This window comes from Miscanthus floridulus, chromosome 8 (genome assembly GCF_019320115.1).
Source record: "Miscanthus floridulus cultivar M001 chromosome 8, ASM1932011v1, whole genome shotgun sequence".
NCBI classification, from domain to species: domain Eukaryota; kingdom Viridiplantae; phylum Streptophyta; class Magnoliopsida; order Poales; family Poaceae; genus Miscanthus; species Miscanthus floridulus.
This window is the reverse complement of record NC_089587.1, coordinates 208,400,737-208,472,825: the sequence shown is the minus strand read 5'-3', so window position 1 is coordinate 208,472,825 and position 72,089 is coordinate 208,400,737. Positions and strand designations below refer to the sequence as shown.

The following is a 72,089-nucleotide window of genomic DNA, read 5'->3' as shown; positions in this document are numbered from 1 at the left end:
GTTAGCTTTTCACAATCATTTTCCAAAGGATTAGCCACTCAACTTGCCACGCCACTCAATCCTAGCGACGATGCAAAGTTAGATCACTCGAGTGGCACTAGATGACCGATATGCAAACAAGTTTGCCCCTCTTGATAGTACAGTCATCTATCCTAAACCTGGTCATCAACTTCTCTACACACCTATGACCGATAAAATGAAATGCCCTAGGTTATACCTTTGCCTTGCGCATTCCATTCCATCTCCTCCAATGTTGATGCAACCCATGCACCAACATGATCAACAATGATATGATCCACTTCATATCATCACGTGATCATATTGGTTCATCGATCTTAACTTCACTTGCTCTTCACTGTTGCCATCGTCCAACGGCGCCAAGTCTTGCTCAAGCTTCACCGCCACGCGGTCCATCACTCCAAAGCCTTCGACTTACCCTTCATGCTTGAAAGGTCCTAATATGGCTAGGGGGGGGGGTGAATAGCCTATTTAAAATTCTACAAATCAACTAGAGCAATTTGATTAGTAAGACAAATAGCGTAATGCAAACTTGCTCTAGCTCTATGAGGGTTGCAAGCCACCTATCCAACAATTCTAGTTGCAATGATTGCTAGACACACAACTTGCTATGATACTACTCACTAAGAGCTCTCAAACTTTCTACTCTAAAGAGCTCCACTAAGCAAACTTAAATAGCAAAGCAAGCTCTCAAATCCAATTACACTAAAGAGCTTGCTATAACTAGTTTGCAAGAATATAAATGAGTGAGTAGGATGGTTATACCGCCGTATAGAGGGATGAAACAATCACAAGATGAAGATTAAGCCAATCATCGAGAGAATGCAAATGACAAGAGACAACCAATTTTTCTCCCGAGGTTCACATGCTTACCAACACGCTAGTCCTCGTTGTGTCGACCAACACTTGGTGGTTCGGCGGCTAAGAGGTGTTTCACAAACCTCGTCCACATGATTGGACACCGCAAGAATCTATCCACAAGTGAGGTAACCCAAATGACACAAGTAATTTACTAGAGTTACCTTTCGGCACTCCGCCGGGGAAGGTACAACTCCCCTCACAATCACCAGAGATGGCCACGAACAATCACCAACTCGTGCCAATCCTCCACCGCTACATCGAGCCGTCTAGGTGGTGGCAACCACCAAGAGTAACAAGCAAAATCCACAGCGCAACACGAGTACCAAGTGCCTCTAGATGCAATCACTCAAGCAATGCACTTGGATTCTCTCCCAATCTCACAAAGATGATAAATCAATGATGGAGATGAGTGGGAGGACTTTGGCTAAGTTCACAAGGTTGCTATGTCAATGAAAATATGCAAGAGTGTGAGCTTGAACTGGCCATGGGGCTTAAATAGAAGCCCCCACAAAATAGAACCGTTGTACTCCTTCACTAAGCACACTGCGGGCTGACTGGACGCTTCGGTCAGACTGACCGGACTCTAGACCCAGCGTCCAGTCAACCGATGTAAGCCACGTGTCATTTTCCATTCAACAGGAACCACCCGATCGCAACAGCTAAGTAGCGACCGGACTCTGTGTCACAAGTGACCGGACACTGGACCCCCAGCATCCGGTTGTTTATAGTAAGGTTCCAGACCAGGTTTTCTTTGACTGGACACGTCCGATCCACCTCGACCGGACACACCTCAATGTCCGGTGCAAAACCCTAGATACTATGCTGACCCGTCAGTTCGATCGGACCCAGACTTCCAGCATCTGGTCAATTTAGACCCAACGTCCAGTCAATATAACAATGCTGGCGTCTTCAATGCTACGCCTGACCGGACACGCCGGTCCACCCAAGACCAGCGTTCGGTCATAGTGAAAACAGTGAGACTGAGTTCCTTTCTCCTCTATCTTCTTCACCCTTGGTCAAATGTGCTAACCACCAAGTGTATCACTTTGTGCACATGTGTTAGCATATTTTCATAAACATTTTCAAGGGTGTTAGTGATCCACTAGATCCTAAATGCATATGCACTGAATTAGAGCATCTAGTGGCACTTTGATAACCGCATTTTGATATGAGTTTCACTCCTCTTAATAGTACGGCTATCTATCCTAAATGTGACCACACTCGCTAAGTGTCTTGATCACCGAAACAAATATGGCTCCTACAATTTTACCTTTGCCTTGAGCCTTTTGTTTTTCTCTTTCTTCTTTTCCAAGTTTTAAGCATTTGACCATCACCATGCCATCACCATTGTCATGATCTTCGCCATTGCTTTATCACTTGGAGTAGTGCTACCTATCTCATGATCATCTTGATAAACTAGGTTAGCACTTAGGGTTTCATCAATTAACCAAAACCAAACTAGAGCTTTCAATCTCCCCCTTTTTGGTAATTGATGACAACCCTTATACAAAGATATGAATTAAAGTTCATTTAAATCTATGTTGCTTGCCCAAGCATATTTACCATGTATAAAGGATATGGACAAGTTTCATGAACTCCATATGATAGCAATTGCTCCCCCTACATATGTGCTAAGAGTTTGGATTGAAACTTTGCACATATGATTAGATAGGAAATATAGGAGACAATTTCTACTAAATGATGCTAAGGTATAAGAGATGGACCTTTGAAGCGTGATACCAATCGGAGTGCACCAATATACCATCCTTAGCACCATTAGTAACTAGACATACACAAAAACTAGAATACCCCATGAGATCAATTATTACAAATAAGGGTCTAGTTTCCATAGAATGAACATGGGTCTAGTTACTTTAGCCTATGCATGCTAGTTTTTCATTTCAACATTCAAACCTATAACTAGCATACACCACATAAGCATGGATATTGAAATAAAAAATTTATGCCATGCAAGCAAACATATGTAATACACATTCAAATTCACCATACAAGTTCATGAGCTTGCTCCCCCTATTTGTATGCTCCATGCAAGCAAACATATGTAATGCACATTCAAATTCACCATACAAGTTCATGAGCTTGCTTCCCCTATTTGTATGCTCAAAATTTTAATTGATCCCCTTCCTTTGTTTCTTTGTTGTCTTTTCACTATCTTTGTACACTATTTCTCCCCCTTTGTCATCAATGACCACAAAGGCTTAAAGTATAGATAGGGTAGAATTATCAATGTCAACAATTGGCACAAAGGTGACCTCAAATTATAGATAGGTTGGGGTGAAATCATGTGAAATGAGGATCATTTTCCCAATTTGGTTCAATCTAGATTACTTGCAAAAGATATTTAACTCGGTTTGATTCAAGGACAAGCTTCTTCACACCTCCAATTAAGGGTTATCTTATACCATGTTGAGTTAAACACTTATAGCTCATTTTCTAAATCAAACACTAGGTTTACAAGCCCACAAACATGTCATATGCTACCACTAGATCATTTCAACCATACAAGCAATAGTCGTACCATACAAGCATCAAATTCATTTGATTTTCATGAATGAGCCTATTCAAATGTGAAATATGTCTAGATGCACTAATCATGTCCTTAGCAAGGATGTATGCCATGTCAATCAACTTTTACCTTGGATTGCTCGAAGGAGAGGCATGTCATATAAATTGGGGGTGCATCAACACATATTGGAGAAGTCAAGTATATTCAATTCATTCCTTAGCTTGCAAAACCTCTTCTCATCAAGTGGCTTGGTGAATATATCGGCAAGTTGATCTTCGGTGCCCACACTCTCAATGCAAATGTCCCCTTTTTGATGGTGATCTCTTATGAAATGATGGCGGACATCAATATGCTTTGTTCTTGAGTGCTGAACCAGGTTGTTGGTGAGCTTTATGGCACTTTCATTGTCATATAGCAATGGCACTTGCTTGAATTTGATCCCAAAGTCACTCAAAGTGGCCTTCATCCAAAGTAATTGTGCACAACAACTACCGGCCAAAATGTACTCCGCTTCGGCGGTTGAAAGTGCTACACTATTTTGCTTCTTTGATGACCAAGACATAAGTGATCTTCCCAATAGTTGACATGTGCCCGATGTGCTCTTTCTCTCAACTTTGCATCCTGCATAATCAGAGTTCGAATATCCAATCAACTCAAATCTTGCTCCTTTGGGATACCATAATCCAACATGTTGTGTATGCTTCAAGTACCTTAATATTCTCTTAGTTGCCTTCAAATGACTTTCTCTTGGTGAGGCTTGAAATCTAGCATACATGCATACACTAAACATCACATCCGGCCTTGATGCGGTCACATAGAGTAGACTTCCAATCATAGACCGATACATTTTTTGATCCACCATGTTGCCACTAGCATCACTATCCAAGCTTCCACTTGTCCCCATTGGTGTACTAATAGCTTTACTCTCCTCCATTTCAAACTTCTTGAGCATATCCTTGATATACTTGCCTTGACTCACAAATGTGCCATTCTTCATTTGCTTGATTTGAAGACCAAGGAAGTAACTAAGCTCTCCAATCATAGACATCTCAAACTCACTTGCCATCATCTTACCAAACTCCTCATAAAATTCTTGATTTGTTGATCCAAAGATGATATCATCAACATAGATTTGCATTACAAACAAGTCCTTTCCAAGCTTCTTTGTGAAGAGAGTGGTGTCAACCTTTCCCATCTTGAATCTCTTAGAGAGTAGGAAATCCCTCAATCTCTCATACCATGCTCTAGGTGCTTGCTTTAATCCATACAAAGCCTTTCTCAACTTGTAAACATGGTTGGGTTTCTTTTCATCTTCGAAACCAGGAGGTTGCTCAACACACACAAGCTCATTGATGTACCCATTTAGAAATGCACTTTTCACATCCATTTGGTATAACTTGATGTTGTGGGCACGAGCATAGGCTAACAAGATCCTAATTGCTTCCAATCTTACAACCGGGGCATATGTTTCTCTAAAGTCAAGACCTTCAACTTGAGTGTAACCTTGAGCCACTAATCTTGCTTTGTTCCTTATTACTATCCCATCTTGATCTTGCTTGTTTCGAAAGACCCACTTGGTTCCAATCACATTATGATCCTTAGGCCTCTCTACTAACTCCCATACTTGGTTTTTTGTGAAGTTGTTTAGCTCTTCATGCATAGCATTGACCCAATCAACATCCCTCAAAGCTTCATCTATCTTCTTAGGTTCAATGGATGACACAAATGAGAAGTGCTCACAAAATGAAGCCAATCTTGATCTTGTTTGCACACCTCTTGAAATATCACCAATGATAGTGTCCAATGGATGATCTCTTACAATATTGGTTGGTTGAAGCACTTGCACTTGATTGCTAGCATTTGATTGATCACTTGATTGGGATGATGAACTAGCTATTTGTTGATCTTGCACATTGCCATTACTAGTGCTTGCTTGGATTTGATCATGAGAACCACTAGCTTGCACATTTGAGTTAGAGAGCACTTGATTCTTGTCATCTTCAACATCAATCACCTCTCTAGGTCTTATATCACCAATGTCCATATTCTTCATTACGTTGACCAATTGAGTGCCTCTTACATCATCTAGATTCTCATCTTTCTCTTAGGAACCATTTGTTTCATCAAATTCCACATCATGAACCTCCTCAAGAGTACCACTAGCCAAATTCCAAACTCTATAAGCCTTGCTAGTAGTGGAGTAACCAAGCAAGAAACCTTCATCACATTTCTTTTCAAACTTGTTCAATCTAGTGCCTTTCTTCAATATGTAGCATTTACAACCAAATACCCAAAAATATGCTATGTTTGGCTTTCTTCCATTCAAAAGCTCATAAGGTGTCTTCTCCATCATGGGGTGACAATAGAGTCGGTTGCTATAATAGCAAACCATGTTGATTGCTTTAGCCCAAAATGAATGACTCACATTGTACTCACTCAACATTGATCTTGCCATATCAATTAAGGTTCTATTCTTCCTTTCAACTAGCCCATTTGATTGAGGAGTATACTTGGCCGAGAATTGATGTCTAATTTCAAATTCATCACATAACTCATCAATTCTAGTGTTCTTGAACTCACTTCCATTGTCACTTCTAACTTTCTTGATGGTTGTTTCAAACTCATTGTGAATGCCCTCGACAAAAGATTTGAATGTTGCAAACACATCACTCTTGTCAATAAGAAAGAACACCCATGTGTATCTAGTGAAATCATCCACAATCATAAATCCATATTTGTTTCCACCAAATCTAGTGTATGTGGTTGGTCCAAACAAGTCCATGTGCATCAACTCAAATGCCTTGGATGTGCTCATCATGCTCTTCTTAGGATGTGTGTTACCAACTTGCTTTCTAGCTTGACATGCACTACATAGCTTATCATTCTCAAATGTGACATCTTTCAAGCCTCTAACTAAGTCATGCTTAATCAATTTGTTTAATTGTTTCATTCCAACATGACCAAGCCTTCTATGCCATAACCAACCCATGCTAGACTTAGTGATCAAACGTGTTGACAATTGAGCTTCTCTAGCATTGAAATCAACCAAGTATAGATTCTCATATCTAAATCCCTTGAATATCAAGTTAGAGCCATCTACACTTATGATCTCTACATCATCCACACTAAATATGCACTTGAAACCAAGATCACACAATTGAGCTACCGACAATAGGTTGAAGTTCAAGCTCTCTACTAGTAGCACATTGGAGATGCTCAAATCATTGAATATTGTAATCTTACCAAGCCCTTTGACCTTGCCTTTGCCATTGTCACCAAATGTGATACTATCAATCCCATTGCTCTTGTTTTTATTGATTGAATTGAACATTCTTGGATCACCGGTCATGTGTTGTGTGCACCCACTATCAAGCACCCAATGCCTTCCTCCGGCTTTATAATTTACCTACAAAAGAAGATCAATTCTTTTTAGGTACTCAAACTTGCTTGGGTCCTTATAGGTTAGTCACCAAGGTCTTTAGTACCCAAATGGCCTTCTTCTTTGGGCCCATAATTGGTGTACCAATGAACTTAGCCTTCACACCATTGGCACCCTTATAAAGCATGTAACAAGAATCAAATTTCATTGAGGATACATTAGGTAGCTTGTTCTTGTTAGTCTTGCAATTTTGCTCTATATGCCCAACTTGCTTGCATCTATTGCAAAACCGATCATTGCCCTTTACAAAGCTAGCTTTGGGAGTGACAAAGGCTGCCTTGCCTTTCTTGGAGGTATAGCCTAATCCCTCTTTGTTGAGAGAAAATCTTTGGCTACCCAAGCACTTTAGCAAGTGGGCTTCTTCACCATAGGCACTGCCTAAGGCACGAGTGAGCTCATTCACCTCCTTCTTGAGGTTCTCATTTTCCACCATAAGTGAGGCATCACAAGTGAGACCATCACTCAAAGGTGAAGTGGAAGTAGTGGTGCTACAAGAAGTGTTAGTGGAAGCAACTAAAATGGACTCATGAAAAGATTCATCAATAAGATCACATGTTAGTCCCACATCACATGTTATGATCACTTGCTCCTTCTTGGCTTCCTCCACTTTGACTTGCTCAATAAGAGAGGTGTGAGCCTTTTCAAGCTTAGAGTGAGCTTTGCCAAGCTTCTCATGGGCTTCCATTAGCCTCTCATGAGTGGCATTGAGCTCATCAAGGGATTGCTCAAGAAATTTGACTTTCTTGTTCAATTCCTTGCACTCCTTTCTTTTCATCTCAAAGCACGTATGCACTTGCTCACACATGTCCATGAGATCCTCCTTGGAGTACTCCTCATCATCATCATCACTCCTATAAGCATCACTTTCACATTCATCATCATCACTCACATTATATTTTACCTTGGTAGGTTTTGCCATGAGACATGTTGATGGAGTGTCGAAGATGGAGGGCTTGTTGTTGATGGTGATGCTTGCTAGTGCTCTCTTGATAGATTTCTTGTCATCATCACTAGAGCTATCACTATCCGAAGAGCCATCACTATCCCATGTGACCACATAACCTCCACCCTTCTTCTTCTTTTGGAAGGTCATTCTCTTCTCCTTCTTCTCCTTCTTTTCTTTCTTCTCCTCCTTTTGCTTCTTCTTCTCATCCTCATCATTGTCACTATTATATGGACAATTTGCTACTACATGATCGGGGCTCTTGCAATTGTAGCATCTTCTCACATACTCCTTCTTCTTGGTGTGATCTCTTCTCTTTCTTGCACCATAGCCCTTCTTCTTCATGAATTTTCCCATCTTGCGCACAAAGAGGGCCATAGCTTCATCATCGATATCACTAAGATCATCATCATCACTTGATTCTTTCTTGGACTTGCCCTTGTTCTTTGATAATGATGAGCTAGCCTTGAATGCTATGCTTTTCTTCTTCTTGTCTTCTTCTTCCTTCTTGTCATCCTTATCATCCCCCTCCCTTTCCACACGGTATGTCTCTTGTGTCATGACATCACCTAGTACTTGGTTGGGGGTAATATCCTTCAATCCTCCTCTTATGATTAGCAATCTTAACATCTCAAATCTTGGAGGTAGGCACATCAAGAATCGATGAGAGACATCATCATCCTTGATCTTCTCTCCCAAAGCCTTTAAGTCATTGACAATTACTTGCAATCGATGGAACATCTCCAGAATGCTCTCATCTTCCTTCATCTTGAAGCTTGTCAATTTGTCCTTGAGAATGTACAACTTGGTACTCTTCACCGCCGGTGTGCCCTCATACGTTTCCTCCAATCTTGTCCATACCTCATTTGCTCTTTCACAATCCTTAATTTGCTCAAACACCTTGGAATCAATGGCATTGTATATGGTGTTGAGAACCATTGTGTTGCGTTGCTTGTTGGTCTTATCTTGGTTGGTGGGATTGTTAGGATCGATGATAGCATAATCATTCTCGGTCACTTCCCATACTTGATCATTGATTGAACCAAGATACATCCTCATCTTTCTCTTCCAATAATCATAGCATGTGACATCAAAGAACGGTGGTTTGCCTCCCACATGGTTGAACACAACTTGAGCCATAATTTGACACCGAGGTTGTTAAGCCTTTAATCAAATGGTGACCATGGCTCCGATACCACTTGAAAGGTCCTAATATGGCTAGAGGGGGGTGAATAGCCTATTTAAAATTCTACAAATCAACTAGAGCAATTTGATTAGTAAGACAAATAGCGTAATGCAAACTTGCTCTAGCTCTACGAGGGTTGCAAGCCACCTATCCAACAATTATAGTTGCAATGATTGCTAGACACACAACTTGCTATGATACTACTCACTAAGAGCTCTCAAACTTTCTACTCTAAAGAGCTCCACTAAGCAAACTTAAATAGCAAAGCAAGCTCTCAAATCCAATTACACTAAAGAGCTTGCTACAACTAGTTTGCAAGAATTAAATGAGTGAGTAGGATGGTTATACCGCCGTGTAGAGGGATGAAACAATCACAAGATGAAGATTAAGCCAATCATCGGGAGAATGCAAATGACAAGAGACAACCGATTTTTCTCCCGAGGTTCACGTGCTTGCCAACACGCTAGTCCCCGTTGTGTCGACCAACACTTGGTGGTTTGGTGGCTAAGAGGTGTTTCACAAACCTCATCCACACGATTGGACACCGCAAGAACCTATCCACAAGTGAGGTAACTCAATGACACAAGGAATTTACTAGAGTTACCTTTCGGCACTCCACCGGGGAAGGTACAACTCCCCTCACAATCACCAGAGACAGCCACGAACAATCACCAACTCATGCCAATCCTCCACCGCTGCACCAAGCCGTCTAGGTGGTGGCAACCACCAAGAGTAACAAGCAAAATCTGTAGCGCAACATGAGTACCAAGTGCCTCTAGATGCAATCACTCAAGCAATGTATTTGGATTCTCTCCCAATCTCACAAAGATGATGAATCAATGATGGAGATGAGTGGGAGGACTTTGGCTAAGCTCATAAGGTTGCTATGTCAATGAAAATGTGCAAGAGTGTGAGCTTGAACCGGCCATGGGGCTTAAATAGAAGCCCCCATGAAATAGAACCGTTGTACCCCTTCACTAGGCACACTGCAGGCTGACTGGATGCTCCGGTCAGACTGACCGGACTCTAGACCCAGCATCCGGTCAACCGATGTAAGCCACGTGTCATTTTCCATTCAACAGGAACCACCCGATCTGTGGCAGAACCTCCTAAATTATAGGACCCACATGCACTTGTCACTGTCCAATGACCTTTGACAACTATGCATATATTCCTGGTAATTTAAGAAGTCTGTCAGGTGTCCTCAGGGAACCCCGAATCATCCACGATTTCCGAGCAGGATCACATTACAGAGTTATTGCAGTATTACAATATTTATTCAAATATATACATCAGAGTAAAATAGCGGAAGTCTTACGATAACTTAGTTTACAAACCAGTTGTTTCAAACCTTACAAACTAAGTTTGATAATTATTACAAACCATAGTAGTAGTGGAGTGACATAATTAACATAAACATAACACACAAAATAAGCATCCTGCCCAAGGATCACACATTCACTTATCGTCATCGATAGGAACAACAATCATGCAGCAAGGTTCAAAACAGACCTGTTCATGAGGCTCACCTGCAACAAGGGTCAATGAACCCTGAGTACAAAAGTACTCAACAAGACTTAACCGAAATAAAACTGAGAAGACTCAGGAATGCAGGCTCAGGGATTCAATGTATGGCTTTAGCAATAATCAAAGTTCTTTTGCATAAAAGCTCTTTAACAAAATTCTTTATCTCAACATGTAAAACTTTATAAGTACCACATATGAATCTGCCATGATCCGTAATGAGATCATGAACTTCATATCAATCTCTTTCTCAAACCTTACTCAAGTTCTAGTTATTAACTACGATGATGAACAGTGAGTTGAGTCTCCATAACTGAGGAGCAATGATGATTCGAATCGATTATAAACCCAGCTGGGGATTCTAGACCACACGACATATGCAGGTCTCTGACTTACATATATCAACCTATTCTTGGATTCTCTAAAACAAGAATGGGTCCGCGCCACCCGAGAATACAGTACTCCACCAATCCAGCCCATGGCCACGTGGATACACGCTACTCTCACCATCTCTCCACTCCCAGTGCGCGAGTAGCCATTCTCGTAATAGAATAGCCGAGTTAAGGCTTACCAGAGTATGTGGTTAGTACTACAAAGTCTCACCTCATGCAATTCAACAACGGACGGACCTTAATCGACACAGGCGGAAAGAAGCCGCTCACAAGACCTCCATGTCTTATGGCTCTCACACACCAAGTCTGCCCGATCTAGATTTATTACTTCACATGCTCATATCTCATGATAACATAAGTAACCAAAGATCCATTTGAAACTTGCAGGTGATAGGTAATCACCCGGCTAAGCAGGACTAAGCATAGCTAGTTATTTACGAATTAAAACTGGTAACAAGGTAGATATGGAAAAATAGGGTTGGTAATGCACCAATTAGGTTTTCACTTGACTCCTAATCACTTAATGCAGTATATAAACGCAAAAGTGATAAAATTTGTAAAACACAAGGTAGGGTTAAATGCATCCGGGGCTTGCCTTCGTTGACGGAAAAGTTAGGTTCCTGCGACGTTCCACAAGTATCAGATCCGACCTCAACAGATGGATTAACCTCCTCCGCAACTTGATTAACTACCACGTGTTCACCTTCGTTCACTACACGTAGTAACAATGCCATGTTTAACATGATGCGGGATACGAAACATGATGCGTGATGATGGATGCAAAATTAACAATTCGAATACAACTTTCCTTCGCGGTACAGTTGCAAGTCAAACGAACTAAACCTTTTTCGTAACACCTACATCAATTGCCAAGGATCATTACCAACTAATGACCCAAGGTCATCACTCAATCCAAAATTTCAAACAAAACCTAAATCATTAAAGGTTACTATTTGCTTTTATAAATTAATTATTTAATTTCAAAATTATGAAATAAATTAATTTGTTTCAATTGAGCTCAAAATTTTTGTAAAGGTTCATCACATGATAACTAAGTGACAAAACAAGTTTCATAAATTTTGGATATTTAATTAAGCCTAGAAAATCATGGAAACTCATTTATTAATTAATTGAGCAATTTTTATCACATTCAAAAAGTGCTAAAAATCAACATTTCATATTTTTCTTAATTAATATACATCACAGAGAGGTCACACAAAAATTTTCATATTTTTTGGAACTCTAAATAATTCTACACAAAAATAACAAAAACTATCACTATTCATTTAAATCTGAAAAACAGAAAATTCATTTTGAACGTTGAGTCACTGACAACCGACCCCACTTGTCATCTTCAACCTTCGACGTTTGACTACGTCGACGACGGCGCTGACCGATGAAAACTCACCGACGGTGAGACCAACGGCGATGGCCAAAGTACCAAAACACTCCCCACACCACCCCGCATCGCTTGAAGGCACTAGCTTGAGCAATTATAGCGAGTTACGAGCTTGACGTAGGCCATGGCGGACGCGGCAGCTCGGCAACGCCACACCGGCGGTGAAACAAGGCTGGTAGAGTGTAAACAAAAGGCACAGGAAGGTTCAGCAGCTCACCACAAACACGTTGGAGCAAAGAGCGAGACCGGAGAAGCAATGGTGACGTGGGTCGACGTTCACAGCGACCACGGCGGAGCAAACTTCGGTGACGGCGGTACTCAGTCGACTATGATGGACAAAATGAGCAATCAACTAGTCATAGAGCATCTCTAGAACAAGGTGGAGCTCGAGGTGCACTGAGCAAGAGCAAAGGCTCACCGGAGAGCGCTGGCCACGACGGCGCAAGCACGACAAAGAGGTTGCCGGCCGCGAGGAAGAAAGGCGGCTAGCGACGATTCCTGGCGAAATCAAGTGACCACAGTTGGATGGCTAGGCATGCAAGAAGTAGGCAAAGCTATTGAGCACTTTGCTATGATGACACAGACGCTGGTTCGACGGCGAGGGCTCGACGGAGATGATCGGCGACGTCGGGAAAAGCAGAGCAACGAAAGAAAGAACGGCGACGGCACCAGGACTTTATAGAGCGGCCAAGGAAGCATGGAGGTGACACGCAGTGGCCTTCTCCGCGCTAGCGCGATGCCAAGAGCGGCCACAGGCGCGACTGGAAGACCGGAGAAGGACGTCGGCGGTGGGGGGGTGGTCGTGGCACTGTTCCACTTAATTACATAATTGCCATTCATTTTAAAATCCAAATTACTTCCAAATTTGTATAACAACTCAAAAATCTCCAAAAATAAAAGTTGCTCAAAATCCAAAGTTCTACAACTTTGCTTTTATAACCACCCCCAAATTCAGTCTACATTTTGAAATGAAATTTGAATTCAAATAGGGGACATTTAAGGAATTACGCCTTTTTGAATTACTTCAAATTTTTCATAACAACTTTGAAAACTCCAAAAACAAACTTTGTATAACTTGACAAGCTCTACACTTTTGCTTTTAGGCTCAACCCCAAAATATGCTTACATTTTGAAATGAGTTTTCAGGGTAGGATTTAAATACTGAAAATCAGGGTTTTCTTGAAAATCAAATCCAAACCAAATTTTGAACTTGATTGAAACAATACAATTCAACACATACCACATAAAGGTAAACTTGTTTTAGTGTATGCATATCAAAATTTTCACTAAATGCCAAATGCTTTGCAATGCATATGATGACATGGCAGGTTTTAGTATTTAAACACCCAAGGTGTTACAATCCTTCCCCCTAAAAGAAATCTCGTCCCAAGATTCAAAGCCATAGGATAAGTAATGGAAAAGGAAATGTGTCAGTCCAAAAACATCCAAAACTTGTCCATAAAACAACTGAGGTCCCTTTACAAAACACAACTTGCAACAACCGAGCTCATCTAACATTACTCTATATTGACGCCAGAAACTCTAGAAATTTTTCTAGTAAGTAATCTTCGGATTCCCAAGTAGCTTCTTCTTTGGAATGTTGATTCCATTGTATCTTGTAGAACTTGATTGTCCTCCTTCGAGTAACATGGTCTTTCTGATCCAGAACTCAGATAGGATATTCGGAATAGGTCAAATTAGGCTCAAGTTCCACTCCTTCAACCTCAACATTCTGCTCAAGCACTCAGAGACACTTCTTCAATTGAGAAACATGGAACACATCATGTACGGCTAAAAGATGTTCTGGTAGCTTCAAGCGATATGCCACTTTTCCATACCTCTCTAAAATTTGAAACGGTCCAATATATCGAGGTGCCAACTTGCCTTTAATACCAAAACGGGTAACTCCCTTCATTGGTGATACCTTTAGATATATAAAATCTCCCTTGTTAAACACCAATGGTCTACATCATTTATCTACATAACTCTTTTGTCGGGACTGAGCTATCTTCAAATTACTTTGTATTTGCCTAACCTTGTCTTCTGTTTCTTTCACAAGGTCAACTCCAAAGAATCTTCTTTCTCTAGGCTCAGACCAACTCAGTGATGTTCTGCATCTATGACCAAGAGTGCTTCAAATGGAGCCATTCTAATGCTCTCCTAATAACTATTATTATATGAGAACTCAGCCAAAGGCAGACATTCATCCCACTTATTGGAATAGTTAAGAACACATCTTAACATATCTTCAAGTACTTGATTGACCCTTTCAGTCTGACCATCAGTCTGGGGATGATAAACTGTACTATATAGTAGTTTGGTACCTAACGAAGCATGCAAGTGTTTCCAAAAATTGGAGACAAACTGTGTACCCCTATCTGACACAATGGTCTTTGGTACTCCATGTAGACTCATGATTCTTGCTAGATACATCTTGGCATACTGGATAGTAGGATATATACTCTTGACTGGAAGAAAATGTGCTGACTTAGTTAGTCGATCTACAATGACCCATATTGAGTCAAAACCTTTTGATGTCTTGGGTAGACCAACAATAAAGTCCATACTAATATCCTCCCACTTCTAAGCTGGAATAGGTAATGGCTGTAACTCTCCAGCAGACCTCAAATGTATAGCTTTCACCTTTAGACAAGTATCACACTTGGCTATATACCGGGCAATTTCTATCTTCATTTTGGTCCACCAAAACCTTTGTTTCAAGTCATGGTACATCTTATTACTTCCTAGATGAATAGATAGCCTAGTAGCATGTGCCTCTTCAAGAATTGACTGTCGCAACTCAGGAACCTTGGGTACCACTAAGCGATTCTTGAACCATAACACACCTTCATCATCTACTTTGAAGCATTCCGCTTTCCCATCCTTGATTCTTTCTTTGATATGGGCTATACCCTTGTTTTCTTTCTGAGTAGCAATAATCTGGTCTTGAATAGTGGCTTCAACAGTTATATTGGTCAAACTACCTTGTTGAATTACCCCTATACTCAACTTTTCCATCTCATGGCATAAAGTCAAACCCATTGTTCTTACTGTCAGACAATTGCAATGGCTCTTTCGACTGAGGGTATCTGCAACTACATTTGCTTTACCAGGATGGTAATGTACTTCCAAGTCATAATCCTTAATCAATTCTAACCATCTTCTCTGTCGCATGTTCAAATCCGATTGAGTAAAGATATACTTTAAACTCTTGTGATCTGTGTAAATATGGCACGTATTACCAAGCAGGTAATGCCGCCAAATCTTCAGAGCATGGACAACTGCTGCTAACTCTAGATCATGAGTGGAATAGTGCTCTTCATGTTGCTTAAGTTGTCTGGAAGCATAGGCAATGACTCAGCTTTCTTGCATCAATACACATCCAATACCAATACCAGAAGCATCACAATAAACGTCAAATGACTTCTCGATATCAGGTTGGACTAATACTGGTGTAGTGGTTAACAGTCTCTTTAAAGTCTGGAAAGCTTCTTCACATTTAGATGACCAGACAAACTTGGCTTGGTTCTTCAACAACCCAGTAATGGACTTGGATACTCTAGAGAAATCTAGAATAAAACGACGGTAATACCCTGCCATTCCCAGAAAACTCCAAACCTGATGAACAGTGGTTGGTGGTTTCCAATCAAGCACATCCTTAACTTTGCTCGGATCAATAGCAACTCCTTCAGCTGATAAGACATGTCCAAGAAACTATACTTCCTTAAGCCAGAAGTCACACTTACTGAACTTGGCATATAGTTGATGTTCTCTTAAGCGGGTTAGGACAATTCTGAGATGTTCCGCGTGTTCCTTCTTGTTCTTGGAATAAACTAGGATGTCGTCAATAAACACCATCACAAACTTGTCTAACTCAGACATGAACACTGAATTCATTAGATACATGAAATGAGCTGGGGCATTTGTCAAACCAAAAGACATTACCAAGTATTCATATAATCCATATCTTGTGGTAAATGCTGTTTTGGGAATATCTCCAGGCTTAATCTTGATTTGGTGATAGCCTGACCTTAAATCAATCTTGGAGAAAACTTTGGCTCCGGCCAGTTGATCAAAAAGCAAGTCTATCCGAGGTAAGGGATACTTATTCTTAATGGTCACTTCATTCAACGGACGATAGTCAACACATAACCTCAGGGTCTCATCTTTCTTTTTCACAAAAATTGTAGGGCATCCCCAAGGTGATGAACTAGGTTGAATGAATCCTTTCTCAATCAACTCTTGCAACTGAGTCTTCAACTCGGCTAATTCCTTGGGAGGCATCCTATAAGCTCTCTGAGAGATCGAAGCTATTCTAGGCTTTAACTCTATGTTAAACTGAACATCCCTATCTGGTGGTAGACCGGGTAAATCCTTAGGAAAAACATCAGGGAATTCACAAACTATCGGGATATCCCTAATCTCCTTGACAAAAGTTGCACAAACTCTTTCCACTGATCTCCTTAAGGTTGGAAGTTGGATAAGAAGCTGAGAACTACTATCAGGCAAACTCACCCTTAATGTCCTATTCAAAGCATCTATAACAGCCTTATGCTGATACATCTAATTCATTCCCAAGATCACATCTATATCTTGATCCTTGAGAATAATCATGGTAGTGGGAAAAATATGCCCACCCAGGTTTATGGGTACCTGGTATACCATTTCCTTAGTACATAGACGTCCCCCGGGCGACTGTATAAAGAAATTTTCCTTTGTTTCCCCAATTGGAATTGCATGCTTTACAACAAAGGTTCTATTGATGAATGAATGAGATGCATCAGAATCAAAAAGCATAACAGCAGGGTGATCGGCGATAGGAAACATACCCATCATCACTGGCTCCCCTTCCAGAATTTCCTCGGCTTGAATATAAAATACCCATCCTGTCTTCCTCTCATCTTTGCCCTTCTGAGCATTCTGATTATGGTTCTTGTTCTGTGCTTGACCCTGTTGTTGATTGGCAGGGGCCTTCTGATAATTTTGATTAGTCTACTTGGGATACGAATATTCCCTAGAGAAATGACCGGTCCTTCCATAATTATAACATGGATAATTGTGACCCTAGGATGTTGGAGCATTGACACCAGGAGCATTAGTCTATTGTGAATTCGGATAGGTTATAGCAGGACGGACATTTGACTATTGCCCAGCTTGGAACTATGGCAGACGATAATGGTTGACTGGATGATAGATTATCTTTTGCCTCTTTTGATTTCCACCAAAAGATCCAGACGGCACACTCTTCTTTTTCTTGATCTCCTTATGCTACCGATACTTTTCCTCAGAAGCAATTGCAATATTCACCGCCTCATGATAAGTAACATTGGCACATGCAGTCATCATTGTCTGTAATTTGGTATTCAGACCTTGCATGAACCATTTCTTTTTCTTGGCATCGGTATTGACATGTTCAGATGCATACCGTGACAGGTGATTGAATCTACCCACATATTGCATAATCGTTTGATCCCCTTGCTTCAAAGCAAGGAACTCATCCAACTTCATGGCCATCACCCCTTCTGGAATATAATGAGCTCTTAAGGCAGTACGGAACTCAGCCCAAGTTATTGGAATGTCAGCTGGTTGCATAGCCACTAGATTTGCCCACCAGGCACCTGCTACACCTCTAAGTTGCTGGGCAGCAAACATAGGTTTCTGCATCTCCGTGCATGGAATAAGATCAAATTTCTGCTCCATGGTCCGAAGCCAATCATCAGCCTCTAGTGGTTCATCTGCCTTAGTGAACACTGGTGGTCTTGGATCGGTAAAATCAACATACGTAGCCTCCTGCCTGTTATGATTGCGGCCATGATTTCCTTGCACCATATTCTGATTACTCTGAGCTATCTCTCGAAGCAATCGGGCATTTTCAACATTCACATGGACCAGTGCTGCTATAGCATCAGCTAAAGTTGGTGGAATAGGTGGTGGCTCAGGAACACCACCCTCGTCCTATGAAGAGCCAGGAACATCCGAAGCACGAGTACAAGGCATCTGTTCATAACAAACCAAACTTTACTCACAAGCTTTTATTGAGATATAAAAGAGCTCACTGCAAACACATTACATTGGGTTTACTTATTTAAGCACAAGCCCGTACCTAAACAAGACTACACAACTTAACTAGATCTCCTATTTTACAACTCTACTCTTCTCCTCGACCACATCAATACTCGTGATCGGTATCCATGTCAGAAACATTTCTGCCTTCATTATCACTTTCATCAACCATCACTAATTCTTTTGGATCTTCTTCTTCTTCCTCTTCAAGTTCATCATCATCAGCAATGATGACACCAGGGTCCATTGCATCAGCTTGAGGTTCATGATTTGGATCTAGGAGGTTGCTCAGCCTATGGACTTCTTCATGCAAAGTAGTATTATGTTCTTCTAAATCTTCTACATAAAATTCTAGCTTATGCGCTCTAGCTCTAGCTACATCTTCCCTATGCCAAGCCTCATTTCTCCCTTCCACCATACGAACTAACATACGCTCGCAATTCTTATGAGCGGTGATGCGACACTTCAATTGATCTTTTAACTTGCCCACCCGGATGGCATCCAAGGCTCTATCCCTAGTAGCCTATGCTAACTCTATTGAAAGCCTCTATATCTCTGCCTAGGGATCAGGCCTAGAGCTGCTACTGCTAGCACCATCATTTCTAGGGGCAAGCTAGTGACGAGGAACCCCTTTAGGTCCAATGGACTTACGGGGCGTTACCTTGGTGCGAGCCATACTGTAGGAAGCAAGATTAATCCAATTAAGACAATCTGATCAAAATCTAAAGAGCAGCCAGGATGGATTACATAACTCAACCCAAACTCACTACCCAACCCAGACTCAGGGTGAAGGAAGTAACAAGTGAATTAATCATGATGCATGAATCGTTCTTACGAACAAAAACATCAAAGCTCATAAGATACATAACCATAGTTATTTTTATATAGGGCATAATAAGATTACTACTCCACCACACAAACCCTTTTTAATCAATTAAGGAATGGTGAGAATGAAATAAGATAAGCCAGAAGCAATTTGGACCAAATTAACAAGTTATATCTATTTGTCCCAAATCATTTTAAAGTTTTTGTAAAACAATACAACAAAGACTTTGTAACCTGGCTCTGATACCATTCTGTGGCAGAACCTAATAAATTATAGGACCCACATGCACTTGTCACTGTCCAACGACCTTTGACAACTATGCATATATTCCTAGTAATTTAAGAAGTCTGTCGGGTGTCCTCGGGGAACCCCGAATCATCCACGATTTCTGAGCAGAATCACATTATAGAGTCATTGCAGTATTACAATATTTATTCAAATATATACATCAGAGTAAAATAGCGAAAGTCTTACGATAACTTAGTTTACAAACCAGTTATTTCAAACCTTACAAACTAAGTTCGATAATTATTACAAACCATAGTAGTAGTGGAGTGGCATAATTAACATAAACATAACACACAAAATAAGCATCCTGCCCAAGGATCACACATTCACTTATCATCATCGACAGGAACAACAGTCATGCAGCAAGGTCTAAAATAGACCTACTCATGAGGCTCACCTGCAATAAGGGTCAATGAACCCTGAGTACAAAAGTACTCAACAAGACCTAACCAAAATAAAACTAAGAAGACTCAGGAATGCAGGCTCAGGGATTCAAGGTATGGCTTTAGCAATAATCAAAGTTCTTTTGCGTAAAAGCTCTTTAACAAAATTCTTTATCTCAACATGTAAAACTTTATAAGTACCACATATGAACCTGTTATGATCCGTAATGAGATCATGAACTTCATATCAATCTCTTTCTCAAACCTTACTCAAGTTTTAGTTATTAACTACGATGATGAACAGTGAGTTGAGTCTCCATAACCGAGGAGCAACAATGATTCAAATCGATTATAAACCCAGCTAGGGATTCTAGACCACACGACATATGTAGGTCCCCGACTTACATATATCAACCTATTCTCGGATCCTCTAAAACAAGAACGGGTCCGCGCCACCCGAGAATATAATACTCCACCAATCTAGCCCATGGCCACATGGGTACACGCTACTCTCGCCATCTCTTCACTCCCAGTGCGCGAGTAGCCATTCTCGTAATAGAATAGCCGAGTGAAGGCTTACCGGAGTATGTGGTTAGTACTACAAAGTCTCACCTCATGCAATTCAACATCGGACAGACCTTAATCGACACAGGCGGAAAGAAGCCACTCACAAGACCTCCATGTCTTGTGGCTCTCACACACCAAGTCCGCCCAGTCTTGATTTATTACTTTACATGCTCATATCTCGTGATAACATAAGTAACCAAAGATCAATTTGAAACTTGCAGGTGACAGGTAATCACCCGGCTAAGCAGGACTAAGCATAGCTAGTTATTTACGAATTAAAACTGGTAACAAGGTAGATATGGAAAAACAAGGTTGGTAATGCACCAATTAGGTTTCCACTTGACTCCTAATCACTTAATGCAGTATATAAAAGCAAAAGCGATAAAATTTGTAAAACATAAGGTAGGGTTAAATGCATCCGGGGCTTGCCTTCGTTGACGGAAAAGTTAGGTTCCTACAACGTTCCACAAGTATCAGATTCGACCTCAACAGACGAATTAACCTCCTCCGCAACTTGATTAACTACCACATGTTTACCTTCGTTCACTACACGTAGTAACAATACCATGTTTAACATGATGCGGGATACGAAACATGATGCGTGATGATGGATGCAAAATTAACAATTCGAATACAACTTTCCTTCGCGGTACAGTTGCAAGTCAAACGAACTAAACCTTTTTCATAACACCTACATCAATTGCCAAGGATCATTACCAACTAATGACCCAAGGTCATCACTCAATCCAAAATTTCAAACAAAACCTAAATCATTAAAGGTTACTATTTGCATTTATGAATTAATTATTTAATTTCAAAATTATGAAATAAATTAATTTGTTCCAATTGAGATCAAAATTTTTGTAAAGGTTCATCACATGATAACTAAGTGGCAAAACAAGTTTCATAAATTTTGGATAATTAATTAAGCCTAGAAAAATCATGGAATCACATTTATTAATTAATTGAGCAATTTTTATCACATTCAAAAAGTGCTAAAAATCAACATTTCATATTTTTATTAATTAATATACATCACAGAGAGGTCACACAAAAAATTTCATAATTTTTGGAACTATAAATAATTCTACACAAAAATAACAAAAACTATCACTATTCATTTAAATCTGAAAACAGAAAATTCATTTTGAACGCTGAGTCACTGACAACTGACCCCACTTGTCATCTTCAACCTTCGGCGTTTGACTATGGCGACGACGGTGCTGACCGACGAAAACTCACCGACGGTGAGACCAACGGCGACGGCCAAAGTACCAAAACACTCCCCACACCACCCCGCAGCGCTTGAAGGCACTAGCATGAGCAATTATAGCGAGTTACGAGCTTGACGTCGGCCATGGCGGACGCGGTGGCTCGGCGATGCCACACTGGCGAAACAAGGCCGGTATAGTGTAAACAAAAGGCACGGGAAGGTTCAGCTGCTCACCACGAACATGTTGGAGCAAAGAGCAAGACCGGAGAAGCAATGGTGACGTGGGTCGACGTTCACAGCGGCCACGGCGGAGCAAACTTCGGCGACGGCGGTGCTCAGTTGACTGTGATGGACAAAATGAGCAATCAACCGATCATAGAGCATCTCTGGCACAAGGCAGAGCTAGAGGTGCACTGAGCAAGAGCAAAGGCTCACCGGAGAGCGCTGGCCACGACGGCGCAAGCACGACGGAGAGGTTGCCGGCCACGAGGAAGAAAGGCGGCTAGCGACGATTCCCGGCGAAATCAAGTGACCACAATTGGATGGATAGGTGCACAAGGAGTAGGCGAAGCTATTGAGTGCTTTGCTGCGATGGCACAGATACTGGTTCGACGGCGAGGGCTCGACGGAGATGATCGGCGACGTCGGGAAAAGCAGAGCAACGAAAGGAAGAACAGCGACGACACCATGACTTTATAGAGCGGCCAAGGAAGCAAGGAGGCGACATGCAGTGGCCTTCTCTGCGCCAGCACGAAGCCAAGAGCGGCCACAGGCGCGACTGGAAGACCGGAGAAGGACGCCGGCGGTGGGGCGGTGGTCGTGGCACTGTTCCACTTAATTACAGAATTGCCATTCATTTTAAAATCCAAATTACTCCCAAATTTGTATAACAACTCAAAAATCTCCAAAAAGAAAAGTTGCTCAAAATTCAAAGTTCTACAACTTTGCTTTTATAACTGCCCCCAAATTCGGTTTACATTTTGAAATGAAATTTGAATTCAAATAGGGGACATTTAAGGAATTACGCCTTTTTGAATTACTTCAAATTTTTCATAACAACTTTGAAAACTCCAAAAACAAACTTTGTATAACTTGACAAGCTCTACACTTTTGCTTTTAGGCTCAACCCTAAAATATGCTTAGATTTTGAAATGAGTTTTCAGGGTAGGATTTAAATACTGAAAATCAGGGTTTTCTTGAAAATTCAAATCCAAACCAAATTTTGAACTTGATTGAAACAATACAATTCAACACATACCACATAAAGGTAAACTTGTTTTAGTGTATGCATATCAAATTTTTCACTAAATGCCAAATGCTTTGCAATGCATATGATGACATGACAGGTTTTAGTATTTTAACACCCGAGGTGTTACACGATCGCAACGGCTAAGTAGCGACCGGATTCTGCGGCACAAGTGACCGGACGCTGGACCCCTAGCGTCCGGTCATTTACAGTAAGGTTCCAGACCAGGTTTTCTTCGACCAGACACGTCCGGTCCACCTCGATCGGACACACCTCAGCATCCGATGCAAAACCCTGGATATTGTGCTGACCCGTCAGTTTGACCAGACCCAGACTTCTAGCGTCTGGTCAATTCAGACCCAGTGTCCAGTCAATATACCGATGCTGGTGTCTTCACTGCTATGCCTGACCAGACACACCAGTCCACCCAACACCAACGTCCGGTCATAGTGAAAACAGTGAGACTGAGTTCCTTTCTTCTCTATCTTCTTCACCCTTGCTCAAATGTGCTAACCACCAAGTGTATCACCTTGTGCATATGTGTTAGCATATTTTCATAAACATTTTCAAGGGTGTTAGTGATCCACTAGATCCTAAATGCATATGCACTGAATTAGAGCATCTAGTGGCACTTTGATAACCGCATTTCGATATGAGTTTCACTCCTCTTAATAGTATGGCTATCTATCCTAAATGTGATCACACTCGCTAAGTGTCTTGATCACCGAAACAAATATGGCTCCTATAATTTTACCTTTGCCTTAAGCCTTTTGTTTTTCTCTTTTTTCTTTTCCAAGTTTTAAGCATTTGACCATCACCATGCCATCACCATTGTCATGATCTTCACCATTGCTTTATCACTTGGAGTAGTGCTACCTATCTCATGATCATCTTGATAAACTAGGTTAGCACTTAGGGTTTCATCAATTAACCAAAACCAAACTAGAGCTTTCAATCTTCCCCTTTTTGGTAATTGATGACAACCCTTATACAAAGATATGAATTAAAGTTCATTTGAATCCATGTTGCTTGCCCAAGCATATTTACCATGTATAAAGAATATGGACAAGTTTTATGAACTCCATATGATAGCAATTGCGCCCCCTACATATGTGCTAAGAGTTTGGATTGAAACTTTGCACATATGATTAGATAGGAAATATAGGAGACAATTTCTACCAAATGATGCTAAGGTATAAGAGATGGACCTTTGAAGCGGGATACCAATCGGAGTGCACCAATATACCATTCTTAGCACCATTAGTAACTAGACATACACAAAAACTAGAATACCCCATGAGATCAATTATTACAAATAAGGGTCTAGTTTCCATAGAATGAACATGGGTCTAGTTACTTTAGCCTATACATGCTAGTTTTTCATTTCAACATTCAAACCTACAACTAGCATACACTACACAAGCATGGATATTGAAATTAAAAATTTATGCCATGCAAGCAAACATATGTAATGCACATTCAAATTCACCATACAAGTTCATGAGCTTGCTCCCCCTATTTGTATGCTCCATGCAAGCAAACATATGTAATGCACATTCAAATTCACCATACAAGTTCATGAGCTTGCTCCACCTATTTGTATGCTCAAAATTTTAATTGATCCCCTTCCTTTGTTTCTTTGTTGTCTTTTCACTATCTTTGTACACTATTTCTTCCTCTTTGTCATCAATAACCACAAAGGCTTAAAGTATAGATAGGGTAGGATTATCAATGTCAACAATTGGCACAAAGGTGACCTCAAATTATAGATAGGTTGGGGTGAAATCATATGAAATGAGGATCATTTTCCCAATTTGATTCAATCTAGATTACTTACAAAAGATATTTAACTCGGTTTGATCCAAGGACAAGCTTCTTCACACCTCCAATTAAGGGTTATCTTGTACCATGTTGAGTTAAACACTTATAGCTCATTTTCTAAATCAAACACTAGGTTTACAAGCCCACAAACATGTCATATGCTACCACTAGATCATTTCAACCATACAAGCAATAGTGGTACCATACAAGCATCAAATTCATTTGATTTTCATGAATGAGCCTATTCAAATGTGAAATATGTCTAGATGCACTAATCATGTCCTTAGCAAGGATGTATACCATGCCAATCAACTTTTACCCCTGTCTAGAGGTTCAATTGTGATTTTACCCCTATTTTTTCAACTTTGTGATTTTACCCCTGTTATTTTGAAACGAAGGAGCCGTTTGCCCCTGGTTTGGATGTCCGTTATTTAGAGGTTGATTAAACGATTTAAAAAAACACAAAAAATCAGATGCGAAATGACTGAAATGCCCCCTCTTCATTCTTATCCGCTCGTTCTCTTCGTTGCTATCTGCTCGCGACTGACACAAAAGCTCTGTGTGGACAGAAGACCGGCGGCCGAGCAGCGTCGTGGCCGTGCGCCCCTGTGCTCGCCGGCCATGGCGCTTCGGCAACCCCACGCCCGTGCGACGGCGGCCCTCAGCGACCTCGCCCGCCGGTCATGGTGCTCCGGCAACCCCGCATCGGCGCGACGGTGGCCCTCGCGACCTCGCCCGCCGGTCATGGCGCTCCGGCAACCTTGCATCGGGGCGATGTGGGCACAGAGCGGCCTGAGACGTGGGGGCGGGTGTCTCGGCATTAGGGCGGGTGGCGGCGGTGCTTGGCCGCGGCTGTCGGGGCGCCTGGCGATGTGGACGCGGAGCGGGCCGGGGCACAGCTGTGAGGGCTCGCCCGCACCGTGCGCTCACCGGAGGCCGCGAGGGCTCGCCCGCGCCGTGCGCTCACCGGCCACAGCCGCGCTCGCTGGCTACCATGAGGGCTCGCTCGCGCCGCGCGCTCGCCGGCCGCCACGAGGGCTCGTCCGCACCGCGCGCTCGCTCGCCGCTGTGATACGCTCAGGACTCGCCGCGATACGCCTAGGCTATGCTACGCGTGCTCACCGGAGACGCCGCCGCTGCGTGTGCGTGCTCGCTCTGCTGGCCGCGCTAGCCAGCCACCGCGCGCTCGCTTGCTGGACGCTAGTGCGCTCGCTCGCTGCGTCGATACGCCCAGGCCACGCTAGACACGCCGCGATATGGCCCAGGTGTACTGCGCGTGCTGGCCAGAGGCGCTGCTGCTGTGCGTGCGTGCTCGCTCTGCTAGCCGCGCTGGGACTGTGCGCGGGCGTGCTCGCTCTGCTGGCTCGCCAGAGAGAAGTAGAGAACGAGATGAGAGAGGAAGGGATAAGTGTGAGAGAAAAAAAGTCATATTTATTATTACGCGAAGACTATATCACTGTGTGGGTTAATACATTGCATGTGCTGTCTGCGGCTCCCGGCGGGTCTCTTCTCAGCGTGGCTCGGGGCACCCACCTTTGTTTCTTCTCCCCCACCTCTGGTTCTTCTGGGCACGGGAGTGTACGTCCGCAACAGCGCGCAACCGAGCCTCGGCCAGACAGGGGCAAAATCACAATTAGGCATAAAAACAAGGGGCAAAATCGCATGGACATTCATGTCTTTTGTACAAAGTTTAACACCGTTAGGGGTGGATGACGGAGCAGAGGCAAACTGGTGCTTCGTGAATGGCACAGTAGGGGTAAATTCACAAAGTCAAAAAAATAGGGGCAAAATCACAATTTTGATACAAAACAAAGGTACAAATGCAAGAGCCCCTTTTATATAATAGAGTAAGGTATGAATAGCATAAATATTTTAATAAAATAATAAGAATGAGACAGTAAGCAAGAAACTAGTGGAGCAAAGATACTAAATCGACCATCTCTAACTAGACTTGTGTTCTATAGGCAACATGGCTCTGATACCAATTTGTCATACCTAATTTTAAGGATAAAATTGAATGCACTAAACTCATGTGTGCCCAAGGATCAGTCACACACACAAGTTGATAAATTATAAAAAGTATCATCACGGTGTATCTTACATCACGATTAATAACATCACATAGTCTTACACAACATAGCGGAAGATAAAAAGATAACTCTCTCATGGAACTTCATCACAGGGACGGTCAACTGGTTGACCACAAGCCTAAAAGTCCTCAGGAAACTCCTCATACACGTTGTCATCTGTTACCCATCCGGCATTTTTATCTAAATATAAAAAAATAAACAAACATAAGTACTTCCCGTACTTAACAAGATAACATGGGGTTATGTAGCTCAAAAAGGATGCCACTGGTTTACTGCAGATAGCACTTTTAGTAAGTCAAGATTTTATTATCAAGTTATGCTTAAGCTCCCATTTAAACCCATATAATCAGATATCTGAATCATTTAGACCATATTATCATCGTATAACATCATAAATGAACAACAACAAGTAACCAATTATTCTGTGAGTTTTCCGGGCCACTCGTGACCGTGAGCACGGCTGTTATAATAGTTTATAACCCTCTACAGAGGTGGTGCACATTCACCGCGAGTCATGATTCCCATATGCCCGAGTTAATTACTCCCATATCACTGCCAAGGTGAGCGGGCAGGGTACACTATAAAGCCATTTCATAGGTTTCTCTAACAAGTTAGGGCCACTAAGTTTCCTTGGCAGGCAGATGTAGGAACCCCCCTTTTCTATGGCACATATCCATCGTGGCTATACACATAGGAACAGAGGCAACCCTATACCCAATGTGGCAAGCCCCTTTTGCGCCATAAAGGTAACCTCTAACAAGCTAGAAAAGGTCATATTACTGAGCTAAAGTTAGAGCCATGTGACTCTCATGGTTGCACTGTCAGTCCTAGCTTTTGCTGACAGATAAGTCCTTATGGAGGGCCGGGAGCATCATGATCAAAAGGCATTTGCTCCTTCGCCCTATAATTCAGTTGTTTAAAAGCAACTTTTACCTTTTCTTTCCATAGAATCATTGTTCATTATGTAGCTCATGTATAGTTATATTGAGCGCTAGCAAACTACCCATATGCATATAACCCATAGGATAACAAGGAACAGGATAATCAATCACTAGGATGTCCTTACGGGTATCAAAATTAGACACATGCAAATGAATAATTAATAAATGGTGAATAGGTATCAAGGTAGATCCCATGCTATACTTGCCTTGGTTAGCAAACTCCTGCTGATTCTGCTGGTCGTCAAAGTACTCCTGGTCACCAACGTTCTCCTCACCGTCTGAACACGACCAACACAGCAACATACAACATTCCAGGAACATTCATGCAAAGCAAACAATACTATAGTTAGAACAGTACACCAATAGTATAGAAAACAATTAAAATGTTTATGAAAAGAATCTACGTCTCGCTACGATCACGGCAACATGAAGTTCACGAAAAACGGAGCTAAAACGCGAAAGTTATGATTTAAACGGGATTTCCTATAGCAATATATTTAATTAAATCTAAGCATGAAATTTAAAAGTTCCAAACATGATTAACAGGGGCACTAACACGTAGATTATGAAATTACGAAACTAACGCAATTTGAACAGATCAAAACGGAGTTAAAACATAAAAGTTATGGGGTTTCGAAGATGGATGGCAAAACTATAAATAAGGAAAACGTATTTTGAAACTAATAAAGGAGATCTGCGCTTTCAGAAAGAGAAAGCGTAAACCTGGTATACGCTATGGACTGTGGGCGGGATTTTGGAATAACCCAGGGGTTCTTTAACAAGATCACCACGCGAAGGGGTACCGGCTTAAGTGAACCGTTGGATAAAAAATGGGTGGATCAGATTAGATCGGGGGGGGGGGGGAGAGAGAAGGAGCCGGCCGGGAACAGTAACTCCGGCGGCGGTGCAGCCATGGCCGGCAGCATAGAGGTCATCGGCGCGCGCGGAGGCCACGGTTCGATGAACCGAGAGCACCGGGAGAGAGTGAGGGGACAGGCGAACTCGCCCAGGCCTAGAGCACGGCCGGAGGGTGCGGCCGTGGCGGTGGTGGCCATGGCCGGCGGCCGGTAGGTCAACGACGCTCGCGGATAGGACCCTAGAGACCGTGAAACAAGAAATTGAAAGCACGGGATGATGGAGGGGAAGACAACGGAGCTCACCACGGATGAAAATGAAGATGGAGGAGGCTCGGGGACGGCGGGCCACGCGGAGGGGCGGACGACGAACTTCGGTGCTTCTCCGACACGGCGATTGTGGCTTCCTCGGCTCGAGCAAGTGCAAAAAGGGAGCAGGGAAGCAGCAGGGGGAGCGGGGAAGGCTCGGCTCGCATTTGTAGAGGCCGGGCGCGGGGGGAAGGGCGCTCCCATGACGCGGACGTGGGCGTAGAGTGGTGGCGGTTGCGCTTGGACCGGACGCGGGCGTGGGACGCACGGAAGGTTGGCGACGGCGCTGGCAAGCGGGCCCAAGCTGTCAGCGCAGAGAGGGAAGGAGGGCGCGGCGGCGGTTACCAGCTCGCCCGAGTGGGTCGGCGCCTTGCTAGGTTGGCGCGGTGCGCAAGGGGGGATGCCGAGCTAGGCTAGCGGGCTGGCACGGAGGGAGAAAAGGGGAGCTGGGCCAGCGGAGAAATGGCCTGCGGGCCGAATGAGGAAGAGAGGGGAGAGAAATGAAGAAGCCTTTTTCTTGTTATTTTCCAAAGTTTTAGCAAACCATTTTCAAATTGGTTTTGTATCCAAATTCAAATTTGATCAAAACCAATCATTACAAAGATGAAAGTGCAGCAGCATGTATGCATAAAAAGGTTTCTAACCTTATATTTGATTTTAATTTCTCAAAAATTATTAATTTCCTATATTTGAATGCACACATAATAACATAATTAAATCAAATTTTCTTATTTCAAAAGACTGAAATTTTTGGGTGTTACACTTGTGTAGTTGGTTGTAACGACGACTGATAGACACAAGCACAAGTCATGTTTGATCCATAGAGCTGATAGTTAACTTCTAATAATTATCTTATTTTGATTTAAACTGGTCCAGCTAATAGTCTAGCTAATTGTTAGCCAATATCAAACTAACAACTATCTCACTAGTCGGATAAAGATCAACTAATAATAGCTAATAGTCAGCTAGCCAATATCTCATAGCTAACATTAGCGGTTAATAGATCCGATCTAATCGTGATACTAACAACGGAATATGAAACTTAGTATTTCTTTTACGTAAAAAGGAATGGCAGTCTGAAAATACAACGAAAGCTTGACTGATTCAATTGAAGTAGTAAACATAGTTTGGAGTCGCCGCTTGGTGGACACTCACTAGCAAATGATTTGGATACTTGTGTAGTTGGTTGTAACGACGACTGATAGACACAAGCACAAGTCATGTTTGATCCATAGAGCTAATAGTTAGCTTCTAATAATTATCTTATTTTGATTTAAATAGGTCCAGCTAATAGTCTAGCTAATTGTTAGCCAATATCAAACTAACAACTATCTCACTAGTTGGATAAAGATCAACTAATAATAGCTAATAGTCAGCTAGCCAATATCTCATAGCTAACATTAGCGGTTAATGGATCTGATCTAATCGTGATACTAACAACGGAATATGAAACTTAGTATTTCTTTTACGTAAAAAGGAATAGCAGTCTGAAAATACAACGAAAGCTTGACTGATTCAATTGAAGTAGTAAACATAGTTTGGAGTCGCCGCTTGGTGGATACTCACTAGCAAATGTTTTGGATACTTGTGTAGTTGGTTGTAACGACGACTGATAGACACAAGCACAAGTCCTGTTTGATCTATAGAGCTAATAGTTAGCTTCTAATAATTATCTTATTTTGATTTAAACAGGTCTAGCTAATTGTTAGCCAATATCAAACTAACAACTATCTCACTAGTTGGATAAAGATCAACTAATAATAGCTAATAGTCAGCTAGCCAATATCTCATAGCTAACATTAGCGGTTAATAGATCCAAATAGGGTCTACGAATATACTATGGAAAATGGCACAAAATAGTTAAACTAGGATTAAATATACGTCTTCTCTAGACAACCTCATATCTGTTTCATATTAAAAATTAAGACCCTGTCTGGATCCATTAGCTTCTAATAGCTAGCTAGCTAATAGTGCACAGGTAATATTAGCTAATTTTATCCAACTAGTATGATAGCTATTACTTGACATAGCGAACAATTAGCTAGACCTATTTAGATTCATAAGAGTTACTTATTAACAACTGAGAATGCATACAATTATAAGCGGAAACAAATCGGTGCCTAAAGCAATAATGCTTAACTAGACTGGGAAATACTGAGATGCATGCCTATAGCAATAAGGCTCAACTAGCTTGGAAAATGCTGAGATGCTGATGTAATAAACCTATATATAATATAAAGTTTTACAAGCCAGTCAAGAAACTCGAGCTTAGGAACCATCGTTAGGACCGTCGCTTCCTCGGTTGGTGATTATCCTCTCGTTGCAACTGACTGAGAGAGCAGATGAGGGAAAATCAATGTGTGCACCTGCTCGATCAACGCCCCACATGTCAGCGAGGTTAGTTCTCTTCGGAGCGGACTCAGCCAGCCTCCTCCCCTAGTGCACAAGGCGACCTGCTGGGCTGTCCGAGCAGCGTGGGCTGCAACCACCTCCTAATGGGCCGCCAGAGCGCCCGAACGGCTGAGCCACGGCGCTGCGCTCCACAGCCCCGCCCCTTTCTGGTTCCCGGCAGATAGTACCACCTCGCTAGCTTAAGGCGGGTGAGGCGGTCGAACGAGCTACAAAACAAGGCGCAGGGCTCCGTCTCCACTTATACCTTTCTCGACCTTTTGGCTAAGATCAAGGGTATTAGTTTAATATCTAATATGTGGCAATGTGTTCATTTTGATATTAAATTTATTTTTTATGGGGAAGCAATTGTCAGGGTCCCTTGAGCGTCGCCCAGCCGTTGCACTGATGGCAGGGCCTGGCGCGCACCAACCAAACCTAAATTGTAAACGTTTGTTTCGTTGGTCAGCGCAAAAAATTTGCTGGACTAAGAATTTTTCTGTCTTTTACTCCGTCAAAATTTTGAAACTGAGACTGAATTATTTACTTTAGTACGTATTGGTTTAACAAACAATTTTCTTGCAATCGAAGCAGATCAGCCGAACCACAAATTACCTCCACAGGTGACGAAGGGAGTAGTTAGTGGTAACACCCACGACTTGTGTGGATGTAAAAATAATTTTGGTGAAAGCTAACTGTTAGCATGAAGAAACGCAAGAAAACTAGAGTTAATGCTGCAATCGGTTGGTTAGGTTACTCATGATTTGATCAAAGTTCTTGACTTAGCAGCATAGGTGCTTGTATTTTTCTAGTTATATTCTGTAACTTAAAAATGGTTTTCTTTGTGTGGTACGGGTCACATCTACAAGTAGTGAATATTCTATGAAAACTTTGTCAACATTGACTTATCAGTTATAAGTGTTTATAGGATAGGATGTGTATACATGTATTTGTAGAAGTGATTGTGTGTGGGTGGCCAGGGCAGGGGGAGGGGCTTCTGCATCTATATTGCGTTTAAAAAAATAGAGTTAAAACTATTTTAGAAGAAAGTGCAGACTTAGTTTTCCATGCGTGCAAGACTTAGTTTTCCAAGCCGTAACTGCGGCTCAGCAAACAGGCCCTGACGAAACAAATCATCAATCATCGACCACCTAAACAATTGTCAAGGGAGCCAACGAACTAGTCATGGGAGACGGAGGTACTAGTACCATTTTCCCCCCTGACGAGGGTAGGAGTCATCGAAGAAACGGTCTTTTAATTTGTGTCTAATTGTCTATTATTATGACGCAGCAGAAGAAGCAGTCTTTTTGCTCGCGTCACCACATCTACACCAACTCTAGGGATGCACGATGAATTGCCACGAAGCCTTGTGCGCACTGGGCAGTGCGCCTGTGCCTACCACACGAACAACTCGCCGCGTCACCGAAAGCGAGGGCAGACGCAGATCCGAATGACGGACACGCGAGTTATCAGCGTAGTACAGCCTCTTGCTACGCGTCCTCGAACTTACGAGATGTACCGTTGCAGTAAAATAATATTATTTTTTCCACAAATAAATCAGCATCATTTTTTCGGTCAGCCGAACAGGCCGTGTAAAACGGAGTAGAACAGCGCCAGCCTAGCACCAGCACTCACTGTGGGCTTTCGAGTTTGGACTCATTGTGTACTCCCTTGTTTAGTTCGCGAAAAGTTGAAAATTTGGCTACTGTAGCACTTTCGTTTTTATTTGATAATTAATGTTCAATCATGGACTAATTAGGCTCAAAACGTTCGTCTCGCAATTTCCAACCAAACTGTGTAATTAGTTTTTATTTTCGTCTACATCTAATGCTTCATGCACGTACCGCAAGATTCGATATAACGGGTACTGTAGCACTTTTTGAGAAAACTTTTCGCGAACTGAGCAATGGCTTAGCCGGCGATCTACCACCACCAGGCACCAGGTCATTGGAGCTGGCAGCCGAATCCAACAACGCGGGCTTGGAACTCCCGCCCTGCCGTCCACCGGCCATGTGCGGCCCAGCCAAATCCACTAGTGACTAGTCAGTTCAGTTTTCAACAATCAGCAGGGAATGGAATTGCTGCAGCTAGCACTCATCAAACAAACACAAAAGGTGCCGTTGGGCGAACGCGCAATCAGTTGGTCTTGACCTAAAAACAAATCCCAGCAACCTTTGCGGTCGCTGTAAATCGGAGCTTTCACGGTTTCACCCGGCGACTTGCCAGATTTACACTCGATTGCGACGCTCCGCGAGCCGCGACTTCCACATCCGGATGGATCGTCCCGAAATTACGTGCCCCTACTATTGACCCCTCCGCTCCACCTGAAACCGACGCCTGGGTCCATGGGAGATGGGACCCTCGCCGTTTCAACACCGCGTCCCAGAGGGGCGACCGGACGAACCGCAAGCGGCGGCGCGGTTTCCGCCTCGGCGCCGGGTCACGGTCATCCCCGCCCTCCCTCCTGCGTTCCACAGGCACGGCACCACACACGACGCGTCTTCTCGGCCGTCGTGTCGTCCCGGCTCGGCCGGACCGAGTAAGGCCCCGTTTAGATCCACCCCAAAACTCAAAATTTTTCAAGATTTCCTGTCACATCAAATCTTGCGGCACATGCATGGAGTACTAAATGTAGATGAAAAAAAAAACTAATTACACGGTTGACCAAGAAATCGTGAGACGAATCTTTTAAGCCTAAATAGTCCATAATTAAACATTTTTTACCAAATACAAACGAAAGTGCTACAGTAGCCGAAAACCAAAAATTTTCGAAACTAAACACACCCTAAACAAACGCAAAAAAGCCCGCAGGCCGGCCAAGTCAACACACCACCACACGCAACACAACCCAAACCAACAGCCCAACCCCAACACAACCAAACAAACCCAACAATCACGCCCACCTCGTCCCGCATCCCGCCCCCCGTCAAATTTCCATTCCACCTCCCCCACCCCACCCCACCCCACGTCATCACGCCAATGGCGCCGCGTCCGCGCCCGCTCCTCCCCCTTCTCCTCCTCCTCGCCGTCGCCGTGGCCCTCTCCCCACTTGCGGCCGCGCAGCCGCAGCGGAACATCCAGACGACGTTCCCCTCCACCCGCACGCCGGCCTTCGCCACCCCGCCGCCGGCGATCGTACCCCCGTCCCCGTCACCCGTCACCGCCCCGCCGCCGCCGCCCTCGTCATCGTCCGTGAAGCGCAGCGACATCGCGGTGGCGGTGGTGAGCACGGCGCTCAGCAGCTTCGCGGTCTCGGGCCTCGCCTTCTTCCTCTTCATCCGCCACGGGAGGAAGAAGGAGCTGACGACGGCCTGGGGGCAGGGAATGGTTATCCTAACCAGCCGCTGGAGGGCGCCTTCGCCGGGAAGCTGCCGGAGAGGGAGCCGAGGCGGCCCCCGCGAGGCGGGCGCGGGGGCGGGGCGGCTTCGGCATGGTGGACGAGAACGGTCTCGACGCGATATACTGGAGGGAGTTCGAAAAGGACGGCGAAGGCGGCGGCAGAGGGAGGAAGCCTACGGGGAGCAGGCGCCCCCCGCAGCCGCCTCCGCCCCGGCAGCAACAGCAGCAGCACTGGCGCGCGGAGATGTGGCCGGAGCCCCAGCAGTCGTCATCGCCGCCGTCCCCGCCGCGACGGTCCAGGAGGAACAAGATAGATCAGGAGCCGCTCATCCCGGTGGGCTCCCTGGACTCCGCGTCCGCCGTGTTCGACGACTCGCTGCACCCGCCCAACTCCGGCTCCAGCTCGTCCTTCTCCGTGTCCGCGCGTCCTCCTCCGCCGCCGACCCCGGCAGTCGCTGTCAGCTCCGTGCCCCGCCCGCCTCCGCGGCCTGCACCTGCCGCCTCGCCAAGCGCATCGCCTGGGCTGCCGCCGCCGCCTGGGAGAGCAAGCCCGCCACCTGCGCCACCCATGGTCGCTGCCTCTGTCGCGTCGCCTACACCGCCACCTCCAAAACCAGCAGCCGCATCGCCGCCACCGCCGCCACCACCGAACAAGGGCCCACATCCGCCGCCACCTCCCAGAGGTGGCCCGCCTCCACCGCCACCGCCACCGCCCAAAGGCCCATCCCCTCCGCCGCCTCCGCCACCAGGAGGAAAGAAAGGAGGGCCGCCTCCGCCACCAGGAGGAAAGAAAGGAGGGCCGCCTCCGCCACCTCCAAAGGGTGGGGCATCGGCGTCCTCTTCTAGGCCGCCAACAGCGCCGGGCATGCCATCCGGGGCCGGCGAGCAGCAGGCGAAGCTGAAGCCGCTGCATTGGGACAAGGTCAATGTGCAGTCCACTGACCACTCCATGGTGTGGGACAATATCACCGGCGGTTCATTCAAGTAAGTCCCCCTGAATTTAACACCGCTTCTCATTTCCATTGTTGTTTACCGTAGTACAGCCACTATACGATCGAGATAGGTGCAAGAATTTCATTCTAGGCGCTTCATGAGCACGCTAGGACAACAATGTCACTAGGATCAGTAGGAACTAGGGACGGATGGAGTAGTGGAGTACCAAGTACCATTCAGGACCTGAAGTTCAGAGTTCAGGTGGGAGCACCATGCAAATCAATCAGACACTGCGTGTTTTGTGAAACCTTAGACTAATTTTAATCAGCAGCATTGAGCTCTAGGAGTATTTCTATAGAGTAGAGAGAAATCACGCAGGTTCACTAGAGTTGGCATGAAAAAGACGAGTAGAGAGAAATCACGCAGGTTCACTAGAGTTGGCATGAAAAAGACGACGACAACAACAACAAAGCCTTTAACTCCCAAACAAGTTGGGTAGGCTAGAGTTGAAACTCAATAGAAGCAATTAAGGTTCAGACACATGAATAGTTATTTTTCAAGCACTCCTATCTAAGGCTAAGTCTTTGGGTACATTCCATTCATTTCAAGTCTTCTTTTATTGCCTCTACCTAAGTCAACTTTGGTCTTTCTCTGTCTCTCTTCACGTTACTATCCTGGCTTAGGATTCTACTACGCACCGGTGCCTCTGGAGGTCTTCGTTGGACATGTCCAAACCATCTCAACCTGGTGTTGGACAAGCTTTTCTTCCATTGGTGCTACCCCTAATCTATCACGTATATCATCGTTTCGAACTCGATGTCTTCTTGTATGACCGCAAATCCAACTCAACATACGCATTTTCCGCGACACTTATCTGTTGAACATGTCGTCTTTTCATAGGCCAACATTCTGCACCATACAACAGTAGCAGGTCTAATCGCCGTCATATAAAACTTGCCTTTTAGCTTCTGTGGTATCTTTTTATCATATAGGACACCAGATGCTTGGCACCACTTCATCCACCCTTGCTTTGATTCTATGGCTAACATCTTCATCAATATCCCCGTCTCTCTGTAGCATTGATCCAAAATATCGAAAGATATCCTTCTTAGGCACTACTTGACCTTCCAAACTAATATCTTTCTCCTCCCGAGTAGTAGTGCCGAAGTCACATCTCATATACTCAGTTTTAGTTCTACCGAGTTTAAAACCTTTGGACTCCAAAGTCTCTCGTCATAACTCCAATTTTTGATTCACTCCTGTCCGGCTTTCATCAACTAGCACTACATCGTTTGCAAAAAGCATACACAAGGGATGCCCCCTTGTATGTCCCTTGTGACGTCATCCATCACTAAGGCAAACAGATAAGGGCTCAAAGCTGACCCTTGATGTAGTCCTATCCTAATCGGGAAGTCATCCGTGTCTCCATCACTTGTTCGAACACTAGTCACAACATTGTTGTACATGTTCTTAATGAGCCCGACGTACTTCGTTGGGACTTTATGTTTGTTCAAAGTCCACCACATAACATTTCTTGGTATTTTATCATAAGCCTTCTCCAAGTCAATAAAAACCATGTGTAAGTCCTTCTTCTTCCTATAACGCTCCATAACTTGTCTTATTAAGAAAATGACTTCCATGGTTGACCTTCCGGGTATGAAACCAAATTGGTTCATAAAGACCCGCATTATTGCTCTCAAGCGATGCTCGATAACTCTCTCCCATAGCTTCATAGTATGGCTCATCAACTTAATTTCTCGGTAATTAGTACAACTTTAAATATCTCCTTTATTTTGTAGATCGGTACCAATATACTTCTCCTCTACTTGTCAGTCATCTTGTTCGATCGAAAAATATGGTTGAACAGCTTGGTTAGCAATACTGTAGCTGTCCTCAAGGCATTTTGGCATGAAAAAGAATCCCCCGGAATATGCAAAGACAGAGGTAAACAGTAAATTTTGGAGAAAACTTTTCGTTAGCATTTTGGCAGGAGCACGTTCCTCGGTGGTATCGACAAACCATGGCTGTCGCTTTTTCGGTGGACTGACGTCGCAGCATCTTCGATCGGATGCCCAAATCCAAGTGCTGTGGTGCCTTTTTGTGCGCCGTAGGAGATGACAAAATGCCTAGCGAAAAGTTTTCTCCAAAATTTACTGTTTACCTATGTCTTTGCATATTCTGGGGGGATCCTTTTTCATGCCAACTCTAGTGAACCTGCGTGATTTCTCTCTACTCTATAGAAATACTCCTAGAGCTCAATGCTGCTGATTAAAATTAGTCTAAGGTTTCACAAAACACGCAGTGTCTGATTGATTTGCATGGTGCTCCCACCTGAACTATGAACTTCAGGTCGTTAACATTTTGATACGAGCAATTTGACATGAATTTAATAGTATTACATAGTGCTCAGAAAACACATGTTTTTCCCAACACTTATTTGTGATAGATGGAATATCATCTCAAGTTCCTTACTGTGTCAATTCTGGTGTCTTTCCAGCTTGGACGAAGGCATCATCGAGGCTCTATTCGGCACCGCAGCAGCAAACCGCAAGCCGAAATCGGCAGACTCCAAGGAATCCGCCGGATCGTCGGCCCTCGGGCACTCAAACACGCCAGAGCAAATATTCCTGCTCGAGCCGCGCAAGTCGCACAATATTTCTATCATCCTGAAGTCCCTCACGGTGGGGCGGGATGAAATAATCGACACCCTCCGGGATGGGCACACAGAACTCAGCACTGAGGTCCTGGAGAAGCTTTCGCGGCTCAACATCTCTAAAGAAGAAGAGTCCACCATCTTGAAGTTCTCTGGGAACCCCGACAGGCTTGCCCCTACGGAGGCCTTCCTCCTCCGCCTCCTCCTTGACGTGCCCAATCCGATTGCGCGCGTCAATGCACTGCTTTTCAAGGTGAACTATGGTGCTGAGGTTGCGCAGCTCAAGCACTCGCTTCGGACATTGGAATTGGCAAGCCAGGAGCTGAGGACAAAGGGCCTGTTCTTCAAGCTGCTCGAGGCCGTGCTCAAGGCAGGAAACAGGATGAATGCCGGAACAGCACGTGGCAACGCGCAGGCCTTCAACCTTACAGCGCTCCGCAAGCTCTCTGACGTGAAGAGCACTGATGGGAGCACCACATTGCTGCACTTCGTCGTTGAGGAGGTTGTTCGCTCTGAGGGAAAGCGGCTTGCCATCAATCGTAACCACAGCATCCGCCGCTCAGGCAGTCTCGCAAGGTCTGGCCACGAGGGAGGCAGTTCAGCAGCAGGCTTTGCAAGCCAGGGGCCATCACGGGAGGAAAGGCAGAACGAATACATGAACTTGGGGCTACCAATTGTTGGTGGTCTCAGCACAGAGTTTGCCAACGTGAAGAGAGCCGCACTGGTCGACTACGATGCAGTTGTCAGCGAGTGTGCCATTCTAGACAGCCGACTCAATGAGATCAAGAGGCTCTTGGAGACCTGCAGCGATGATGGATTTGCGAGGGGGTTGCGAGGATTTGAGAAGGCTGCAGAACAGGAGCTGAAGGCACTAAGAAGGGAGCAGGAAAGAGTACTTGAGCTGGTCCAGAAGACAACAGAGTACTACCATGCCGGTGCCACCAAGGAACGGAACGCACATCCCCTTCAGCTGTTCATCGTAGTGAGGGACTTCCTGGGTATGGTTGATCAGGCATGTGTGGACATCAAGAGGAAAGTGCAGCAGAAGAAACCAGTACCGTTGTCATCGCAGCCAAACACAGCTGCTGCCCCCACGGTGGCGGTTGCGGCCACAACAGCAGCGACAAGCGTCAGCGACCGATGGTCAAGCAGCACCAGCTCAGAAACCACCAGAAGAGGCAGATAGCAAAAGGAAGAGGGTCATGCCAAGATTTCCAAACCTACCAGCGCACTTCATGAAGGATAGTGCAGATTCTGATTCAAGTAGTGACGAGGAATAGATTGAACGGGTGGCTGTAAATGATTGTTTGCATTGTTTTGAATTGGTTGTTGTAGAGGTATAGGATAGCTGCAAACTGTACATAAAGCAATTTTTACATACGTTCTTTTGTCCATTTCTTCAATCAAGATCCATATCGAGAGCACCCAATAGAATTCTACAGAAATTTGTAAAAAATTTTGATGTGAAGATCTCAATTGCTTGGAAATGATATCTTTGTTTTGAGGGGAAAACCCCTACTGTCGGTAGCTATATAAAGAAAATGTAAGGGCATTGTACAAATACAAAAGCTAAAAAGTTAACAAAAGGGAGAGAAGACCTGGACATAGAGAGACAATTAGGAAAGAGATCCCAGCCATGCCAGAAGATATGTTGGGTCTCTTTTAAAAAAATTGACTCCATTCCGTTGCTTCCAAATTTTCCAGGCTACTATTATAAAAAAATCACCATGAATGAAGAAAGGTAACTGTAATTTTTTTTCCTGCTTGCGTCATCACTGCTGAAAAAAGGTAGAGGCATGATCCAGGTGAGACCAACTCAATGCCAACAGGCTTTACTGAATTGACATCCAAAGAAGAGATGCAGCACTGTTTCTTCCATATTTGTGTGGCACAGTACCCACTTAATAGTCATATCCATTGACACTGCAGTTCTGATTCTGAGTATATTTCTGGTGTTCAGGCATCTAGAAGAAGCCATGAGAAAACCTAGAGCTTGTTGCTGCGCTTTGATTTCCATATCCTTTTGATTGGGTCAGGTGGTTGGAAATTCTGGAATTGGCAGTGAGAATTTTTTGGATGAACAATCCTATGAACCTCAGACGTGATGCAATTTGTCTTTTTCATCATTCTGAATTCTGATTCCTTGAATCAATCACTGTAGTTGTTGACCTTCTTGAAAAGCATGTTTAGCCAGTGGGGTATGAACTGCTCTTGGATTTCATTGTGACAACTGGTAATTATTTTTCATGGTACAACAAAGAATTGCCTACCTATAACAATTGTAAAATAAGCAGCCGGGCAAACCCTCTGTTAGTAGTACTTACAGGTTTTGGGCTTTCAACCGGCAAGCTCACTAATCGGTACTCGGTCCATGACGCTGCAAGCAATTTGTGCATTCTTTTGGAGAACTGGATCAATGTCTGGCAGTTTTGGAATCTGGAAAATTAAGCCAAATATTATGCAGTGTAATTGCATCATGACAGAGTATTGCGCTATCAAAAATAGATAATCCACGGGAAACATTGGTTAATGAGTCTGCTCGCTTGATAACAGACCTGAGCTAGTAAATCTATCGAGCGCCTGAGTAGACGGGCTAAATCTCCATCGTCCATTGCAGAGTCCATCATTATCTCCCTCCAGGTCAACCCTGAAGCCCAGGCTTCAACCATCCCAGCAAACTGGGCATCTATTTCGCAAGGTATCTATATGCAAAGGAATAAACAAATCAGAAAGCAGAGAGAAGACAACAATTGGACAAACAACACTAATAAACAGGAGCATGATATGCCAAACCTTAACACCATGTCTCTCTTGGAGATCAATTAGCGAATTTCTCTGCTCTTCTAAATAACTTATAACACCAGTAACAACAGAAGAAGGTTCATATACATAGCTGCAAAAAGCCAAACAGTCAGCAGGACATCATTAAGAAGAGACCAAACATTTTTTTTTAAAAAGAACTATCAACCATATACAGATGAAAGTGTATTAATGAATTCTTATACTTAATACATTGCTAGTCCGTCTTTGGACATTGTTCTAAATCTTTGTGTATTTTTCTCATGAGGAAAAACTAGGAACAGAATTGTAAACGAAAAAACTTTTAAACATGTTGGTAGGAGCATTATGTCACTGCTAAATAGGGCTTGCATTGTACGACAACTGCGAATAGACACTCTAATGAGTACAACAGCATGGTTGAGCTGTCATTATCTTTGTTAGCGAAGTACTACAATTGTTACAGTGGAAAGCATATATGAGACAAACAATGTGCTGATCTACATTTTTAGAAAGCCTAATGTGACAGATACCTGCCCCATTGATATATCCACATTTTTAGACAGCCTAATGTGACAGATATCTGTCCCATTGATATATTTTAATTAAATGCAAGCGCATTTGAACCAATCTTGCTGCTGAAAACAAAATTGGATAAGGAACTCTATATTATGTAGATATCTCATCAGGAAGCTTGGCATTGCCACGGGCAAGGAGACACCGGATGCTAATTCATTTGTGCAGTACTGAAAGACCTCTGCAAGCTCACTTTCCTCATCGAAACATGAATCCGTCAGGCAGCTTTTCCCTGGTTCTGATTGGGGGAGTGAAATCGCGGCTACTTTGGCCTACTAGGTGACAGATCCTTCTGCCCACTTGTCATGCAAGTGTTTCCATGAAAACAGACACTATATTCATGTGGACTGTGCATGGCCTCAATGGCTGGGTTGCTATGCTGTTAGGAACTTTGTTGTGTGTGGTCTTGGTTGCTTAGAGTTAGAGGGGTCGCCTTTAGCTGCTAGTTGTGTCACTGTTTGCTGCTTCTCTTAGTGCTGCTCATCATCCGGTCGCAAATTGTTTTTATGTAATTACTTAATTGTGAACTTTGCTGGTAATACTTCTTAGATTAGTCTTGCAAGGATCATGCTGGTCTTGGTAAAACTAGGCTTACTAGGACTGTGTGTTGTAACTTTCTCTTCCTCTTAAGGAAAAACGTGCTTACTGTGGTCGCAAAAAAAAAATGTAGACATCACATCATATATATCAAGACACTAAGCAAGTAAATGTAGGAGTATGTAGCAAGTTATAAACATAAACATGAAAAACAAAAGAGGTAGTACAGTTCTGCACCTGCTATTTTTCCAAGGACGAAGTTTGATCCCTTCTGAGACTAAACTTCCACAAACTGCTGCCAGTTGAGATGGCTTTAGATCCAAGAGGACCTTGTTCCTTAGAACCATAGCAAGCCAGAGCTCGTTTTCCCCTCGTATAGCCGCTGCCGTCTCACCCAAAGGATAGATTACCTGAGTATTGATATCTAATGCTCTAGCCTCTTGTATGACTTTGCTAATCTGGTAAATATTTCATATAGAGAACCACAAATTAATACCTGATGAAAGGTCCATTGATGGCAAACATACGGATAGACAAGCAATATGCAAATGAACACCATATGTGACCTATGTATGTAGAGACATGGTAGAAACCATCAGATTTTAAGAATTATCAAGTGCCACTTATGATGAGTGAGTGTAAGAGAGCAAGGCACCGTTGTGCCCAAATGCCCAAATTGGGAATGATTGGTGGAAGAGGGGAGTAGGGCGAGGCGTGAGGGACATCGCCTTCAATGGATGCAGCAGCTCATACTGCAATGCCTAAAACGTCGTTCAGCTATAAGATCAGAAAAGAACATAAGGAAATTGATGCATGAAGAGATACTTGGAAAAAATATATGAATATAGAAAAAGATGCATGGTAACCTGGAGAAATTCTTTCCAACCGGTCGGTTCAATTTGTCTTATCCGTCGAGTCAAGCGACGGGATCTAGCTTCCAAGCGCTCAATCTTCTCTTTTGTAAAATTTCTTATGTCAATGATCTTTTGGAATTCTTTGAAACCCTTAGTACTCTTTATTGTTTTCTTCAAATGTGAAATCTTCCTCCTCGGTTGCTTGTAGCATTCTACAGCATCTTGATGTTCCTGGGAGAATCGTTCTACCTGTGATCAAAATAAGTTTAAAATGTTAACAAAGGATAGTTAAACCTAAAATAACTGTAAGTTGGAAAAGGACAGCGCCCCCCCCCCCCCCCCCCCCCCCCAAAAAAAAAAGTGCTGTACGACGACAGAATGGCATGCAGAAGCTGGAAATCATTTCGTAGGGAACTAATTTAACTATGCCTATAAAACATGGCTTATCTGAAATTATGCGTAGGCATTGGTGATTGGTTTTTATATTAGCATCAATGGCCCCGTTCGGCTTACCCCATATCCGGCTTGTCCGGCTTCTTTTTTCAGCCGGAACCATGTTTTTCTCTCACAACATTTCAACCAGAACAGTGTTTTTCAGCCAATTTCAGCCAAGATTCAGCAAGCCGAACGGGGCCAATATAGGACTGCCAGTGGTAAGGTGCACTAGTCCTATCTTAGGACGCAACCATTACAAGATACAAAATAATAACATTCATACTGGAACATCAATTCTAGTGTATGTTAAGTCTATCTGTCTACTACAACGTCACAGAACAGACAAGGAGCAAGTCTGGCCGACCTGGTGGCTCCTTTCTCTGAAGGTGAAGCTCTCAATGCAGTTAAATCAATGAACATCAACAGCGCCCCTGGACCCGATGGATTCGGCCCAGCCTGGTATGTGACTGCTTGGACTGCCATCAAAGACGACATCCTCAGCTTCCTCTCAAGCTTTTACAAAGGCACGGTGGATCTAGACCGCATCAACCGGGCATACATTGTTCTGCTGCCCAAATGTCAGGGGGCCACAGCTCCGAAAGATTTTAGGCCGGTCTCCCTCCAGAATTGCCCGGTCAAGATTATCACCAAGATTCTTACCACCAGGCTGCAAAGGCACGTTCAGCAGTTGGTTGACATCGATCAGACCGGTTTTATCAAAGGCAGATCAATTTCAGAGAACTTTGTTTATGCAACAGAGCTCGTCCAATAGTGCCACCGCAAAAAGTGTCCCACTTTGGTACTCAAATTAGACTTCGCCAAGGCTTTTGACTCTGTTAGTTGGGACAGCTTGCTCGCAATTTTACATGCCAGGGGGTTCCCACCAACGTGGATTCAATGGATGACCCAATTGTTCACCACCTCTCATTCCTCGGTCCTAATCAATGGCTGTCCAGGAAGATGGATCAAGTGCAGAAGGGGGCTGCGGCAAGGTGATGCACTATCCCCATACCTCTTTCTTCTGGTGGCTGATGTCTTACAGCAGCTGATCAAACAAGACTCGGGCATCCGTCACCCCTCCATTGATGGTCCATGCCCAGTCTTACAATATGCAGACGACACGCTACTGCTAGTCCGTGCGGAGCTGACTGATGTCAGGCGGCTAAAGACAACATTAGATGACTTTGCACTGGCCACTGGACTTAAGATCAACTTCTCCAAAAGCACTCTGGTGCCCATGCACGTTCCTGAGAACCGCCTTCAGCGCGTTGTGCGTATCCTGCAGTGTCAAAAGGGGTCCTTCCCACAGGTATACCTAGGTTTGCCTCTGTCCAATGTCAAGTTGAATCTCGCCGCTTTCACCCCGCTCATCTCCAAAGTGGACCGCCGGCTTGCTGGGTGGCAGTCAGCCCTCCTGAACCACCAAGGGCGACTTGTCCTCATCAATTCGGCACTTGACGGCCTTGCAACCTATATGATGCAAGCTATGGCCCTCCCACCAGGAGTGATCGCGGCCATTGACAAGAAACGGCGTGCCTTCCTCTGGGCTGGAACAGATAAGACCTCAGGAAGCAAATGCCTAGTACGATGGGAGGTTGCCCAGAAGCCAAAAGTTGAAGGAGGATTGGGGGTGCGCGATCTGGCTACACAGAACGCCTGCCTCCTCCTTAAACTGCTGCACCGCCTACACCATCCAGAAGAGTCAGCATGGGCAGCCTGGGCACGGCAACACACAGACCTATCAACATTGGAGGGGGCCAATGACGGTAACCACTGGGATGGCCTGAAATCTCTACTGCCAGCATACAGATGTATAACCAAGGTCGTCATTGGAGATGGTGCATCTACGACGTTCTGGTGGGATTCATGGACAGAGGGCACCACGCTGGCACTCAAATTTCCCTGCCTACTCAGTCACTGCACTCAGCCAAATGTTTCAGTCAGGGAAGTATGCATTCGCGGCCTTGCGACCATCCTGGTGCCGCGACTCTCTCCCCAGGCATGCAGCGAGAAGGCTGAGGTCGAGGCTATCATCGCTTCCATCAACCTACAACAGCAGCCAGACGAACGCTCTAGCAAGTTTACTTGCACGGCGAACAGGCTGGACACCGGCAGCATATACCGTGTCTCGACACACTCCGGACAAGTCAGTATGATCGACAACTTCGTCTGGAAAAGCCGTGCTCCCCCTCGGGTTCGGTTCTTCGGTTGGTTGCTGCTCCATGAAAGAATTCAGTGCCGAGCAAACCTCCACAACAAGCATGTCCTCGATGACGACATTTGCGAACTCTGCGGCCAATCCGCTGAGACATGTGACCATCTCATCTTCCAGTGCACGGTCGCTAGATCTTTCTGGAACCACCTTGGATGGAGACACCTGCCTATCCCTCCTGTCAACAGGCTCTGGGAATTGCCCAGGCCGGCTGAGGTGCCATCAAAGCTCTTTTCTACAATGATTCTCCTCTGTTGCTGGCAAGTTTGGAACCATAGGCACGACGTCGTCTTCCGTCAGCAACAGCCTTGCCTTCGGCGGCTGCTTGCTACTGCCAAGGAAGCATGTCGCCTCTGGAGCTGCCGCCTAAAAGTCAAAGATCGATGGATAGTTGACAAGTGGTGCGCAATGTTTGTAATGAACTAAGCTCTCCTACCTCCTCATTTGTAATCTAAATATGACTATGAGTCCTCGACCCTGTAGGTGCCTTGGCACCCTCCATCCACCGGCTCGCCGGAATCAATGGAAAATCCATTCAGGTGGGGCTCTCACCCCTCCGGTGATGTCTTAAAAAAAAAAACCTCATCATCTTCGGAAAGGCTATTAAGCACAGGAACATTGAGACTCCACGACCATGTGTCTAAAGAACCATCCGTGCTTAACAAAGAGCCATATTCTGATTTTTCAACTTTATCCCACATCAACTCTTCACGCAGGAGGAGCTGCTTCAGGGTTTCTCTAGGGAGCTGTACCCCCTTCAACAGAAGCGACAGCAGGTAGACCTGTCTTGTAAACAGTTTTTATCCATTTTTCTGTGAACAAATACCATGAATTATCTGAACTTAAAGCTACATAGTAAGATGGGCAATAGAGTGGTTCCCCACTATCAAGTTTCTGCTTGCCAGAAACAAGTGAATCATCTTCCACCTGCAGTAAGTATATAAGGAGTAAGCCTGCTTCGGTTTTCCTTCTGCAATGTTTATTTTTTTAAAAAAAAGTATCTCACCATGTTCGTGATCTTTTGATCAGCAAATGAGTTGAGGTTTCCAATAAATACAGCAGGGATCGTGTGCTGAATTGAATCCTTATCTTTGTATTGCAGGCACATGAAAGGAAGGATGGCCACTTTCAAATTCTTCTAACCGATTTTTCCATGCAGCCATTCTCTCCAGTTCCATCTTTTTTTTTCAGCTCATTTCTGATCTGCTTCTCTTCCTGAGGGACAGGGGTGTAGAACATTAGATGGATCAATATATTATTAACTTTAATAGATCAAAACAACTAAACAATGAATATTACCTTTAGTCTCTTCTGTAGAAGGGAAATCTCAGCATAGTCTTCCTCTGATAATTCTTCCCTGCATTTTCGGTCAATAGATTCATCAGTAATTTCTGAAGAGAGGTATTGTATTTCTTGCTGTATTCTTTCAATCTCTTCTTTGGCAGCAACCATTACATTGCTCCCAACATAATTCCCAAAGCTTTGCTCCACGAGCTTTCGAGCTTCTTCTAAGGTTCTTCCAGAGCCGCTTGACCTTAACATCATCCGATTCTTTCTGATTATGTGTAACTTTTGAACCCTGGACAGCATATTCCAACCCATTAGATAAAGATCTGGAGAAAGCAGGAACTTCATGAATAGATAATAATAAAAAGAAATAAAAATACATACGGCAAGAAGATTCAAAACCATCCCATATGATGCAGTGAATTGTGAGACAAGTGGCTCAAGTCCGGCAAAGATGATGTCACAACACTCTTCAGGCCCTTCATATGGAGTCTGAACAAGAACAGCATGCCCAACTGTATCAATCCCTCTCCTTCCAGCACGACCTGCCATCTGGAATAGTTCATTTGGGGTTAAGAGCTGGCGCCCAGCATCTATTCTTTTGACTGAGAGAAGACATCACAGCCGTCCTAGCAGGCATATTAATCCCAGCTGCAAGGGTTTCTGTCGCAAAAACTACTTTAACAAGGCCACGCTGAAATAATTCTTCAATAAATGATTTCCACAGTGGCAAGCAACCAGCATGATGGGCCGCAACTCCTCGCAACAGTCCTTTCACAGCGCTTTCTCGAACAGCATCAGGATATTGCATCTTGAACCTCCTAAGTTCCAGTTCGACTTCACTAGCCTCACAGTCATGCAACAGTCTGCAATCCTCAAGGTACTCAACAGCTGCATCACACCCTCTTCTACTAAAAATAAACCAAATAGCTGGAAGCATGTCATTTTCCCATAGTTGTGATAAAGTGTCACGTATTAGTGGAACCTGCATTCGAAGGTACCAAGAAAATGGCATCAATTTGTCATTCCACATAATTGGACCACATGTCTTCTAGGAAGAAAAATAACAAATGGCAATTCAAATCTATTATGTGAGAAAGCAAGTAAGCAAAGCTTAAAAGGGATTTTAGTCCATACTTGGGAACGGCGCATATTGCTGAGTTCATGCTTTGATAACTGAACCTGTTTCGATATGTCAAAAGAGCTGCTATTACCTTGCTCAATTTTATTTGTTCTAAATCCTCCTCTTTCCTTTGACATAATAGAACTCACTCTTTGGAGATGATAAGTTTTGGAAGTTAGACATCCGCAGTTTCCTGTATGAATAGAAGAAGAAAATGAAAGTTGTAATGTGACCCCTATTTTCAAATATAAATTCCAGTGTGAAAGGAAAATCCCATGTGTCATGACTCATGAGATCCATATGCACTTGTTTTTATTTTTGTCCTTAATATCAAGAACGAATTTGAGTTTAAAGTTCTGCATGTCTCCACGAAAAAAATTGGACCACTCTAGAAACCACATCCCTTATCTTTTAAAATGGACTTGCACATCTGGTACCTATTCATTTTTTTCCCCTTTCCATCAAGAAGTGGTTGCAATGAGTATTTCTTCGAGAAGTGCCAAGTAAGCGGAACTGGACGTTTGTTCGATGTTACAAGCTCTGTTTTACCATGAATCTACAAGGAAAGATACATAAGAATGATTCCATACTTCAGAAAATAGAACAATGTCTTGCAATACTGAGCAAATAAAGGTAAATCATTATGTTTATAACAAAACATTTGCGCATGCATGTGTTTGTGCAGTCTCACTGTAATTTATAGTAAGAGAAAATCCTAGGCCAATGGTAGGAAAAATTGCACCTAAATTTATAGTAGGAAGACAAGCTCACATTCTTGCATAATCATCACTGAGGATAAAGAAAACCAGCTCACAAATAATTAAACATGAATCTGCCATTACCTGACTTATCCAGCCAGCTAATTCATCGGGATTTGCAACAGTGGCTGACAGACATATAAGCTGGACTTCCTTTGGACAATATATGACCTAAGACATGATAAAAGTGGCTAAGTCAAATGACCAACATGAACACAAGTGATCAATATGAGAGTAATCCAATAGCATACAGTTTCTTCCCAAACAGTGCCACGTGAGATATCACTCAAATAATGGACTTCGTCCAAAACAATTGACATCAACTTGAAATAATCTACCTTCAGAGGCTGTCATGCCAACACTGCAGTACAAACAGAAGATGTCAAGACTCATCTCAGATGCAGGACAGGGAACATCAATTACTACTTACGACCTAGAACTACCTACCGGCAAAAGATTGACCTCCCTAAAGACACTACCTTATAGCTAAGAAACAGGAAAACTATCGAGAAAAGAAATCACACTGTATTTTAAAATCAGTGTGTACAATTTGGGAAAGGCTGGCAATAATTTTATTTAAGTTAAGTGTATATCTACTGTGAATGGTTCTCGTCATAAAAGCTTCTGCTATATTTGTATAATTAAAAATGGCAAACTGCTAAACTGGTATGCAGAGTGAGTATCTGCAGCAATCCATATTGATCATTGTATATCATTCTAAAATACCTTTGGTACAGCATGTTACGTAAAATCTCTGTCGTCATAATTAGGATCTGAGCATCTTTGTTGATAGCAGAATCTCCTGTAAGAAGGCCAACATTATGATCACCAAAGGTATCCCTGAAATAATTGTACAACCAATTGTGTCAAAAATGAATTTACTAGATAAACTGATTTATTTTTTATGGATTTAATAGTAAACCTGCAAAAGTAGGAGAATCAGAAAATAACATTTTACCGGAAATCACGGAACTTCTGGTTTGACAAGGCCTTTAATGGTGTTGCGTAGAAGAGACGCCTTCCTCTAGCTACTGTTGCGACTGCTGCAGCTTCTGCTATTAATGTCTTCCCACTACTTGTAGGTGCAGAAACTACAACAGATGAACCTCTTAAAAATGCTTGTATAGCCAAGCGCTACAAGAAGATAGGAAACAGTGTAAGAAAAACGGAGTACAATAGCTTGTGGACATAGGATAATTATTAGACACCAGTAAATATATCCGTGCGTTGCAACGGGATACATAACTTGTTGCATGGTGCTCGTGCATTCGACAAAATAAAAAAGAGTTAGCTATTTTTGTTTGTGATGGTTTGAACATGTCCAACGGAGACATCCAGAGGCACCGGTGTGTAGTGAAATCCTAAGCCAGCACAGTAACGTGAAGAGAGGCAGAGGAAGACCAAAATTGACTTGGGTAAAGGTAATAAAAGGAGACTTGAAAAGATGTAATATACCCAAAGATTTAGCTTTAGATAGAAGTGCTTGGAAAACAGCTATTTACGTGCCTGAACCTTGATTGCTTCTGCTGGGTTTCAACTCTAGCCTATCCCAACTTGTTTGGGACTTAAAGGCTTTGTTGTTGTTGTAGCTATTTTTGTTGACCTTAATTGGACTACGATATATCAAGTAGATTCCAAGGCAATAAATGCTAGCGCAATAAAGTATCGCTCATGGCCCTGTTCGGCTTACCCCATAGTCGGCTTATTCAACTTATTTTTTTAAGTCGGAACAGTGTTTTTCTCCCACAACAATTCAGCCAGAACAATGTTTTTCAGCCAGTTCCAGCTAAGATTCAGCAAGCCGAACGAAGCCCATGTGTGAAAAATTAACAACAGATTGATTAATTTGAAAAGATAATTATCTGTATGTACCTGCTGTGAGTTTAGAAAGGTAGAAAGCAAGGCACAAACATGCACGCGTGCCATGATGCGAACAGGCTCCAACAGCAAAGGCATTAGTGGTGTGCCGTCAACAAACACATATATCCATGTGTTATTACAACAAAACACACCAAATGTTTACTTATAGATAACTTATTGCCCGAAAATTTGAGGAGCGAGATTGACTCTATAGAGTGCATATAAAAAATAGAAAAACTATTGAAGGGTAGTAATATATAGAAAACGATTTCTATTAAAATGTCTCTAAAAAATTGCTATATTTTAGGTGCCCGAATTTTCACGTAGTTAGGGCCTGTTTGATTCGTCTAGTAGCTACTAAATTTAGTAGCTTTTAGTCCCCTTAGAAAATTTTTAATCAAACGCTATGACTAAAAACTACTAAAAGGGCTTTAGTCTTCTCTAGTAATTTTGGAGTTACTAAAAATGACTAAACCGTTTAGTAGCTACTAAAGTTTAGTAGCTCGAACCAAACATTACCTTAGAAAGACAGATCACAAGAGATTATTTATAGTTTTTTTAGCCAAACAATGATTAAAAAAATACATGCTATCGGAACAACAATAAAAATCAGGCGAGGCAATTAAAGAGAACATCGGTAAATTAGAAGGAAATACAGGAAAATAAAAGGGAAATTGTCTCACGGGCTGTGGCACTTTCAGTGTTTACGGGCCGTAATTTTGGGCTGTCCACGTATGTTCCACAAACCAAACCGATACGGCAGCAAGCATGACTACACGAGAAGGAGCGTCCAACTTCGTACGTGAGCTGCAGCTACAATCCGACTTAATCACGCACGATGTCCTCCACATCGAGTTGGCCGTCGACCACGCCTGGCGCCCCGGGCGGTGGGATCGCCTAGCGCCTAGCGCCCTGGGCGGCGGGCCGTCGTCGCCGCTGCTGGCGCGGGGCCAGGCGGCGGCATCATCGGAGCGCGAGAAGATGCCCATTCAGCAGATCCAGTAGCCAAGGGATCGCGCGGACGCACTGCGGTGGGAGCTTGATGCGGTGGCGGATGCGACCGAGGCGGCCAAGATGCCCACGAGGCACGTGGAGCTCCGCGGTCTCGTCGTCACGGGGACGAACGGGATGGCGGACGCGACCGAGGCCAAGATGCCCACGAGGCACGCGGAGTGGCGCACGCGGGAGGTGCCGGCGGAGCTCCGCGGTCTCGTCGTCACGGGGACGAACGGGACGCAGGCCGAAAAGAAGGTGCGGGAGCTGGGCGAGGAGCTCAGGGACACGGGGACGGTCTTCAGCGTTACTGTTTTAACTTTTTCGTGCCCTCCACGTTACTTCCGTCAGTTTGAGCTCTAACATCGTCAAACTGCATGCATGAAAAGACGAAAATACCTTTTAAGTCTAAATATGTCATTAATTTTTTTTAATATCTTAATAACTTCAAATGAAAAAACTAAAAACTAGAAAGTTGTAGATCTCGTCGAGATTTATAATTTTTATATAAATATTATTTTTATTTAATTTTGCAAAAAAAATAATATGATTTTTTAAGATATATTAATCATATAAAATCATATTTTTTTGGAATTAAATAAAAATATTTTTTATATGAAAATTATAGATCTCGACGAGATCTACAACTTTCTTGTTTTAAATTTTTTCATTTGAAGTCGTTAAGATGCTAAAAAAATTAATGACATATTTACACTTAAGGGCATTTTCGTCTTTTCACACCTGCAGTTTGACAACTGACGGAAGTGGCATGGAGGACACGAAAAAGTTAGAGCAGTGACGCTGAAGACCGCTGAACTTTTTCAGAGGCACACAGGGTATTGCGATCTTTTTTAATGGCACACAGAGAATTGTCTCTAGGGACACAGAAGGCCAAATAGAGTTTCTTTGCTTTCACATTGTACCTGTTGATCTCCGAGTTCCAACTAAAGTCTCTTATTTGATTAAAGAGTAAATTGCATGGCTGGTCCTTAAAATATTGAGCGGTTTTTATTTGGGTCCCCAAACTATGAAATCGTACGTTTGGCTACCTAATGTATTTAAGTGATCTCATTCAGATCCAAAATAGATATGAGGAGGGTTAGAAGCTGACGTGAACATGATTTGAACAGAAAACTCGTGAGACACGCAACGTCCCCATCGGTGGCGGTTCCCGCAAGCCGCGCCCCATGCCTACGCTCGTCGCGAAGCCGGCTGTCTCCTGCACGGCCGTGGACGGCGCGCCATCGCTGGGCCTTGGCATCGACTTGGGCATGGCCATGGGCACCGGCCTCGGGCCCTAAGCGTCCTCATAGCAGCCATGGGTACATGGCGCCCACGGAGATGTCCGCGCCGGCAGAGTACGACGAGGGCGCAGGCAAGGCCACAACGACGGTACCAGCGAGGAGCTACTGGCGATGGCACAGGGATGACTTCTTCTCGGAGCCGTCGTTCGCGAGCTGTGGCGCGTACCATCGGGCGCTGGGCGAGACCCCCGCCCGCCTCCGGGACCGCCTCGCGGGGCGGTCCACCGACGCCGCGGAGCTGGGCGCGCTGCGCTGCCGGAGCGAGCACGAGATGCAACGGTGCCTCACGTGGTGGGACCTCACCTCATTCGGCTTCGGCTCCATCATCGGCGCCGACATCTTCGTTTACACGGGGCAGGAGGCGCACGACCACGCGGGCCCCGCCATCGTGCTCTCCTACGTCGTGCTACACCACCCACATCGCGCGGAGCCACATCATCCCATCCGTGTTCGCGCTGGTGCACCCGAGGATTGGCACCCCCGTGCACGCCACCGTGCTCATCGCCATCTGCAGCGCCTGCATCGCCCTCTTCTCCAGCCTCGACGTCCTCTCTAGCTTGCTCTCCGTCAGCACGCTCTTCATCTTCATGATGATGGCCACGGCGCTGCTCGTCCGGTGGTACTACGTGCGGGGCGTGACGACCCGGACACACGCGATGCGGTTCACGGCGCTGCTGCTGCTCATCATCGCATCGTCCATCGGCTTTGCCGCGTACTGGGGCACATCGCCGGAGCGATGGTAGGGCTACATGGTGCTGGTGCCGGCATGGGCGGCCAGCACGCTAGGCATCCAGCTGCTGGTGCCCACGGCGCAGGCGCCCAAGGTGTGGGGTGTGCCGCTCGTGCCGTGGCTGCCCTCGCTGTCCATCGCCACCAACCTCTTCGTAGCGGGCTGGCCACGGCGGAGATGCTTGTGGTGGCGATGACAGACAGCAGCGGCGAAACTCCGGCGTATGGTCGATTTCGGCGGCTAGAGACGACGCGACCGGGTCAGGGAGAAGCGCAAGGATGTGGATGAGCTACGAGCGCAAGCTATTTGACGTCCGTGTGGGCCTCGACGCCGATGGCCAGCTCTGGCTGTGGGCACCTCGGGTAGTAGTTGATCTTGAACTGCAGGAGGAGGTCGAGGTCCTGCTGCTTCTGTTCATGTTCGTCTCCTGCCTCTGCCTGGGAGTGGGTGATGAGCGCCTTTTCTAGCACGTCGCCGCTGTCTGGGCCGAGGAGCCCCATGGAGAGGATGGCAAGTAGCGTGGAGGTCAGCTCCCGTGTTTGGCAACCGAAGTCGCGGGTGGCGGGGACGTAGTCGGGCGGGTGCACGGGCCAGAGCGCGTGGTCAGCGAGCCCGTCGGGTTGCACCAGGTGGAAGAGGTAGTCCTCCCACTCGCGCTGCCCGAAGGTGTTGGCGGCGAGGCGGCTACCGTAGCCCTGCAGGCGGCCGACGGCGGGGTTGTTGGCGTAGGCCTCCTTGTCCTGGGTGGGGAGGGCGAAGAAGACGGCTCCGGCGGCACGGAGGTGGTCGGCGGCTGCGGCGCACACGGCCTCCACGCACCCGTCCCGCTGCTGCTGGCTGCTGGTGGCGTCCAGGAAGGGGAGATGTCGACGACAGGGATCTGTGGCGCGGTGTGGTCGTTGGCATGGGTGCGCGCCAGGTCAAAGGCGCCCCCGAGGCTGGCTCGCTCGTCGGCGGGCGGACGTACTCGAGCGGGATGGCGGAGAGGCCGCTCAGAGCCTCCATGCTTGAGCGGGATGGCAGCGTCCTCGTCGGCGGCGGAGGAGGAAGTGGACACTGGGTACCGTGGACCCTCGGCTCGGGTTTTTATGTTCAAATCATGTCCACGTGACCACCACGTCAGCTTCTAACCCTTCTCGTGTCTATTTTGGACCTGAATAAGATCACTTAAATATATTAGGCAGCCAAATGTACGATTTCATAGTTTGATGACCCAGATGAAAACCACTCAATACTTTAAGAACCGGCCGTGTAATTTACTCTTATTAAACTTCGTGTGCCTGGATTTGCCTCTTTTCCTTTCCTTTTATACGTCATGCTCATGCACACATATTACCAAAAAGCAAATAATTATCAAATTTGAGTTTCTTCCTAACACCGGCAAATTAATCGTGCGAGTTCGGTTCGCATAGGACACGTGGAGTCTTAGTTTCCAAAAACAAACGCAAAAAAAATCCGATCGGCACATTTTATATTTGAATAGGATTTCTAGTTATATTCTAATTATTTCAAGATGTCATACATATATAACGTGAAAGCTATAGACAGACATGAAGATTTCTACATTCACGAAGTTAGTTAGAGGATAGGACAAAAAAAAGCCGAAATTTTTGCCTCTTTATTATTAGGTATAGATATAGATGTATAATCTAGTTCTATATACGTTATATTTAGATATGTTGTAACTCCAACCCATTGGGCTATATATATATACTACTCTGTATCTGGCTATAAAAATAACTTATTCTGTAGCCACTTTGAGTTACGATAATTACTATATTAATTTACGAGATTATAGTAACTCCATACTAAGTGGTTTACTATAACGTTATGGTAAATATTCCCATATGTTATAGTAACCCAACTATTGTAAATATGTATTGATATTATCGTAAATTAGTATATAAAATTATCGTAAATGGAGGTGGCTATAGAATAACTTATTTTGTAGCTGACTGCTGAATATATATATATATATATATATATATATATATATATATATATATATATATATATATATATGAAAGGTCACCCCTAAGGTGGTGTGAGGTGTTTCCTTATTCCTTTGTCTATCTACATGGTATCTTTCGCAATTAGATCCTAATTTTTCGCTTCCGCATCGTACTCAGCCCCGTCGTCAAGTCGGCCACGATCCGCATCTTTCACTTCCTTATTCCTTTGTCTATCTACATGGTAGCTGACTACGACGAGATATTCAGCCCCGTCGTCAAGCCAGCCACGATCCGCATCGTACTCAGCCTTGCTGCTTCGAGCTCCTGGCTGATCCACCAGCTTGACGTGAAGAATGCTTTCCTCCACGGTCATCTGGCGAAGACCGTGTATTGCCAGCAGCCCCCCGGCTTCGTCGACCCCGCTCGCCTTGATGATGTTTGTCTTTTGCTACACTCTCTGTATGGCCTGGAACAGGCTCCTCGGGCCTGGTACCAGCGGTTCGCTGCCTATCTCAGGCTCCTCGACTTCGTCGCCTCCGTCTCCGACACATCTCTCTTTGTACTCAGAGGGGGGCGCCACTGCCTACATGCTCCTGTACGTCAACGACATCATCCTTATAGCGTCATCGACTGCCCTCCTTCAGCGCATCATGGCGCGATTCTACTCCGAGTTCGCCATGACAGACCTCGGTGATCTGCACCACTTCCTTGGCGTCGCCGTCACGCGCTTGCCACAAGGGCTCTTCCTCTCCCAACGCCAGTATGCTGTGGATCTTCTACAGCGGGAGGGCATGGCCGAGTGTCACTCTACCTCCACACCAGTTGACACTCATGCTAAGCTCTCCGTCACCGATGGAGCTTCGGTCGCCGATCTGTCACAATATCGGAGTCTCGCCGGTGCCCTACAATACCTGATGCTCACCCGTCCCGAGCTTGCCTACGCGGTCCAGCAGGTGTGCCTCTTCATGCACGATCCCCGCGAGCCCCACCTCGCGTTGATCAAGCGCATCCTGCTCTACGTGAAGGGCACTCTGTCCACCAGTCTCCACCTTTGCTCCGGGTCGATTGACTCCCTCACTGCATACTCCGACGTAGACTGGGCAGGCTGTCTGGACTCCAGGCGTTCCACGCCCGTTACTGCGTTTTCCTCGGCGACAACCTGGTCTCTTGGTCCTCCAAGCGCCAGATGACTGTCTCCCGCTCCAGTGCTGAGGCTGAGTACCGCATGGTTGCCCATACCGTGGCCGAGTGCTGTTGGCTACGTCAGCTTCTCCAGGAGCTCCACGCGCCCATTGCCTCTGCGACCGTCGTGTACTGTGACAATGTTAGCGTCGTCTATATGACCGCCAATCCTGTCCACCGTCGTCGCCGAAGCACATCGAGATCGACATTCACTTCGTCCGCGACCAGGGTGCTTTGGGACAGGTTCGGGGTGCTCCATGTCCCGTCGACTCATCGGTTCGCGGATATCATGACCAAGGGCTTACCTGTACAATTGTTTACTGACTTTAGGTCTAGTCTTTACGTCCGAGATCCTCCCGCTGCGACTGCGAGCGGGTAAGTGGGTATTAGACATGTATAGTCTAGTCCTATATACGTTATATTTGGACATGTTGTAACCCCAGCCCATTGGGTTATATATATGAAAGGTCATCCCCTAAGATGGTGTGAGGTGTTTCCTTATTCCTCTGTCTCTCTACAATAATGCTCCTATTGCTAAAATTAATTTTGGAACATATAACTCCCGAATGATCAGATTTACATGCAGCATAAAAAAACATATCCGCCTTCAAGACAATTTATTGGTGAAAGAGGGATTGTTTATGTTATCTTTCTAATCACAATGCCCAATAACTAAGTTATAATTTTGAAATTTAGTTCAAATTAACTTGAAAACAGTTAAACTAATTCAGGTTTTTAAATCAGTAAACTACTACAGTTTATGAAGGCCATGCCAGATTTTTTTTGTTGCCTGCTTAGTTAGTAGTGCTGTACAAAACATCCAAGAGTAGCTTGTCCCAAACAATGCCATCAGAAATCAGTCAAAATAGTGAAAGTTTTTTTCCCGGGAAAGGTGATGGAATTTGTAATGTTTAACAATGAAGCCACCATGGTCCCAAGTCCGACCCCCACCCCCACAAAAACAATATTACCATGTAACCAAGCCCATTCCAACAAACAATGTCTCGAAAAGAAATAGAGCCCCCCCCCCCCCCCCCCCCCCCCCCCAAATTTAGGAGTTTCTTTCCTCGGAACTCAAATTTTAGTGCTTAAATTAGAAAGTGTGCTGCAGAGAACTACCTGTACCTTGTCGTTACAAAATACAAATTACACGTGTGAGAAATCTTCCACAAAAGATTCAAAACTGCATTTCACTTTGCCGACCCAGCATTGGAGTTGCACGGTTAAACAAATAGAAGCAGGGCTAGCCCATCGAGTCAGGAACCAAAAGGATACCTGAAACTTGTCGATGGGGAAGTCGTAGATCCCGGTGAGCTCGTTGTAGTCGATGATGTCCTCCCTGAACTCCCGCACCTCATCGACCAGCTTCGCCACCCGCCGCGACTTGTACTCCTCCAACTCCCGCCTCCGCACTGCGGTATCCTCCCGCTCGTCCTCCTCCTCCTCCGCCTCTTCCTCGTACTCACCACCACTCTCCTCGTCCACCGCCTCCTCATTGCCCTCATCTCCCTCATCCTCATCCCCGAAATCGTCGTAGTCTTCATCGTCTATGTCGCGGATGCCTATCTCGTCGTCGTCGTCATCCACGTCAACCTCCTCATCCTCGTCGTCGTTGGAAACCGAAGCGGCGGCGCGGGACGACGAGCGCGCGGAGGCGAGGTAGAGCCTACAGGCATGGGAGGGGAGGGGGAGAGGACGAGGTAGCATCTGGGTTGGCGATAGCGCGTGGCGGGAGACGGTCGGGAGTGGGAGGTGTTAGAGACAACATTGTCTCTAAACCGTAGATCAGGGGTAGGCTTTTCTCTTAGATGGGAAAACCATTGATGTACCTTGATCTTAGTCACCATTCGGTCCACGGACGTCGGTGTCATGGCAGCTCCAGTGTAGTGGTGGCGAGGAGGCGAGGTCCAGTGGCCCGGTGGTGACACTGCAAGGGTGATGCAGAGGTGACGGCGGTGCGGTGGGGCTTCCCGTCGCTTGCAGCACACACTTTAGATCGGATTAGGTTTCACTGTGGGTGGTTACAGCGGCTCCGGTCAACTTCGTCAGTCCGAGCCTTGATCCCCACCTCTCTTTATATAGTGCTGTGCGACAGGGGCCCACCAACCATATTAGGGTTGGGCGCCCCCAATCAGGGTACAGATCCAAGGGCCCAATAGACCGTTGGGCCTATTGGTGGAGATCAACTAACATTCTCCTCCTTGATCTTACTACCATCTTTCAATTTTATATCATTTACTTTTGGTCATTCCATTACAGATTAGCGCATAGAGCATGTCTCATCGTCACGGTCCATTGCCGATAGATTTAACAGCTACAACACACTACTCTGTTCTGAAATAGATACTTATCTTTGGGCCTTCTTTTGTCTAGGAATTTTAGGCTTTTCCTTAAACCCATGCTAGCTACATGTTCTCTGAACACGTTGGGTGGTAAGCCTTTTGTAAGCAGATCCGTGAGCATCTTTTCTGTACTTATATGCTCAAGACTTATGACATGATCCCGAACTTTATCTTTCACAATAATATACTTTATGTCAATATGTTTGGCAGCACCACTTGACTTATTGTTGTGAGCATACCGTACTGCCGGATTATTATCGCAGTATAACTTAAGTGGTCTATAGATGTCGTCAACCACCTTCAAACCTGGTATGAACTTCTTTAGCCAATTCACCTGCCCCGTTGCCTCATAACACGCTACAAACCGTCATACATTTTGGACGATGTAGTGATGGTTTGCTTTGAGCTTTTCCATGAAATAGCTCCCCTTGCGAGAGTGAATATATATCCAGACATGGATTTTCTATCATCTCCCGCATAATCAGAATCTGAATATCCCACTATATGGAGTGAATCAGATCTTCTATATACCATCATGAGGCCTTTCATTCCTTGCAAATAACGCAAGACTTTCTTTACTAATTTCCAGTGTTCTGTTCCATAATTGCTCTGGAATCTGCCAAGTAACCCGGTAACAAATGCCAAGTCAGGGCGCGTTCATACTTGAGCATATTGCAAGCTTCCGACAACTGAAGCATATGGAACCACTTTCATTTGATCGATCTCATATTGGTTCCTGGGGCATTTAAAATCCCCATATCTATCGCTCTTGACTATAGGAGCAGGTGACGGACTACATTTGTGCATACAAAATTTCTTTAAGATTCTTTCTATGTATGTCTTTTGTGACAGTCCTAATACCCCTTTACTTCTATCTCGATGAATCTCGATCCCTAGAACGAACGATGTTTCACCAAGATCTTTTATATCAAATTTTGAGGACAAAAACTTCTTTGTCTCCAGTAGTAGACTGACATCACTACTAGCAAGTAAGATATCATCCACATACACGACAAGGAAGATAAACTTTTCATTCTTAAATTTTGTATAGACACAATTGTCCTCTACATTCTCTTTAAACCCAAAATTTTTTATTGTCTGATCAAACTTCAAGAACCGTTGTCTTGAAGCTTGTTTTAATCCTTAAATGAATTTCTTTAGGCGGCATCCCATTCGTTCTTTTCCTTCCATGACAAAACCTTTCGGTTGTGCCATGTAAACATTTTTCTCCAAGTCCCAAACTTTATTGGCATTCATAGATTTCATTTCATCTTCCATGGCCTCAAGCCACTTTGATGAATGATCACTTTTCATGGCTTATTCAAATGAGGTGGAATCATCCTCCATTTGAAATTCCTCAGTGCTGTATGCTTCATTGTCAGCAGGAATAACTGATTTTCTAACTCTTTGAGACCTTCTAGGGGCCTCCACATTTGGCACATCTTCTGTTTGAGGCTGTTGTTGCTCCCCCTCATGTGTGGCAATAGGTTCTATAGGATCCTGAAGAACAGGTTCCTTATCATCATTCATTGTTGCCACAGACAGAATAACAACAGGTGCTGGCACCACAGTATCTGACACTATCGGTGCAGCGACAGCAAGTAGTGAGAAAAATAGCTCATGAATCATTGGAGTGGGCGCATACACCCGTTTCTATTCAAGGTCAATTTCTCGAGCTACCATGCTCCCCCTCATCAATTCATCCTCTAGGAAGACAGCGTGTCTTATTTCCACAAACTTTGCATGTCTCTCTGGACAGTAGAAACGAAAACCTTTTGACTTTTCTGGGTAGCCAATGAAATGGCAACTCACTATTTTAGGATCTAGCTTCTCAATGTTTGGGTTATATACTTTAGCCTCAATAGGACTCCCCCACACACATAAGTGGTTTAGTGAGGGTACTCTTCCTGTCCACAACTCATACGGTGTTTTGGGCACCGACTTACTTGGTACTCTATTGAGAATATGAATGGCGGTTTTTAACGCCTCCATCCACATGCTCAACTGTAAGGTGGAGTAACTTATCATACTGCGCACCATATCTATCAGGGTACGATTGCGTCTTTTAGCTACTCCATTCTGCTGAGGTTCGCCTAGTGTAGTATCCTAGGCTACTTTGCCACTCTCCTGTAAGAACCTTGCAAAAGGTCTAGGAATGTGGCCATATGGGGTATGCCGACCGTAGTACTCTCCCACGGTCGGACCTGACTATCTTAATCTTTAAATTGCGTTGGTTTTCAACTTTTGTCTTAAATATCTACAATTATCCAATGCTTCTGTTCTTTCTTTGATTGGATAAATGTAGACATAATGGGAGTAATCATCTGTGAATGTTATGAACGAATCATTACCATCCACACTCTTTATAGGAAACTGACCACAGATGTCTGTGTGAATAATCTGTAAAATTCCTGCACTTCATTTGACATCTTTCTTAACTTTCTTTACATACTTTTCTTTTATGCATTCTCTGCATTGTTCTAAATCTGAGAGCTCTAATGGAGGAAGAATATTATTCTTAACTCGTCTTTCTATTCTCCCCCCGAAATATGGCCAAAACGACAGTGCCATAATTTCTATAACGCATCGTTAGCTCTCTTATGCCAATATTTCTAGAGTAACTCTCTGTCACCAGTTGCTTTATCAGCTAGGTAGCATATGCCTTTGAAGAGCCAGTGAACTGACTCTTTATTCTATCCTAGTACTCGGTGACCGTGTCATACTCTGGGATTGAGCCCACAATTACAGGCTCAATCGTGTTCTTTATCACAGCCAAACATTTCTTATTGGCAGTGACCCACTTCCTATACACAAGGGCATAGGACATCTTTCGGGATTCAAAATCCCTCTCTTTAGTTGCCCAAACGGCATAAGCCTCGTTTGTCTCCCTCACCTGTGCCACATGATCAGTGGGACACGGTGAGGTGACTACTCAGTCTATCTTAGCCAAGATGAAAACCAGGTTAAACCTTTTCTTAATATAAAAATAACAACAATTGCATGCTTTGATTCCAACGTTGGTCAAAATCAAAACATACAACTCTTCTTATACATTAAATCTACATCACCGTTGGGTAGAAATAGAAATAATGCATAAATCATTAAAATTTACGATATTGTTATTAACAACGTTGGTTAGAAAATAACAACATCATAAACACGTCAAAATATATTTTTCTCCAATTATACAACTATTTTTATACACTAATTCTACATCACCGTTGGGCAGGAATAGAATTAATGCATAAAATCATTAAAACTACGATATTGTTATTAACAACATTGGTCAGAAAATAACAACATCATAATCATGTTAAAGTCTCTTTTTCTCCAATTAAATATTACGTTGGTTCAAAATAACTGGAGAATAAACAATTTCTTTAGCAGCAGAATAACTCTCTTTTTCTCCAATTAAATATCATGTTGGTTCAAAATAACTGGAGAATCAACTATTTCTTTAGCAGCGGAAAAATTATCTCAATTTAGTGAATTTTACCCACAGGACAAATACCTTTTTTCTATTTTTCTTTTGAGCCAATTTGCATTTTTTTCAATTTTCTAGGAAAAAGAAAAAAGAAAAATACGGGCTCATTCAGCCTCTCTCGGCCCAAAACCGGCAAAAAGTCGGCTCGGCCCATTGCCTCCGCGCGCGCGAACTGTCACCCAGGCCGCAACCTGGGCCTGGGCCGGCAAAGTCGCGCTGCCGCGCGCTCTCGCCTGGGCCAACCGGCTGTCCAGTGAATCTGGAGCGTTCGTTTTCATCCGACGGCCACGCGCGCTTTTCACTCGGAATAAAAACCGACGCCACGGCCGGTGCCCTGGAACCCTAGCTCATTCACACTCTTTGCTTCTCTCTCTTCGCTCTCTCTTTGCCGCTCTCCTCTCCTCTCCTCTCTCAGCACAACCATGACACCGAGCGAGAGCGAGCAAGGACGGCAGAGCCATGGCGCCGACGCTGGCCCCCTCGCCGGCGTGCGCGCTCCCCAGCGGGTGAGCGCGCCGCCGTCGAGCGGCCTGGCCGCAGCGCCCCCTTGGCCGAGTCCGGGCGAAACAGCTCCCCGGCTCGGTCTTCTTCTCCCGTGCCGACAAAGGGTCATCCCGACGCATGGCGAGGTAGGTCCTTTCCCCTTTTCCCCTTCTCCGATTTGGTTTTCTTTTCTCTTATCCGAACCGGTGTTGGGGATTAGGGTTTAGATCTAGGGTTAGGGTTTGGAATCCGACCCACTGTTCTTCTTGGATTCAACCGATTTGGGGATTTAGGGTTAGGGTTTCTTTCCCCGATTCGATTCGGTTCATCTTTTTAACTTGATTTCCTTTCTTTTCTATTTGTACCAAATCATTCTCTTCCCTTCCTCATCATGAGTTAGGGTTGGGGTTCTTTTCTTCGTTCCTTTCTCTTTTCCCCTTCTTTTCTTTTGGATCTTTTTCTGGATTTTCTTCTCCGTTCTTTGCTGATTGGAATGGGGATTCGTTCTAGGGTTCATTGTTGTTCCCCGAGACTGATTCGCGGGTTCAGGTTCGTCTTTGAGATCCTTTCCAAAAACGACACCCTTTCTTTTCTCTGTGTTTCACCCGATTAGGGTTAGGGTTAGGATAACCCTCTTTCTTCTCAGATCCGAATGGGGCCATTTCTTTTCTTTCCATGCGCCGGCGAAGACGTCGGTGCGGCAACTTTTCCCGCTCGGTGGCGGTGGTGACCGGGAGTTGGGTCCCTTTTCTATTTTCTTTTACCCGGTTAGGGTTAGGGTTTCGATCCAAAACGGATTGAACCCTTGTTATCTTTGATTTCTTTTCAATGCTCTACACCATACTTTGACCTTGGCTCCGATAGCAATGTTAGACATATAAAGTACCTCTGTTAAGTAGATCAGTGGTAAGCCCCTTGGACTCCAGTGTCGAGGGAGCTCGCGCGGTGGAGAGAAGGCGAGGTCCAGTGGCCCGGTGGTGACACTGTAGGGGCGATGTAGAGGCGACGACGAAGTTAGTTGGTGGCTTTCTCGTCGCTGGCAGCACTACTATAGATCGGATTAGGTTTTCTGTTGGTGGATCACGGCGGCTCAGACCAACCTCATAGTTAGAGCAGTGATCCTCACCTCTCTTTTATATGTGCTGTGTGACAGGGGCCTGTCGATGCGGGACCCACAGATACCCCGCAAGGAAGGGAGAAGATCTAGTCTAACTAGGATTCTTCCCATATAATCTTAGTAGTAGTATTATTCTGTAATCCTACTAGGAACCCTCATTGTAAACCGACTAGGACTCTGGCCTCCTGACTATATAAAGGAGGGCAGGGCTCCTTAGATCGAGAGTTCAGAAGAACAACAATTGTACAACACAACACAACATATCACAATCAATCCAACGCAAAGGCGAACACTGACTGGACGTAAGGTTATTACTCGATCTACGATCGAGGGCCTGAACCAGGATAAATCGACTGTCTCTTGCATTAACCATCGAGTTCAGCATACGCCGAAGCCTGAACATACTGCCCCGGGTACCCCCGTGGCAGGCTATCGGTGGTGAAACATCGATAGCTGGCGCGCCAGGTAGGGGACTTCGGCGACTTTGCATCCGAGAGCTCAATGGACCTCGATAACATGATCTTCCCAACGGGATCAACTTTCATCTTCGGCTCATGGATCTGCGAGGCGGACAACTACGGCAGGCTTCAAAGCCATCTCCTCAAAGATTCGGATCATCATGAAGAATTTCCTATTTCGGCAACTACGACGGATCAGCTCACCAGAAGATTTGCGCAGCTCACAATATCCGATTCAAATAAGATTTCATGGCTACGCGCATCCGACTCGAATTCAAGCTCCATGTCCGAGATGAAGTCTTATTCAAGTGCTTTCAAGAGACCGAGTTCTTTTTTGGCAGGATTCCAGAGCACAACCCAAAACAACTCGGATTACCCTCAGAGTTCTTTCAAGAGAGCCGAGTTCTTTTCCACTTGGGCTCGACAACACGACAAAATCCTATCAGGGACAGTTCGAAAGGTCTTTCAATCCAATGCTTGGGATACCACTGACAGGAGCTCAGGAGGGTCTCGTGCTAACGATAACATCGCAAGACTGTATCATCCACTGGCCAGGTTCCGTTCCTGAAGATAGCGGAACCCAACTAGTCGGCACAACAACAACAGCTATTCTACCTTACCAAGAAGGAGACTCGATCTGCGACATCGAGGCGTCTACTGAAGTCATCAGCAACTCTGACGGTATGAAAACTAACACCAATAACAGAACGGCTCACGCACGGGAAGTGCTCATGGTTCGACGTCCTCGGTCACCATTAAACCCCCTAGAAGCACCCGATGTCAGGTCATCAGATGAGTCAGAATCCAACATATCACCCTTTGCCCAGGGCTACGATGGAGAAACTGAGAGTCAGAGACAGGCTAGAGAAAGGAAAAACAAGTTGAAGCAAGGGCGCCAACACCGCGCTAGGCAGCGCAGAGAAGCCTGGATCAGATACGAGTCAGATTTGGCTGAATACGATAAAAGAAAATCACAACAAGAAGCCAAAGGAAAGACGCACGGTGAATACACCTTACGATAAGATTCGAGAAGCATTAGAAGAACTCAGGGCAACTTCACATCGCGGAGAGAAGTACGAACAGCTCTAGGACTTGCTCCGGTCGACGATCCCAAGAACGCATGAAGAGAGAGCCCGATCGAGACTACCCGCCAGATCAACAACCCGCAGGCAAGAAGATCAAAATCAAAGGAAATCCGCTTTCGAAAGACTTGGGCCAAGTGGAAGCCATAACGGAGAAAGTAGGAAGGAACATAATCAAGGCCACCAATTTGAACAACCAAGGAAGACCAGGAGTAGGGTGCCTACCCAGACAGCCTCGCAGACTTATTCCCATCAAAACAACACTTGGCCAGAAGAAGGGGCCGAATCCGAATTCAAAGAAGCCGGAACGCACGACAGATTCCCCTGTTTGCAGAACAGGTTGGCATCAGTACGATTACCTCACAAATTCAAACCGTCTAACCACTCCAAGTATGATGGCAAAACCGAACCAAGGCAATGGCTCAGAATATATTCACAATCAATTGAACTAGCCGAAGGAGACGACGATATCAAAACCTTGTTCTTTCCCATGGCACTAGAAACTATGCCCCTCCAATGGTTCGACAAGTTAAATCCAGGATCTATCAGAAATTGGGAGGACTTGCAAAGAGCTTTTTGTGAAAATTTTGCAGGAATCATTACACACCCAATCACTCATGCAGAACTGAAAGGACTCAAGCAAAAGGGAGGCGAGAGTCTCAGAAATTACTATCGACGATTCGGCGAACTACGGGCTCAAGTGCATGACATCACCGAACGAGAAGTGATTGAAGCTTTCTCTCACGGAATCATGGCTAGGTGGCAATTTCAAGATTTTTGCAAAGAAAATCCGAGAAACAATGAAGAATTCAGGCGGACAGTGGAAAAGATGATTACTGCAGAAGAAAAAACACGAGAGAGGTTTCCGGATAGAAGCAACCAGGACAACCCGGACAAGCAAAATCACCGAAATAGCAGACATCAAGAAAGGAAACGTAGACCAGACAATACCGTGGCGATGGCCGACAAATCAAAGAAATTTTCCAAACCCAGAAGATATGATGACATTGAAAACATACGTTGCCCATTACACCCTAATGGGAGGCACACCATCGGAAATTGTTACACTTTCAATGATCGATACACAAGAAAAGATAGTAAGGAGAACACCAAAGAGGACAATCAGAAAAAAGACGAAGACAACCACGAGGACAAAGGATTCCAAAAACCTAGGGGAACGGTAGCAGTGATCTTCTCAGGGGCTCCAGATTGCAGAAGCAAACATCAAGAAAAGCTAGCACTACGGACTATCATGACAGCAGAACCAGCTACACCAAGATATCTCAATTGGTCACAGTATCCTATCCAATTTACCAGAGAAGACCAATGGACTAGCGTGGGAAACGCAGGCCATTATCCACTGGTTCTAGATCCAACTATTGCTGGTATGACTGTCACCAAAGTATTAATCGACGGGGGAGCCGGACTCAACATCATATTTTCGGAAACACTAAGGAAGATGGGACTACAACTCGCCGGGATGATCACACCAACAAGCACACCTTTTTACAGAATAGTACCCGGCAAAGCAGCCATGCCGCTCGGACAAATTACTCTACCAGTCACTTTTGGAACACCCTCAAACTATCGTACGGAATTCATCAAATTTGAGGTGGCGGACTTTGAGTCATCATACCACGCGATTCTTGGACGACCAGCACTAGCGAAATTCATGGCGATACCGCATTACCCGTATTTGCTACTCAAGATGCCAGGACCTAACGGAGTACTTTCCCTTCGAAGTGACTTGAAACGCGCCTTTGACTGCGATGTTCAAGCAATCCAGATTGCAGCCAGAGCACAAGATGACCAAAGTAGAAAAGAAATAGCCACAATTGCTGCACAGATGAGCCAAGAAGAATTAGAAATACCGGCTAAAAAGCCCAGCATCATCACACCACCAAAAGAAGCCGACGTTAAGCAAATCGACTTGGGCACCGGCGATACCTCCAAGACAGCAACCATCAGTGCTCACCTCTCGGCAAAATAGGAACTCGCGCTCACCAACTTTCTTCGGGACAACAAAGATATCTTCGCTTGGAAGCCGGCCGACATGCCAGGTGTCCCAAGAGAGTTGGCTGAGCACAGAATTGATGTTAATGAAAGCTCCAAACCTATAAAGCAACGACTACGACGATTCTCACCCGACAAGAAGGCAGCGATTAAAAAGGAAATCACAAGACTGATGGCAGCCGGGTTCATCAGAGAAATCATTCATCCAGACTGGCTAGCTAACCCGGTCCTTGTGCAGAAGAAGAACACGGACGAGTGGCGCATGTGCGTCGACTACACAGACCTCAACAAACATTGCCCAAAAGATCCGTTCGGGCTACCACGCATTGACCAGATAGTCGACTCAACAGCAGGGTCTGCACTATTATCCTTTCTCGATTGCTATTCAGGGTATCACCAGATCGCATTAAAAGAACAAGACCAGAGCAAGACGTCTTTCATTACTCCGTTCGGTGCTTACTGTTACAAAACCATGTCGTTTGGACTAAAGAACGCTGGCGCCACATACCAAAGAGCTATCCAAACTTGCCTTGGGGATCAAATCGGTGAAAATGTGGAGGCATACGTGGATGATGTAGTAGTGAAAACAAAGAACCCAGACACTCTGATTGAAGATTTAAAGCAAACCTTCGAAAACTTGAAGAGATGGAGATGGAAGTTGAACCCAAATAAATGTGTATTCGGAGTTCCCTCGGGACAACTACTCGGATTTTTGGTCAGTCAGCGTGGGATTGAAGCCAGCACCAAGCAAATTCGAGCTATAACAGAGATGGGCCCACCTAGAAGTATCAAAGATGTGCAGAAACTAACAGGATGCATGGCGGCCCTCAACCGTTTCATATCAAGACTCGGCGAAAAGGGGTTACCTTTCTTTAAACTACTAAAGAAGACAGAAAAGTTTGAGTGGACAAAAGAGGCCGACGAAGCTTTCAAGAAACTTAAGGCATACCTCACATCCTCGCCAATTCTCACACCCCCAAGGAAAGACGAAGATATGATGCTATACATTGCGGCGACTACTGCTGTGGTCAGCACGACAATAGTCGTAGAAAGAGAAGAAGAAGGACGCGTGTATAAAGTACAACGACCCGTATACTACATCAGCGAAGTATTATCTGAATCAAAAATCCGGTACCCGCATGTACAAAAACTACTCTACGCTCTACTTATCACCTCACGCAAGCTTCGCCACTATTTCGAAAGCCACAAGATTACCGTGGTGACAGACTTCCCGCTCGGAGACATCTTACACAACAGAGATGCGACGGGACGCATATCAAAGTGGGCAGTTGAACTCGGGGCTCTTAACATCGATTTCACCCCGCGGAAAGCGATCAAATCTCAAGCCCTTGCCGATTTTGTGGCCGAGTGGACAGAGATTCAACAGCCTTTATCAAGTACAATCCTTGACCACTGGAAGATGTACTTTGATGGATCACTCAAACTAGGCGGAGCCGGTGCAGGCGTTCTCCTCATTTCTCCAGAAGGAAAACAACTCAAGTACGTCCTTCAGATATTATGGCAAGCTACAAATAATGAGGCAGAATATGAAGCCCTCATCCACGGGCTACGAGTGGCAATTACCCTCGAAATAAAGAGATTACTCAGTATATGGCGATTCAGCAGTGGTCATCAACCAAGTAAACAAAGATTGGGATTGCACAAAAGAAAACATGGGTGCTTACTGTGCTGAAATACGGAAACTTGAAAAACATTTCCAAGGATTAGAAATTTTACACGTCCTGCGCGATTCCAACATTGCAGCAGATGTCCTTGCCAAGCTCGGATCAGACAGAGCAAAGGTTCCACCCGGCGTATTCATAGAAGAGCTATCAGTTCCATCTATCAAACAACCCGGTGAGACAACCCATGAAATTCAGGCTAAAGGCGTTCAGATCTTGGTAATCAACACTTCATGGAGCCAAGTTTTCATCGACTATATCAAAGAAAATAAATTGCCAGCAGATAAAGCAGAAGCCACCCAAGTTGTTCGCAGAAGCAAAAACTACGTTCTAGTAGGAGATAGACTTTACAGAAGAGCAGCATCATCAGGGGTACTCCTGAAATGTGTCTCATTTGAAGAAGGCAAAGAGATCCTAGACGAGATACACTCAGGTTGCTGTGGAAATCATGCCGCTTCAAGGACACTGGTTGGCAAAGCATTTCGCACCGGATTCTACTGGCCAACCGCTTTGAAAGACGCAGAAGAACTTGTCAGAAAATGCAAAGGTTGCCAAATGTTTGCAAGACAAGCCCATGTGCCAGCTCACAATCTTATCTGCATCCCACCCGCTTGGCCTTTTTCCTGCTGGGGGCTGGATCAAGTGGGACCCCTGAAGAAAGCAAAAGGCGGCTTCGAGTACATCTTTGTAGCAATCGACAAGTTCACCAAGTGGATTGAATACAAACCACTCGCGAAGTACAGCGCAACCAAAGCAGTCGAATTCATCCAAGACATTACGCACCGCTTCGGCATGCCCAATCGAATCATCACAGATCTAGGCTCCCCCTTCACAGCTACAGAATTCAAAAGCTGGGCACAAGACTGTGGTTTCAGTATAGACTATGCGTCTGTTGCACATCCAGAAGCCAACGGACAAGTAGAAAGGGCCAATGGACTCATACTAGCCGGATTAAAACCAAGGTTATACGAAGAACTAGTGGACTATGGGTCCAAATGGATTGAAGAATTACCAAAAGTAGTATGGGGGCTACGAACTCAAATAAGCAGAGCAACAGGCTACTCACCCTTCTTCCTAGTTTACGGGTCAGAGGCCGTACTGCCTGCCGACTTGATCTGGACATCACCAAAGATAGAACAATACGATGAAGGAGAAGCAGAACACACAAGAAGATTAGAACTCGACAGCTCAGAAGAAGTCAGAGTAAACGCTACCCTCCAATCAGCCAGATACCTACAAGGTTTAAGACGGCACTACAACAAGAGTACCCATCCTCGATCACTACAAGTCGGAGACTTAGTGCTAAGAAGGATACAAAAGACTGACGGACGACATAAGCTACTCAGTCCATGGGAAGGTCCGTTCATTGTCACAAAAGTCACCGGACCAGGCACATACAAGTTAATAACCGAAGATGGAAAAGAAGTCAGCAATACATGGCACATCAGCCAGCTAAGAAGATTCTACGCGTAAAAACAACTCAAGATAAAACAGATATGCAAGCCACAAGGGACCAACATTCACAATCGACGAAGGACAATATTCTTCAACAACATATGTATTAGTTTATATTCATGATCAATAAAGATGATATTCATCCACAGCATGTCTTGTCATGACTTCCAACGAGTTGTTTTCACGAAAGCAAAAAGCAAAATGGCTGAAAACATGCCTGAGCATCCCGGCCGAGAGCAAAATAGCTGAAAAGACGCTTGAGCCCGCCGATGAGGGTAGCTAAAAGCTAACACCCGAAACAAAAAGCAAAATGGCTGAAAACATGCCTGAGCATCCCGGCCGAGAGCAAAATAGCTGAAAATACGCTTGAGCCCGCCGATGAGGGTAGCTAAAAGCTAACACCCGAAACAAAAAGCAAAATGGCTGAAAACATGCCTGAGCATCCCGGCCGAGAGCAAAATAGCTGAAAAGACGCTTGAGCCCGCCGATGAGGGTAGCTAAAAGCTAACACCCGAAACAAAAAGCAAAATGGCTGAAAACATGCCTGAGCATCCCGGCCGAGAGCAAAATAGCTGAAAAGACGCTTGAGCCCGCCGATGAGGGTAGCTAAAAGCTAACACCTAAAACCAGTCGACCGAAATTGAACTTCAAAAGACCCTCCAGCTCTTCGTTCCGAAAAGCAAGAGGCTCGGGGGCTACATCCAGATAGGAATACTTTTTCCTCAGAAAAGTACAAGCGCCACTCAAAAAAGCATTCGGATGCCGAAGTTATCAAGGCGACATTCTATGCCGAGTCCGTTTTACATAGCGCAGGACGAAAGGTTATCAACACAAAGATCTACATCTAACAAGTCATAGCGCTGGACAAAGCACTCGACGGATCACAAAAGAGGAAGAAAAGAAAAGTACTCGACAAATCGAGGGGTCTCATCAGGATAACGCACAGAGTTGTTTTGAGGAGCAGAGACGAAAAGCGGGACAAAGTACTCAGCAAGTCAAGTAACTTCGACCACACCCAGGCAAAGAATACATCAACGAAAATAAAGAATCTTCATTTAAAGAGGAGTGTAATATTACAAGGGGCTGGACAATCGGATCAGGCATTGTCATCAGGAAGGGAAATATCAATATTTAGACTGTCTACAACCCTACTGGCTAAACCTTCGACCTCAGGCTCCATCCTCTCAAC

At 44.6% G+C, this 72,089-nt stretch overlaps 1 protein-coding gene and 3 pseudogenes across 1 annotated transcript; 2 read left to right on the top strand and 2 right to left on the bottom strand.

The window, feature by feature from the left end:
* Window positions 1-31,542: 31,542 nt before the first annotated feature.
* Window positions 31,543-31,710, top strand: LOC136478875 (U2 spliceosomal RNA; annotated as a pseudogene).
* Window positions 31,711-34,247: 2,537 nt separating this feature from the next.
* LOC136474752 (formin-like protein 16) lies at window positions 34,248-39,702 on the top strand (annotated as a pseudogene).
* Window positions 39,703-40,526: 824 nt separating this feature from the next.
* LOC136474751 (DExH-box ATP-dependent RNA helicase DExH15 chloroplastic-like) lies at window positions 40,527-58,530 on the bottom strand (the record flags this gene model as incomplete). Its single annotated transcript, XM_066472307.1, is given in 23 exon segments — window positions 40,527-40,639; window positions 40,759-40,905; window positions 40,997-41,096; window positions 42,332-42,552; window positions 42,961-43,197; window positions 46,177-46,341; window positions 46,343-46,522; window positions 46,602-46,712; window positions 46,714-46,782; window positions 46,784-46,810; window positions 46,895-47,119; window positions 47,121-47,174; window positions 47,267-47,485; window positions 47,487-47,867; window positions 48,020-48,121; window positions 48,123-48,198; window positions 48,443-48,561; window positions 48,848-48,934; window positions 49,015-49,077; window positions 49,079-49,124; window positions 49,490-49,603; window positions 49,722-49,897; window positions 58,060-58,530. Coding segments are annotated over 23 exon segments (3,489 nt in total), but the record flags the coding sequence as incomplete, so codon positions are not given.
* Window positions 53,953-54,655, bottom strand: LOC136475452 (leucoanthocyanidin dioxygenase-like; annotated as a pseudogene).
* Window positions 58,531-72,089: the final 13,559 nt, after the last annotated feature.